The sequence below is a fragment of the Liolophura sinensis genome, chromosome 3 (assembly GCF_032854445.1).
Source record: "Liolophura sinensis isolate JHLJ2023 chromosome 3, CUHK_Ljap_v2, whole genome shotgun sequence".
NCBI lineage: Eukaryota > Metazoa > Mollusca > Polyplacophora > Chitonida > Chitonidae > Liolophura > Liolophura sinensis.
In genome coordinates this window covers 11,358,259-11,423,410 of record NC_088297.1, presented here as the reverse complement: position 1 = coordinate 11,423,410, position 65,152 = coordinate 11,358,259, and the positions used below count along the sequence as shown (strand labels likewise).

At 38.4% G+C, this 65,152-nt stretch overlaps 1 protein-coding gene across 1 annotated transcript; it reads right to left on the bottom strand.

Annotated features, from left to right (window-relative positions):
• Positions 1–7,449: 7,449 nt before the first annotated feature.
• LOC135463351 (protein PIF-like) lies at positions 7,450–52,617 on the bottom strand. Its single transcript, XM_064740611.1, is given in 13 exon segments — positions 7,450–7,476; positions 8,475–8,560; positions 9,264–9,369; positions 9,669–10,048; positions 11,138–11,290; positions 11,711–11,923; positions 12,387–12,578; positions 12,981–13,541; positions 19,038–19,123; positions 51,213–51,223; positions 52,173–52,211; positions 52,213–52,269; positions 52,369–52,617. Coding segments are annotated over 13 exon segments (2,160 nt in total).
• Between the last annotated feature and the right edge of the window lie 12,535 nt (positions 52,618–65,152).

Here is a 65,152-nt window from a genome sequence, read left to right as displayed (position 1 = left end):
ATGTAAAAAAAAAACCATCTAAAGTAGGGTAAATGTGATGACCTCTTTGTTATGTTTAATGTCACATCACTTTCTACTTAAGGATTTCATCCATTTGTTTACGGAACATTTGGATAAAAATGATGACTAACTGTTAAATTTGACAGAATCATTACAGTAAGGTTTAACCCATTGTTTTAACAGGTTTCCAAAAAATTTGAAAAGCTTTTATAAAATATGTTTTAACAGATAGACACCAGTGGAAATAATTACTTTTATAAATTTCTTACATGAATGCCGAGAAAAATAAAATAACTTAAAATATTTCTAGACACTTGCGGTTTTACGTAGCCTATCTATTGAGGCATTCGTTGTTTTTGACTTCATGTAAGATCTGGACTGTTATTGCCATGCATAATGGTGAAACGATATCATTAAAAGAACTCGAGTAAAGTGAGTCATGTAGTCTTCATCCAGGGATAAATTACTTAACCTGTAATGTGGAGAAAGCTGAACTGAAGTTTAAAGGGTGAATCGACAATGATTTAATTGAAAATATGGGAGAGAAAAGTATGTCCAACGATTTAAATACTGCACTTTCTATGACAACGTTGAGACCAGGGTTTTATTCCACAAAACATTTTTGTGCTACATTCCAAAACTCCAAAGAGTCTTTAAAAAATGTAAAGCGGTATGTTCGAAGGCATCAATTTGATATATATATTTGTTTGGATTTTATATTTAAAGTAAAGCCCGAAAATCACGTTTCGAAAGAGGCTTCTTTCTACTTTAGTGGATGAATGTCCTTTGGCTGAGCTTACCACAAGGTTCGATTTCATCTCTACGGTCTGCACACTGCCGCAGACCGTCACACAGCTGTGTTGGGATATAGGTACACGTACCGTTGCCACAGTCCAAAACACAGCCTGACAAAGTGAGAAGTTACAAAATATAATAGTGAGGTACACGTTACATTTACTTATGGAAAAGCACGCAGATGTTTTGGAATACTTGGTCTGTATGAATACAAACTCTTCTTGTCAGGCACAGACGGAAAGCCATAGCTGGGAGCTACCGTTCTATAACGCCCTTTCCTTTCCTTCGACACACAGAATGAGGGTTCAAAGCCGGCCTTGGGCAAGGAATCTTTAGATTCCCCTCTCTTAATGCTTGGTGTCAATAAGCGGTCGACGACGATCCTGTGCGTAGTATAACGTTCTCCCAAGACCTCGTGTTTTCCATCAGTCTGGTGTGTGGCATATCTGTAGTCCGTCAGTAACTAGACAATGACCAGGTCAATGATCTGCAACAGGCAATCAAATTTCATCCATTCATAAACCTAACCTCTTGCGTATGATCAGGGCTTTAAAATCAGTCAGATAATATGACATGTATATCTGAAAAAACTCGTAGCTTAAAGCACCGGCAAAAAGAGACACAGGTGGATTCGAAGACGCGACAGTCAAGTCTGTGCCAACAATGCTCTGTCTTGGATTGAACTAATACCTGGCTTGTCCTCCCTATTGGAAGAGAAGTATCATAAGCCAGCCCCTTGTGATCTAAGATAAGCAAGTTAATGTGTGATGTATTTTTTACCTTCTATCTTTTCCTGAATCCATGACTTAAAGTTATAGGCATTTGATAGAACCGCATCATATCCCGTCCGTGGGAACTGTTGACAGTACGGTGGTCCAAAGCTTATAACGTCTTGCAGGTCCCCCCCCCACACACACACACACACAACACCCCGACCCCCCAGCCAAAGCCCCAGCGCCGTTAAGACTTACCATGGGACCACCGCTGTCACCCTGGTAACAAGCATATAATTGTCTTACGCTACCAGTTACGGTTTTATTCTAATTATTATTAACATTACTGTGCATTTCGTACCTAACTCTAATTAAGCCGTGGTGCTACGGGGGGTATAATTTTCTACTTCTAAGCCTATACATAAACAGTCAGAATAAAACTTTGATTGAGGAAAACTGAGGATAGGATATATTTCACGGCGCACCGTCGTCACTTCTCTGGTTTTACTCACTATGCTCTAATCTTTCATATATGAAAGTTGTTCCATAAGCCACTGTGTCAGTGATTTAACTGCGCTCGATGGGCCTGGGCTCTCTAATAATATAAATAAATCAAATGAGTTGAGGTCAAATTATGAAAAGCTGGAGACAACTCACTCAAGGTTTTGCATGGGAGATGAAAACTTGAGGCAATCCGATTGGGCATCAACTGAGACATAATGGTGTACATACGACTGCCTTGTGTAATATATATATATAGACAAAATATGCAATGTCCGCATCAAAAGCCCTCTAAGGGCCCCAACCTTCCGGGGCCTAGACAATCACCGAACTCGCCTTGTAAGCCGGAATACAGTCGACCCTATCCTCCTCTTCACTCTTTTTTCAAAATTCCTGTCGTCGTCCATATATATGAGTTTGACAGCTTCATGCAGTGCAAAAGGGTCCATCTTGCTGAAGGGGAAATGTGAACATTCCACATCGATGTGTTCCAATCTCCTTAGTGCATGTAGTCATCTATGATAAACTACATTTGGAAAAGGGACAATCCTATCCTACACCCAGTTACCTGTGGTAACTGGAGAGAATATGTTCACATTTACCATCCGCCAAGATCAACCATCTTGCACTTATAGATAGTACCATTCTATGCGAGGCCTATATACTGTTTGACAGCGGATAACACCATTGAAGACACGTTAAGTATATTGGGGTAAAGAGAAAAAAAAGAGTCTGAATTAATTTATAGGGAAGTTTTACTGACACATGATTGTTAAATTAGAGTTTAGCGAAATCCTATTCATGTAAATCAGCCTGATAGCTACAGGGTGACACGACATCTCGTTTCCAAATGTATTCTTATGTACTGAAAGTTTAGACACGGCAAGTTTCCATATTCATTCGTGCGCATGTGTATCGACACCCCATTCAACTGAAAGAAGAACAATCAATACTATTGTGAAAAAAGGAGACAAGTTTGCATTGACTTTCATTTCTTCTTTCTTCTTTTGAAGATGGCCAGATTTTAACAGCTTTGTAGGCCAAGTAAATATGTGCGGCATGATTATATATTATATAATAACAAACACAACTCTATAGTCAAAGTGACTAAAACGTAAGTGCCGTGTCAGGTATGAAACACGATAATTTCCGACAGGTTAAACAGTATATTTAGAGTAAAACATGTTAGCTTGTTAAAAACAGTTCCCATTCCAGCGTGGTACACCAGAATAAATGCAAGAAGCTATCTTTGTCATTTTTACATAAAAAGGATCACTTATAGACAACTGGATCACGTCTACTTTTTAGGGATTTTCACCAGATGTATCTGACATAACTGGAATTCCACTTCCTCCTTCCAGCATCGTCTTCTACATAAAGAATTAAACATTGTTGTTTGTAAGACATGCATGCAACGAGTGCTTATCTCCAAAAGAATTGTCACCGTATTTCTTAACATATACCTAGGCCACACAATTTGTTTTACTATCCACTCATTTTCACTGTATTGCTCCCACAACGATGCCATTTTGACGACAATTACATTTCTGGATGTTGTAATGGTGTTTCTGTTGCAAAACTATATGTCGTTACTTACACACCTGTCCCTCTCTGACTTCACTCCATTGTAGTGAAGAGTATACATATACCACCCGGTAGCAAAAGCATGTCTGTACTCCCGGAGTTTCGTTTACTTTAAGTGACTGATGTGTCATCTGTTGCGAAACACTGCAGTAGGTGACCATAGAAGATCATACCACAGTTACTTTACAATGAAGCAAAACAGATAAATGATTTTGGCCATTCTAACGCAAACTGTTACTACATATAGAGAACGACCGTTTATATCAACGATATAAATAGAAGTTAACAGTATGCAAATCGTTTGCAAACACCCTTGAAAACTGTAGGTTATCTACCTTATATCATGCCTGGGCTCTTTCGTAAGGTGAAATAGGCTCATGCCTGGGCTCTTTCGTAAGGTGAAATAGGTTCATCTCTGGGCTATTGCGTAAGGTGAAATAGGCTTGGTAACTTAGTTGCATATCGTCTGAAGCCCAAATGTATCCATGTACTAAAGTACTGTCTAAACCCGATTGCTTACAAAACATACAGAGGATATATGTGTATCGCGTGCACACATTATAGATGAAGTAAATTCGCCAAGGCACATTAATGTGTACTTTATGAGATATGGTTATCGGTTTCCCCCAGGCTCTGTCCGGTATCCTCCCACTGCAATGCCGGCAGCAGTCGCACCGATCAAACACCAGGCAAAGAAATAAATAAATTCTTTTTATGAATGGTATTTGTTAAATACTTGATGAGTCTGGTGCAAGGTGTAAGCCCAGATTTCAACAAGGTGGATTCGAACTGTCGACATCATGGTTCCAAGGCATGTAATCTTTACGCAGACACTCAAACTAAAGGAGTAAGTCAGCAAAAGCCTAGACATGTATACTTGTATATCAAAACTAACACCATAAGGACTTGGCAATCGGTATTGTACATCGTCATGATTTATTTGTAACTGTAACATATATCGGTAAAATGGCACATTACATCTGGATTAAGAACAATAGCACAGGGTTGCGCAAGTAGACTGTTGCCATGGCACATGCAATGTAATTCAGAATGGATCCGTTACGAACATCAAAATGTTGTAGCTCTACGGTAAGAATATCACTTTCATTGATATTCATGATCACTTTTATTCATATTTATGATCATTTTTATTGATGTTCAGAATCTCTTTTATTGATATTCATGATCACTTTTATTGATGTTTAGGATCACTTTTATCGATGCTCAGGATCACTTTTATCGCGGCTCATGATAAATTGTAATGATACTGAAATACCTTGTATTTTTATTCAAGTAAACAAATTAACTTGCTGTTCCACAAGTCTTAAGATTTGTCTCCTCCTGACGTGCTAAGGTATCCACGTGCTACAACAGGGATGACCAGCCATCTGTAAAGGGAGGTAAATCCTGTAAATCTTGGATCAGAGTTGCCCTCGAACTACTAGAGTTACAAGAGGTTACTGCTCTTTGAAGACGGCTGGTTCAAGTTTGTAACAACTTGAAAAACCTTAACTACCAGCAACCAACGACGGGCCATATATTTGCAACACTCAAACATTATTTACCTAGCTAATGGGCTCACTTCAAATCGTTTGCTTGTGAGGTCAAGGTCACACGCAACAATACGATGGTGCTTTATGTATTTGCAAAAAAGAGCCATGGCCCGTTGGGTATAGCTAGTAGGCCCTATCGTCAGAAATCAACACTGCTACAACATATATTCATGCTTGAAATACGAAATGACCCTTTTTGCAAGGAGCACAGCAAGTGGGACCGAGCCATGAATATTACGATACTTATGCAAATTCGGCACATATTAGGTCTGTAAGTCATGTGATCATATTAAGGTAATGTTGCGTGTAACAACAGATGTCGCAGACATTTCCTAGAATGCAAGTGTTGGTGCTAAACGGCGATCTTTGTACGTTACATAAGAGCTCTAATAGGTCTGTTGCCTTGAATGGTCTCACACATGTGTGTGTCGAGAAGAAACAGCGCCACCTATAAATAACAACGGAGTTCCATTAGAAATTTCCTAAAATGGTTTCATACATATTTATGCAGGCGATAACCTGTGCCGTATACAATGCGTACTTGTAAAGGAGAAGAAAACATAAAAAGATGCTACAATCAGATGAAAGAGTGTCAAAACCTATTTGCAAAATATGGCCTTTAATATTTTTTTCGATATTTTTTTTGGGAGGAAAGGGTACAAAATATTTTGTATGGTGGGTAGTTGGGACCACTTTTTGGTACTTATTGTCGTTGCATAATAATGTTCTAAACAAGGATGTGATGTTTGTCTAATAAATGAATTTGAATGTAAATTTGCAGTTTATATCCAAACATATGCATTTTATCTAAATTATGATAATATTTATGGATATATTAAAAACATAAATATGATCAAAATCCACGTTTAACATATTTGTGAGCAGTAAAGACCAAATTTTAGTTCAAATATGTTCATTAATCATGTTTTACATCCTCATTTATAACATTATTACACAAAAACTATATATATATATGCCAAAAGATGGTCCTATATACCCACCATATTATCTAGTATCTTTTTCTCTTTAAAGAAAAATCGGAAAAAAATATTGAAGACCACATTTACAACTAACTATTCGCACTCTTTCATCTGAACTTTATGTAATTTTTATGTTTTCTTCACTTTTAAGAGACAGGATAATCTACAAAGTAAAATCTTGGCACGTTCAGAATTCTGTTTAACTTATGAATTTTATGTACACGGCTAATACAGTTTCCTAACTCCTATCACCTAAATATCACATATATATATATACATACATGTATACAACAGCGATTTATATAAACACACACAACAATATGGACTTCGTCGTCAAAACCAACAATAGAGTTGCCAGGAAAAGGTTTCTTGGAATTCACCGTGACTGGCATGACAGCATTGGGATAGTTAACTAATAATTGTGTTACAAAAATAGCTTTACGGTAAAAACAAAAAAAAAACACAACAAAAATCTAAGACGCTGTAAACTAACTGGTAATTAATGGCAATTCCCAACTTTTCATTGGTTGGACAAGTTTCACATAGAGCTTTCATTTAAGTGGCCAAATAAAGAGAACAAAACCCGTGCAGTGATAACGTGACCTCAGCATACATCTTTAAAGAATCTCAAATTCTTAACACCTTTGCAGAACCATTACATGCTGGCTTAATGGAATAAAATATAACTAGTGTTTGGCTTGCACTGACAAATGGATAACACTGGTATTAGTTAGAACTAGTTATTTCAGAATGACAAATAACACCGCCTGTGGGAGCGTCAGTGTTTTATCTACCGTCGGCTAATTACTTTTTATTTCAGAGAAATCATCACAGTCATGACTATCACCCGATAAATAGTTTAATATACTTCTATTATGTTAACTCACATCCTTAGTTACACATCAAAGAAGTACAAACACATTGGAGACTCACACCAAAATCTATATAGTAGCCTTAAAAGTACAACCCCAGTCATGTACCGGTATACTTAACAATGTGAGGTAAACTTAGACAAAGTGTTTGCCCTACATCACGTTAAGAGTTGCGTCCCTTAGGGAAAAGTTTCCATGCACAGATTTCCTTGGTGATATCCCGGTTATCACCACGTCTGCCACATGGCAGATCCGTTTGAGGGCGATCATGGCCGGTGATGACACTGCTATTTCCATCGGTGAAGAGATCATTGTCAGGGACATGTCTTTGAGATTAGCCAGTCAGCGAGCACAGATTACAAAGCGTAGGTCAACCCATTTTTTTAAAGAGAAGATAAATAGTCCAGCATCTGTTACCCGATCCAGAAGGTGTAAAATCGGGCTCATTGCTCTATGGTTGGCAGAACGACACCAGCACCTACAAGAGGAAATGTTGAACAACTTTTATTAATAAGAAAGAACCACGGTCTTGTGTAAAATAAAACAAGATAAACTTCTAAGACTGAAGTCATATATACTTAGTAATCTAGAATTCCTTTTGCTGTCTACTGTGCATATATAACCCTGAATATTTCTTTCTATTGTTCATTCGTGAAAATGACAACATAATTACGCCGAAATATAGATTACCAAATTTACTGAATACAACATTCGGAGTTCCTCTTGATTCAATTTTCAAACCTTTTCAAAATCTTTTTTATTTATTTATTTATTTATTTATTTATTTGATTGGTGTTTTACGGCGCACTCGAGAATATTTCACTTATACTAAGGCGGCCAGCATTATGATGGGAGGAAACCGGGCAGAGCCCGGGAAACACACGACCATCCGCAGGTTGCTGGAAGACTTTTAACATCTGAGAATTTGCATGAGCGTATGATGCATATTTTTCTAATTTTTGGGGGTCAGGTATTTGGTCCAAAAAAATAGCCGAGATGTAATTCTCTTATATACTTTATTTATATTTCTTAACTTAGATCCTTTGCTATACAGCGCCCACATAACATGTATAGATGATCATTTTACACTGTTGTTTCCAAAGCATGGCAGAATCATGTCAAAATCAAGAAATCTTTCACTGTATGTCAGCTGCAGGTTAAATATGCGGTTTATGTTTACGCTGTTTTAGTATATCGCAAAACTCTAAAGGGGATGCTTCCAGTGGAAATACAAAATCATAGTCAGCAATATAAGCATTAGACATATATTTTACATATACGTGATGCTTTACAACGATGTGCTCAAAGATATTCTACGTGCATAACCACGATCAGAGTTAATGCTAGAGAAAATTTGAGACGTTTCAGGAATGGAAAATTGTGTCTTCAATGAGAACGGTCGAGAGGTTGCGTACTGCAATAGTTATCCTTGGGAAATATTGTTTGTTCTGTATTTCAGGGTGTATAGCCACTTACGTCATCTATAAGTCCATAGAAGTTCGAGGAATCGGCCTGATCCGTATATCCTATCTGCAGTGCGCACTTTGTCGACTTAATATTGCCTGAAATGTTAAAAACACATATATGGGTGGACGAACAACGAATAACGGATACACCTTAGACGATTAAAAACAATGAACTAGTCACGGGCAGTGTTATTTGATATACAGCAAACAACGAAAACTAATGTTGTATAAAAATGATGTAAGTCCGGGGAAGTTATGCCCCCTTGTTCCCCATATGCATGCATGTAACACGTTTAGAAGACACAGGGCAAGACTATATTTATTTATTTATTTGGTGTTTTACGCCGTACTCAAGAATATTTCACTTATACTAAGGCGGCCAGCATTATGTTGGTTGGAAACCGGGCAGGGCCCGGGGGAAACCCACGACCATCCGCAGGTTGCTGCAGACCTTCTCACTTACGGCCGGAGAGGAAGCCAGCATGAGCTGGACTTGAACTCACAGCGACCGCATTGGTGAGAGGCTCCTGGGTCATTACGCTGTGCTAGCGCTCTCTTATTTCTCTTATTTGCAGATAGGAATGACAAACATGACATATTTACATTAATCTTTGCACCCTTAATGTTAACTGACAAATTATATTGTGTTTTAGAATAGTCACCTTCAGCTTAAATATATATATATATAAACATGGATTACGTTATCACTTCTACATACATGAATAGATTGTAAAAGGGCTGACAGACTGAGGTTGTGACTGTACAAATAACAACCAATGAACCAAACGTAGACTCGTACCTTGCATTGCCCCGCTGTTCGAGCTTTGTCCTCTTCCGTCGTCCATGTCGACACTGAGTTGTCCCCCGTGAAATCTGTACGTTATCTCCATCCAGTCTCCACCACCCTGGAATAAGCAGACGCGGATTGGGTTAAGATTTAGGGGCCAAGCTCCTCAGTTAGAATTTTTGGCATTACTAACATTACGTTACATTTTATCTACATTTGCGAGAAACGTTTTTGTCATATTCTGCTTATGCTGAAATAAACTATAGGCCAAAATGGACTATTTGCTGTCAGAAACACTAGACCAAAATAAACCATTGGCGAGAATGGGGTACAAAACTGGACTACATATCAAAGTAATCTATCTTGCAGTTTTTTGGGAGGGTGGGGGGGGGGGGGGGCGTCAAAAATTATACTTACGTTCCCGTTGGTGGTTACCATCATGGGGTCACCGGTTGTCTGTACCTCCCCCATGGCCATTCCCCTAGACTTGTCGTAGGCCACTGTCATCGTAGGTTTGATCGTACAATCGTTGTTGGCCACCAGCACTTCAGGTCGGGACGGGTTGGAGTTCCGGTCTGGCTGGAACCGTACCTTGATGCAGACGTCGTTTCCAAACCATGTGTTTGCGAATCGCCAAAACAGCAGCCGGCTGTCGCCGTGGAACTTACAGGCGTAGCCGTCTCGGGCACCAACCGCGGGCACGACTTCTACATTTTGGTTCATGAATGGAAGATTGTTTCCGGATTTGTCCTGTAGTTGTCCGTTGCAGTCTAGCAAGAGTTCAGGCTGACACGAGGCTGGAATGTAAAAGCAGATTTGTCCATATCCTGTTATTTTTGTAACTCTGGTGTAAATATTTCAAATTCTGCATACGTGACTCAATGATCCTTGTTCCTTTAGTGTTGTTTTTATATGATTGTTAAATTGAATGTGATAATTACGCGGCAGTTGGAATATTTTTAGACCAGTGACGTCATATAAATTGCAGCTTACATCATTACAATATCTTTTGTTTTACCTAATTCTGCTCTAGCCACATGGGTTGAGGGAATAGGGTTGGAAGTTTCAACTTACTATTTATTTACATGAACAAGTAAAGCAAAACAATGGCTGAAGTGAACTCAAAAAAGATTTCACCCGTTACGCTTGACCATTTGCCAACATTTATCGCCGCTGCTCTGGTTTTACTCACGATGATTTGTTTATTTATTTTGACGGTGTTTTACGCCGTTCTCAAGAATATTTCACTTATACGACGGCAGCCAGCATTATGGTGGGAGGAAACCGGGACTCACGATGATGTAGTCTTTATAACTGAACAGGTTTCTCAGCATAGATCATACTAAAATGTGTTCATAATGTTACCTTTCAGTCAGTTTAAACGTCAGAACAACACAGACAAATATGAACTATTTTATAAGGAAATTCAGTGGCCATACTTATGCTATGCATGAACTTCTGTAGGGATTTTCAACATAAAACGTGCCAGTTCTACATAATATGTGTTAGGCACCTGACAAGCTATACCATTTATCAGTCTGTGCCTGACGACAAACTGTGGAAGAAATGGATTGGTGTCCTGCAGAGACCTATCCTGGAAACTTGTGATATGTAGCGATGTACAGACTGTGGATATGCCTAACAACTTCGTAGCATACTACGAATGTGCATCGTTTTAATTTCACAATAAATTCTGATTTCATGGTTGGTGTAGTACAATCGTGGCGCCGTCGTATAAGTGAAATATTCTTTCGTACGGCGTAAAACACCAATCAAAGAATAAAGAATATAATCAGTACGATAAAACTAATATTTAGGATGATGAATTATAATGTTACACTGTTTTATATAAATCATTATGTATCTTTAAATGCGATCAGACTTACGACGATCGAATAAGATCTCCACGGGTGTGGTGCACCCACAGTCGTCCTGATTGAACCGTCTGTTTGGAGGACAACTCTGCTCCACGGAGAATCCATCTTCGTACACAACACGGAAACGGCTATCATCACCGGGGATCTGCTGGCGGGCACATCCTGGAAAACACAACGTATTTATTTACCTAGTTATTTATTCCTTTGATATAATTTTTTCATTTAAACAGAGGTGGTTAGTTGTATGTATGAATCTTCATTCTGAGGGTTTTACGTCATATTTAACAGCTTTTCAGTCATGGGCCCAAGAGCCCGATGTATACAATCGCCTTCACCAGGCACCTGATCAAGTACTTTGGCATGAAAACACCTTCAGTGGTAGTCATTTTCTTAATCATTTATTACTAATAGTATTATGTATTGTGAAAGGTAAAAATAACGACGGTAAAGACTGAGAGATGTAAAAAAAGTTAATTTTGGTTAACTGTATTATCGTTCATTCTGAATATATTCAGCACTGGGATAAGCCCTATATCCAGTGCAGTCCGAAATATTGACCACAGTGTTAAAGTGGAGACTTACTGACGAGTGGCGCCTCTGTCGTTGTCTTGTCGTACATGCAGGAATCCTGGCAGGGGACACCGGGGTCACAAACCTGGGTGACGGAGTTAAACCCCGACCCTGGGGGACAGCACATCATCCTGTCCCCACGCCGAAGCCCATCGTTGCAGGTCCAGTACATCCGGCAGTTTCCGGGTTGCGCAGCCGCACTGACGCCGGCACGGCGACATCCGTCTGAAAGTGGCAACGTTTAAAACAAATAATCCAAAATTGAGTCTCTTAAAGTGCATATGTTTAGAGGCAAAAAATGGGGGAAAATATTACTTTGAACATTTTTACCTTACAAGCACCTTTCTAAAATCAATGGAACTCTCAGAATTAACCAAAATGTGAAATCTGGATTATTTATCTAGTCCATGATTACTGTTGTTGTATTTACATAGGATTTCTAAAAATGCCATTGTCTGTCAGATAAGTAGTCGTCGGGGAAACATAAGCGGTACAGTACTTTTATGAAAAGCACACGTTTGATTACGGCTTTAGCTAGGGAACGTGAAAACGAAATCACCATTTTATCGATGCTTGACAAAGCACCAAGGCGTTAAAACAGAAAACCACGTGCTCTTACTGCTGTGTGGACCAGCATGTATTTGTGTTGCCACTGAAGAAAATCTCATTGCCCTATACTGGCCCTTACCTGCCAAACAGGAAACCTGCAGAGGGAAGTTACAGGTAAGTTGTGTCTGATCCCAGAAGAGTCCTGTGGGGCAGGTATGTCTGTATTCGTGGATGGTGTTACGGATCTGGACACACTGCACAAAGCTAGTACAATCCCCACCCACAAGGTTGTACCCTACACCGTTGATGATAGCACAGCCGTCACACGGACCTAGATGGAGAGAGGCCAAGTTTAACTTTGCTCAAATGTTGCCCAGGTGTAATTTGGCACAGAGACAAAATGTTGAGAGCTGAAGGGCAGATTTTTTTGGTTAAATGTAGGTACCTTTAGGCGAATCACAATGGGCCCAAATTTGTACCTTTTTTCAGACGAAAATGTTACAGTAAATGTGATCAAAAATAGTGTCCTAACATTTTTAACACATCACATGATACATTAAAACATTTTAGCTGAATTTTTTTTGTAAATAGCGATATCTAACAGTTTACAGGTGTTATGTGCGTCAAAGACCTTACTTTTACTGGTATAATAACTTTCTAATATTGGTAAAATAAATACTCACTAATTTAGGTACATACGATAAATTTGCAAATGGTGGTGCAAAAAACTTACTAATATTGGTACAAATTTCGTCGAACAGATGTAGAATCTGCTGACTCAGCACTTCAAAGCTCACAAACTTGAAGACCAATTCCGGTTTGGAGGCAATGGCTTGGAGCTCGTCTTCGTCGATCGTGTTCCCGATACCGACAGATGCCATCACGATGCCGGACTGTTGGGCGAGCTTGGCTTGAGCCGCTGTGGCTTCGGGGATGGACGACTGACCGTCCGTGATGACCACAGCTAGTTTCTGAGCCCCTGGACGAGACTGGTTTGTATAGACCTCTAACATCTTCTCCAGAGCGAGCTTGGTGAACGTCCCGCCTTCAGGGTACTGGAGGTTCCTGATGGCTTGTCTAAGTTGCTCCTTGTTCAGGAACGGTGAGAAAGGTATGACTTGTGAAATCATCGAGCTGAACACAAGCGCACCCACGACTGTGCCTTGCTGTGGTTCGATGCTGAAGATGTCAATCAGTCGGATCACGGCATTCTTCATCAGTTCAAAGTTTGAAGCGAAGACGCTGCCGGATCCGTCCAAAACGAAAAACACGTCGGTCCCTTGGGTACATGTCGCTGAAAGGAGAAGAAATAAAACTCTACGTAAAACCAGATGTACTTTCAGTGGACACAGAAAATACAAAGTGGCTGTGTTTAGCTTTACAGAATTATCAGTCATAATTCACATGATTGCATGAGTAAGTGAGTGCTTGGTGTTTAACGTCGTAATTAGGTATTTTTCAGTCATATGACGACGAAGGAATCCTTAGAGTGCATGTAATGTGCCTCATTGTTGCAGGACGGATTTCCACCGTTCTTTTATCTAGTGCTGCTTCACTGAGACGCCTTACCAAAGGTAAGTAAGCGGCCCCTCTCCAGCCATTATACTAATACAGGTCAACCAGTCGTTCCACTATCTCCTTCATGCTGAACGCCAAGCGAGGAAGTTACAACTTCCTCTTTAAAGGTCATAGGTTTCACATCATTGAGTCAGTTTTGAATTAAAATACGATGAACGGTTATACCACTAAGAATGATGCCTTACTGTCATTCGGTTGATTGATTCATCGGATGACTGATAGTTATTTAATTGGTTGATTGATTGATCGATTGACTGTATAACGTGTTACCCAAGAATAGTTCACTCAGCTTCATCAGAAACATCCAAAATTGTTAATGTTACAACATCTATTAAACTTCTTTATTGGTTAAACATATTTCAAAGCATAGAGAGGTTGTCCTCGATATCAAAATAATAAAGGTTCCCTTGTTCTAATATACCCTTAACAAAGAGCTCATTGGCTGAATCCACCTTCCAATAACATTTTTACAACTATATTATTAGATTTCTATTCTGAGTAAAATTTTAATCTAAATCAAGCTGAATCTGTACTGCACGGAAATTCCAAATAACGGGTCTGACAGAATACATGTAAAACCATATAATTATAAATATACCGGCAGATATTCGGATACGGCTAATGTTGACAATGGCTTACATGTAGCTGTTAGATTCATGTATTGGTTGGCTTCATAAGAGTACATAAGGCGAGTTTAGATGTTCGAGCCTAGATCTTTGATTCTCTTATGAATGTTATTGTCACATATGTTCATGCTAAGCGACAAGACGTCAGAGACAGTATTCCTACTGTAGTGTAACAGCCCCCCCCCCTCCCCTCCGCCCGCCTTCAAGGTCTCACAAACCTAGATCCAGTATATTGTATCGCACACTATTGTATCTAGTATCTAAACGTCTCTTCACGGGCATGCGATTGTGTTCGTGCGTAAAAGGTTACGCTAGGGAACCTTTGTTTATCTTTATCATTCCTGTTATCAATATTTAAACTCAGATAACGCGCATTCAACATCTAATGTAAACTATATTCTACACGGAGAGACATTTATATACGTCCTTCCTATTTGTCTATCCTTTTTCTTTCTTTGAATACAGCACTGTTTAAAAAGAGACAGGATTTATGGAGTGTATGTATATGATTCCGCATGCCTTGGTAATAAATGTCATAGATGGCGAATTTCAGCACAGCAATAAACCATCCGAGCGTGACATTTTCTTACCGTCATCATATTCACAAAGTAGACATAGGCAATGTTTATAGCCTATTTCTTAGAATGTATTCCAATGAAGTGTATAAACTATTAAGCCTGCAAAAGTTGTCAGATATGTCGTGTATGGGACAATTTTTGCGTGTTGTAGAAAGTGTTGTAAATAATGTCTACCAATGGATTGTCGTAGAAATTGGAGTGAAAATGAATGCTTTGTCGCAAAATAGATTTCAGTCTGGAAGTCTCTTCATATTAACTGGTGGCATACCACTGATATCAACAGCATCATTTGTGTTTACCATTGTGCCTGATGTCATACGAGTAGAAGAAAGATCAATTCAACACGTTAAAGGATACAGAAGAACATACATGTAGTTATGTTCTCAATGTTCGACGCCGTTCTCAAGAATATTTCACTTACACGTCGGCGGCCAACACTAAGGAGGGAGGAAACTCACGATCATCAGCAGGTTGCTGCGAGACCACCCCATCATGAGCTAGGCTTGAACTCGCAGCGACCGCATTAATTGTTGAAAGGCTTCTGGGTCATTGCGCTTCGATAACACACTCTATGCCGCGGAGGTCCCCGCTTGATGCTCTAGCATAATACCTTACTTTGTCTGTTAAAACAATTCTTTTCAGAAATCTTTTCAACGAACACTGAATCTTTTCCCACTAGAAACAATATTGCGTTCTTATTTTAAAAGGAAGAAAGCATGCCCTCTAGCATGTAGAACGATAATTAAAGTGCAGGGCAGGTTCAGTTTGAATTGGCGAGATCATAACACATTTTAAAAAAGAAAAATAAAAAATACCATATACAGAAAACAAGAAATAGACTTGTACAACACGATGTTATCTGTAAGATCTTTTGTTAGTCACGTGGACGATATTCCTGTTGTTGTTTTTCTGCTTTATTATTACAAAAAAAACACGTTCATGTCGTAAGATAGACGACATACAGCTCCTGGGTGACAATTCAGAGTTTATTCTGAGCTGTGAACATCACACCGTTCTGTACAAATGTGTACATTTGGCATGGAGAAAAACTTGTCTATATGTGTGTATATGAGTTACCTCACCAGCAAATTCTATATAGTTTTAGATGAACCAGAACAGCAAATAAAAGCTATCAAGTAGGTGACAGTAAACACTCTTCAGTAATAGGAGGAAGGAACACTACATATAAGCAGCCTATATGTATATAACGAACGTTTTAGGTAAAATTCGGACTTTTTTCTGAATCTGCAATTCCGCCAAATACCTATTACCGTTCAGTTTTCTGTTCTAGCGTGTTTAAATCAACTTTCAACAGATTAATGTGTCGTATCTTTTAACATCTTTAACCCATAAAACTGTTAAATACTCCATGGAATTTAGAAAGAAAAGAAGAAAAACGAAAATATACTATGGCACACATATACATGTAGCAAACATAACATTCAGATCTGAATCATCAAAATATAATTAAATCGGTTTGATTTGATATTTGATTTTTTTGTCCGTTTCTTAGTACACCAGAACTTAATGACTGCGTGTTACACAGACAGGTTACACCAGATCGCATTTTCAAGCATGTTGGTAATGCAGTTTCTGCGCTCAACGGAAGCTTGGTTGCCACGCATGTGCAGTACGTAGCTGCTCAACGGGGAAACATGCGATAGACTAGGCAGATTTGACCTTCAACAATATAGCCTGAAATCGATCCTGTCAACACGTACAATACATGTACATCATAGGCTGCATGAATCGATAGCCTTGTTTGTGTCTGCGTTACCAGAGAATTGCTGTTGTTTTCGGGGAATGTCGCTGTACAGCAGAAAGTTTGTTCACACTATATAAGATCGAACAGCATGATCACATTACCTTTGCATGCATCGGTGCAATAAATCTTGTAAGCAAAGTTCATGAAGTGGGGAAAACATGAACTGTTCCTATTTTCGGCAGGAGTTTCAAATTAGCCCTATCTACATGTATCATAATCGATAAGAGACGGTGCGAATTTCTGCTTATGAAATGCAGTGTATTTAGTACAAACTCTCCACGAATGTATCTATTTTTGTCGGAGTACAGCGTAATGCTGTCTGCCTCAGCGAGAAATTCACACATGCTTTCAGTTATAACATGCGTGCACTTTGATTTTTCTCAAGTGATAGCTTTCGAGGTTTTTTCTTCGAGTTCAGTTGCATTAATACCGTCAGGAAAAAGGGGAACATTGTGTAGCTATTAATACATATGCTTTACTGACATACATAAAGCCTCAAGACTCTACGTCTATCATAACACACGTGAGGTGTTTTTCTCCCGAAACGATATGTATTGATGATGTCGAATTATCATAAATCACGTTTCAATGCCCTGCTGTCTAGCTGCATAATTATGCATAAATGAAAACATTAACCCTATGAATATGCATACCTCTCGATAGCAATATATAGGTCATCGTCTGTGACCTTAGCGTGTCCAACATGCACTCGTAAGACACTAAGAAAAGGCCTTTTGATTTGAAATCGAGGTCATTAGGTTAAAACAGTGCGTGGACGAGGAAAGTCCGAGCTTAGCCATAAGTAATTATAGTATGACTTCTGATGGAGTATAATTCATGATAGGTTAAACCACGAGAGATTGATAATATTTTAGCACCGAGATGGTTTCTCTGCGGTACGGATTGTTTGCCATTCTACAACATATTACACGTCAAAACGAACGTTAGACACACGTTTTAAATCGACACGTTTTTAACGTTTAAACACGTTTTTAAAACCGAAAGAAATTTTGCTGACGTATAAAAGTATTTCACGTGGAGTAAATAAATGAGAGAAATATGGGCATTGCTTTATTTATTTATTTATTTATTTATTTTTTATTTATTTATTTATTTATTTATTTATTTATTTATTTATTTATTTATTTATTTATTTATTTGATTTGTGTTTTACGCCGTACTCAAGAATATTTTCACTTATACGAGGCAGCCAGCATTAAGGTGGGGGGAAAGCGGGGGAAACCCACGATCATCCGCCGGTTGCTGTAAGACCTTCCCGGTAAGCTTAATAGACAAAGGTGCATGTACATAAAAATTAACATTCGCCACTGCTTTGATGTATTTATATATTTATTCATTTATTGATTGATTGATTTATTTATTTATTTATTTAATAAATATATTTATTTATTCGTGTGGTGTTTAACGTCGGGCTCAATAACGACGGCGGCAGTTTAAATGAAATGTTATAGTCTTCGAAATTTACAGTGTTCCAGTTCATCAGATTGAGTTTCATTAAATAGAAGGCGATTTATACAGGGGATCTATGTGCTACGTGCAGTTATGAATAAAACGAACAATACATGCTGTATCAGAAAAAGAAAACGACGTTATCTCAAAACTATGCGTTAGATTAATTTGGAAGAAATGATGCCTTCAACCCGGTATAATATTTATCATTGTGGACAACGTTATCGTTGTCTCATTTAATTACTTCCAGGTTAGTATCAATCTACTCAAAAGTACTCCTAATGAACGGATATTACAATATGATTATAAAATTTATTAATTAGAAATATATCCTATCGGTGTTAAGCCACGAGCAGAGAATGTTTGCAAATGCAGGGATGAAAAACAGACAACATTTATTTATTTATTTATTTGTTGATTGATTGATTGATTGATTGATTGATTGATTGATTGATTGATTGATTGATTGATTGATTGATTGAAGCTTTCATAGAAGAGAAAGTTTTCTTATAACAACATAGAATTTGGAGTAAATATTGATTTTAATCGCAGCTGTTTTTGCTCTACTTGTTTATGTCATGGTGCTTGGGGGCACGTAAATAGGTACTAGTTAAAGATTTACACAAGAATGAAACCCAAATTGAAGTAAATTGGTAAGTCACCGCATTTCACCTGATATGTATTACCATCGCCAACTATCACGCCAACTAGTTTACTTCCTAAAAACGTAAGTCTTTCATATATATCAAAATGTCACCCTAGTGCGTACTTACCCAGTCGTGCCTGTTGAGCGGCCTGGGACTGAGCCAGGGTCCAACAAACTACCAACACACACAGCAGTGCACAACACTTCCGCATTCTGTAAAAAAATGAAGGGAAAATGTCAAGATTTTGAAAACACTAATCAGTGATCAAGAAGTGATAAAACTGATGTTGTAAATTTCATTGTTGTTCAATGTTCAGCATTATGAATAAATTTGAAGACAAGAGTTGCAAAGTAAGACATCTTCTGTACTGGACAGGTTCCAGTTGTTTAAAAATGCATTAATTTTAGAATATACCAAAATATAAATAATATGGGGTTGCTATTAAAATTCAGGCTTGACATGACTTTACCTACACAGTAGGAGCACTATAACTTCAGCACGCTGTCCACAATGCATCTGAGCCTTGTGGCTAAACCATTTCCAGGAAAAAAGATAAGTGATTTCTTTGGTATATCTTTTGAAATCTGTCGATAAATCATTCCAAGCAAAAGAATGATTTCTGTGTGGTATATGTTTTGAAACAAGTGGATAAACCATTCCCAGAAAAAAAACTGACTTCTGTGTGGTATATCTTTTAAAATCTGTGGATAAACCATTCCCAGAAAAAAAACTGATTTCTGTGTGGTGTATCTTTTGAAATCTGTGGATAAACCATTCCCAGAAAAAAAACTGATTTTTGCGTGGTGTATCTTTTGAAATCTGTGGATAAACCATTCCCAGAAAAAAAACTGATTTTTGCGTGGTGTATCTTTTGAAATCTGTGGATAAACCATTCCCAGAAAAAAAACTGATTTCTGTGTGGTGTATCTTTTGAAATCTGTGGATAAACCATTTCCAGGAATAAATGATTATGGCTTAGGAAGTAATAGGGAGAACTAATACGACTTAATGCTCATCTAAAAGGGAGGAAAGCAGAGTTGTTTGCTGGCTTACAATGACCCTCCACGAGGTGGAAAATGGCTTTAACTAAAGCGATCCCGTGTTCAAATCAAGCTGTGGCTCTAACTCATAACGGGGTTAGGAACCTGGCGAGCTAAGTAAACTTGCCCGGGACTATGTTTAGAGTCTCGAACTCGTGAACTTGACCTTCGTCAGAAAAGCAAATATTTTTGAAATAGACTGACAAATAAATGAAGGAAGGACGAGACGAGTGCAAGCTATGTATCTATAAGAAGAGTCCAGGTTTATTCACAGTTTCATGTGTTTTTCTTTTACTGCCTTGTAGTATTCTTTTCCAAATTTATGTAACGAAGGTCGTGTTTACTTGCTTATTACATTCTTTGTATCTCAATGTACAGAAATAAATTTCAAACATATGTTTCATCCTGCCAGGGTGTCTCCCTCAAATGAGTGAGTGAGTGAGTGAGGGTTTGGGGTTTAACGTCGTACTAGACAATTTTTCAGTCATACGACGACGAAGGAATCCTTAGAGTGCATGTAATGTGCCTCAATTTAAGATCATAGGTGTGACGCAACCCAGGAATGAGCCGGTCTCCCTCAAATGAGCCTTCTTTTTATAACAATGCTGTCGAATACAAGTGTTCGAGCATGCAACGCTGTGGTCAAAAGTGGCCCGATTTCCCATCTCAGCCATCCAGAATGCTTTTTTCCACTCCAGTGGATGTCATGGTAGCATCATATACGGCGTACATTCCTTTTACAACGATTTAATATCATTCTATGTCTGACAGCAACCTGCCGATGATCGTGGGTTTCCACCGGGCTATGCCCTGTTTCCTTCAACCATAGTGCTGGCCGCCGTCGTATAAGTGAAATATTCTTGAGTACGGCGTAAAACACCAATCAAAGGAATAAATAAATATTATTCTATATTAAATGCGATGACAACACAGTAACTCTACATCAGTGATGTTTAATGGATTGCAATTATAAGTTAAGTTTAATCTAATTCTGCTAAGCCATTGTGCTAGTGATGTGTACGTTATTACTTTATACGCATTTACATGAAGAGTCAGAATAAAACTAAATGAGGTGTTTGACAAGAGGTTATTTCACCGGGTACATGTGACCATTTACCAGCTGTCACACCATGGGCACTACTCTTGTTTTACTTTATATTCTGTACGTCTTCAGTTATATACAATCATACTTGAAAGCAATGACCAGCTGAAATGCATGCACGTGCATGAGGACCCAAGCTCACAATAAAACAAAACATGTCAGACATTGCCATTCCAGATCTAGTTTTCAAAACTATTCAGAAAAAAGCCTATTAGCTCTCTTATTTCACATCACATATATTGTTATATCCACGTATCGTCCTTTTGTTATGGAAAAAATACGAAAATTTTTTTTCTGGTGAAAGTTGGCATGTCTCCAACTTGTCTGGTTATGGGTTGGCCTGTGAGCGGTAAGAAGACCTCTGTGTATACAACTATGGCGGTGGGGTGTAGTTCACCAGAAAAACATTATTTATTCATTTATTTATTTAATTGGTGTTTTACACCGTACTCAAGAATATTTCACTTATAGGACGGTGGCCAGCATTATGGTGGGTGGAAACCGGGCAGAGCCCGGGATAAACCCAGGACCATCCGCAGGTTCCAGAAAAATAAGATGGACGGCAACAGGGAAGGAAACATGCGTATAGGCTGGGGTAGAGGGAAGTCTAAAAATGAGTATCCTCAAGTTTCCGTCAAAGGTTAACATATATAACCCTCGTTAGTTTCACCAATATTAATCAATAGCCAAAGCTGTGAAAACGAATATGAAAGACTACATCAACTACAGGCCAGTGACAACAGATCACACGCATTGCCTGTTAAATTTGTCTGATTTGGGGATTTGTTCCAACAGTTCATGGGCATGCCCAAAAAGAAACACCATGGACGTCAACTAAGTAACTCCTAGGGAGCATTATTCCGAAGAGCCATTTATTGTTAGATAACAGCCTGAATGCCTAAACTCATAAAATACTACTTAAACGCATCAAATACTACTTAAACGCATCAAGCACTACCTAAACTCCTCAAACACTAAACACACCTACCTATAAACATTACACAATATCATATGTGTATTACACCACATGACTTTATTTCCAGTATCTTAACTGCACATTGTCTAGTACGAAAAAAAGTTGTTCTCTTAGAAAACGGAGGTACGTGGGAATGTCTGTCAACAACCTGCGGATGGTCGTGGGTTTCCACCGGGCTCTGCTTAGTTCCCTCTCACCATAATGTTGGCCGCCGTCGCATAAGTGAAATATTCTTGAGTACAGCGTAAAACACCATTCAAATAAATAAATAAATAGAATACAGAGGTATATTTGAAATATGTGATCAGTCCCTATTCTGTATGGAAATAATTTACCATTTGTTGTCATAATGTAACAGTTCGTCAGTTAACATCACTGCGACAAATATGGAACTTTTGATCGTGTTCAACAGGCGTGCTAATTATGTGGTCGTTTGCATCAGCAATAATGCGTATAAGCGTCACACAGACCAATAATCAATATTTTGTACTCTTCCCTTGAAATCGTGCTGCTTACTTTGCGGCAAAAATGTTGCACAAGTATCAGTCATGAACAGAATAAACCGTTTAGATGGAGTATTTTCATCTCACTTTCCTTACTCTGGGGTTTTGCAAGGCTCTGGTAATCTGTCCAAATGTTGCTAGTAGCGTCAGTGTGTGTGTTGTTATGTACTTGGTGATCATTTCACGCACTCCTCGAGACTTTCTTCATTAATTATACCCGGACAGTCAGATGTAGGCTATTGAGCGGATGCATCTAGAACAAACCACCGTCCATCGCTCAGTGTCTGACAAATCCCCAAGATAAAAGCCACAGTTGGACCAACGAGGGATGGATTCGAACACTCAATCTCTTTTATCATTGGCCTGCCAGTCGAGGTAAAGCAGTGTTTTAACCGTCTGAATAAGCCTGAGCCCCTCTCAGTGTTTAAAGCTACCGTAAGAGCTGCACAGATGTAGTCGGGTAATATATGCATCTGTAGGCAACAGAAGATGTACTTTTCTGACTGATATAGCCATTCATGCATGGATTCACTTTGACGTTGTATCAGTTGATGGCCTTTTTGTGATTTCCGGTGACTTTTCACAATGTGGGAATGGGCCCAGTAGGCGTTAATGTAACACCATATGCTCTGAAGCAGTTACTTGTATAATGACCCTGCTGATGTCATTTCAAGCAGGTCACGTGAGGATTAAAGGAACTATTCACTCCACGGTATAACTGTACAACTTTCTTTTTGGATTATAGCTAGGTCCGAAAATGAAGAAAGATATAACAAAACACAAATCAAGTTTGAGACAAATTTTATACAGATATTAGCCCTCAGAATTATTCGGAAATGATGTCATCGATGAGTATACTGGGAATGGGGGATCAGCCAATTTGGGCTCTTCCCCAAAACAAAGTTGATCCACCACAGCCGGCTGCTTAAATTTCAAACTGACTGTTGCCACCTTAAGAAAGCTGTGGCTTAAAATCATGTTTACACCCTCAAGAAGTTTTTTTTCTACTTGTACATATTAAGGCAAATAATATACTTCATATTCAGGAATTAAAACCATGCGTTTCATGTATCATTTCATCATTATGTCAGCAGCGATTAGATCAGTTTCGGATCTGCTTTGTACATTTGAAAACCGGGTGCTCAAAGTAGACGCCTCCAGGTAAATAAATCCCTTTTAGAAAACATACTAGTTTTACACTTAAGTATGACTAAATGATTCCTTCTAAAAATGTATAAAATTAAATATTTTACAATATGTTAAAAGTAACGTCAAACATATTCCTTGTTTCAAACCGGACCCAAGGCCGACATATATGTATGTAAGATGCTGCCTCACTGGAAGGCCATGTCTAAGACACCAGATATGCCGAGTTCCAGGGGACTCGAGATGCTGAGCAATGCTTAACGTATTCCTCATTTTGATCGTCAACAGGAACGTACATATAACAAGATGACCACTTTAAAGATTCAGGCATGACTTGCCACGGTCTTTAACCCAGAGATCGAGCTAACAGCCGCTCTGTAACTGATGGTCCAGCTTTCCCCGATAGCAGTATAGTACTAAACTAGGAAGCTCTTCCTTACAGCGGATATCGTTTGGGAAACCAAGAAAGCGTTTGTTTGTGAATTTCATGACTATGTACCTTGCCAAACCTAAATTCACTTAGAAATGTAGAAACAGAAAAAAAAAGAAAAAAAAAACAACAAAAAACATAGCGTATAAGGATTTTTGAAAGCTAATACGCGTTTGCCAAAGAATTTAGACGAAACCTTTACGGTTGTCCACTGTAGCAGCATAGCACTAAAGTGGGGCAAGGAAAAACTCTTTCCGCCTGCAAATGTTATGCGTTCTTGTCCATCCTAAACTCACACCCATATGACGTCAAAAACGTGGAGAAAACTAACGGTGTAGACCAAACTGCGCATATAAACTCGGTGACATCACATGGTACAAGCCTGTGCCACACAGTAGGCCTAAGGTACCAGAGCACAAACAAAACTACTTGTACAACAAAAATATCCAGGGAGTGTGAAATAGCATGGGAGTGTCTTGGGGATCAGGTGCAAAATTACGGGGATCAAGTGCAAAGTTACGTCATACAAATACGTAACTCAAAACCTTGAGGCAACATATGCCCTATGACCTGCTAAGGCTTCCTTCAACTGGTTGCTTGAGAAAAACAACAATTTTGAAAAAGGGTTTTACATCTAGAATTGATCATGAACGATGAGTAATCAATGTTTTTTTTAAGATAAGCCTCTAACGATCTAAGGTTAAGATTTTCAAGAAAAATAATAAGTAAAAGCAGTTTAGTGGACTAAACGTGCACAGCACCTGAGGTAAAATTTCCAACTCAGGTTGAGAAATCCTATCTAAACGGTGCAGTGAACAGCTTGACATATTAAATAAATAAAAGAACTCTGAAGAAATTCAGTTTGACAATCTCAATATTTCGATTTTAATGGTGACTTAATTAAAGTCGAAATATTGAGATCGTCAAAATAAATTTCTTTGCAGTTATCTTATCCTGAGTTTGTTTATTTAGTAATCCTAATCCTTCAGTTTGAAACTTCAATAAATAAATAAATAATAAATAAAGTAAATAAATAAGAACAGACGGTGTAGAGTCTGCCTGTCACCAAGCCTGGCAGACTTAATCAGTATCTATGCCCAAGGCTGTACATTATGAAAACTGTTAGATTGCTCAGAGCGTTGCTATATTATTTATGTTATATACATTGTACATTAGGCCAAGCACTTCATCATTTTTAATGATGCAGTTTCTGCTCAGACCTGAATGACAAACAGGACAGTCAGGCGCACATCCTACATACCTGCTAGCGTGTTAAAACACTGATCAATATTGATGAGGCATTACAAAATGCTAGGGCAGAGAAAGAGAGAGAGAGATAGCCTCATTTACATTGGTGATAATCTTGTCTGTATATCGTCTGGTACACAAGCAGCCACGGAGATAATACACGTGCAGTATGCCTTTAACAGACGTCGTGTTATCATGCGTTTCATGCGCAGAACGCTGATATTTGTAGGGGGTATACAACCCTTGTACTGATAAAGATCGACATTAAAGTTATTTCCCAGTTGCCAGTGTTACATCTTCATATGTATCGCTTGCTTATAATCGGATGACCGGCCAACAGTTTAGAACGTCGCTTACTTTCTTACTTTCTTGGGGTGGGAAAATTTGTCAGTAACTTGCCAAAGGTGGGTGGTTTACTCCTGGTGCCCACGGAGGTATGGCGTCATGTAACATTTAAATGAATACATTTCGGGTATATTGATTGTCTCTATCCTGGTGATCGACAGATCGGTTGATTAAATATTATTTGGACAGCAGTTGTTCATAGGTGATGAGTTTATTGTTTTGTGTCATTAGATGGTCAAGAGATGCAGATGACACTCAAAAGAACAACGAAAAAGCACATAACTGGCAAACTGTGAGGAAGTCAGATGCCGAGATGAACGTCCACTTGTGACCTGGGGTCATCACTGTCTGAGCTTCTGTCGCTTGTTGCGATTATAATGACACTATGTTTATTTATTTATTTATTTTTGATTGGTATTTTACGCCGTACTCAAGAGTATTTCACTTATTCGACTGCGGCCGGCATTATGATGGGAGGAAACCGAGCAGAACCCAGGTTAAACCCATGAGCTGAACTTGAACTCATAGCGACCTCATTTGTGAGAGGTTCCTGGGTCATTGCGCCGCGTTGGCGTGCTAACGCCCTCCACCACGGAGGTCCCCCATATTGAATCTATGGCTTTCGCATTGTGTAACGTGGCTACTCATGACAGCGTTCTAAATTAATTATTCCTCTTTGAACTAAAGCAGATTCATTACGTGAAAAATTCACCTATCCGTTTCTCTATTGGCACCATACATAATCGTTTCCAAATATAGGTTTCTTTATATTAAAGCGAAGCAAATTAAAGGAGATTCGAAGACAGCCATCATGAAAGCCACATGGGTAAGTTCGTCTTCTCGTGATTTAATTCGTGAACCTAACGTTAACAGGAGCCTTTGTTATGTAGAACATTGCACGAAGTCAAGGTTCATTTATAAGGGAAAAAACACTTGCTTTTTTTTTCAACGGAACCTTCTGGAAACCGGATTTTCCCATCCTTGGTTTTTTTCTGATTAACTACGACTTTTCGTGACATTATTACATGCTAAATATGTTATTTCCCTAGGTGAACATGACTGTTTTTTGTAATCGATACAGTGTTTCATGCGTAAACTGTGACGTACCATATAATTATATCAAAATAACGCAACATGGTACACAAGAACAGAGGCCCACGTTTCTGTAAGTTTGTCAAGGGCTTGTTAAACGAAACATTTAGTGTGAGATTTTTGTAAGGCGAAACCAAACTTTACAATGAAACCTAACGCTAGGCTTACATTTTATTGGAAAGACTCTTGTTCAAGTGGCGCGCTAGCACAGCGTAATGACCCAGGAGCCTCTCACCAATGCGGTCGCTGTGAGTTCAAGTCCAGCTCATGCTGGCTTCCTCTCCGGCCGTAAGTGGGAAGGTCTGCCAGCAATCTGCGGATGGTCGTGGGTTTCCCCGGGCTCTGCCCTGTTTCCTCCCACCATAATGTTGGCCGCCGTCGTGTAAGTGAAATATTCTTGAGTACGGCGTAAAACACCAATCAAATAAATAAATCAAATCTTGTTCAAGTGGCAGTCCTATCGCCTTGAAGAAAATTCACACTGTCAAAGCGGTATATCGCAATACATGAACTGTATCTCAAACATTCCATTTTAAACGCTACATGGATACACGCTAGCTGCTTATGAGGATTTTTATACCCGTACAGGGTATGGACTTCTAGCCCTCACCAGAGTGTTAACCAGGATATGTGCATCACGCTGTCTCTGGAGCTAGAACGAACAATTCTAGACTATTCTATAACGCTTCTATGCTGGGTAATTCGAACTGAAATCATGAAAAATCAAGTTATATAATGTCTAATGATTTGGTATGTTAAAGATCTCTGCGCCAGGAACTCAATTTAAACAATACGAATATAAGCGTCATGTCCGACATTCCTTTACCATTCGTAGTTCGTAAAAGGCATTCCAAGCTGATAATTACAAGATGTATTTCCAGAACAACGTTTAACATTATCTCCTAAAGACAAAGGCAAGCAAAAAATTATACAAATAGAAAATAAAGCCGGTAACACACAAGAGAGAAGCGGAGACTCTTTTTCAGTCTGAGTGACCCCATAAACTTGGAAGGGCTTGTTGGTACATTGAAGATGAAGTGACTGAAGCAACGCATAGATGAAGTCAATCCAGTTCTCCTACTTTGTTTACAGGGGTCTTCTCACATGGGTGTCAAGACATGTCTGTGCTTAATTCATCAATGTACAAGCCTAAACACGCATAAATAAAATTGTATAAAATCGGCTTTTAAGACCGTCGAAAAACTTACAATGTATAGAGACAGACGGTGAATTGAAAAACAAAAAAATACCTACAATTTCAGGTGAATTGCCGTCATCTTTGGTAGTCCATACAAAACGAAAAACGAAACTCCAAATAGTGTAATGTACGTCCTGTATCTTGATTGAGCACTTCACTAATGAAGACGACTGGCTAATGAAGTGTCTGCATTATTTAACGGGGGTGACGCTATTGTTATTTATAGCACAGAGATGTTAAAATGCACGGGACTAAAACTTGTTCCTCTACAGCGTAACTGTATTTTTTTTTCTTCTTTTTTTTTGAAACTGGATCCAGAAATTAGTCGACAGGTGGCCGACAGGTTAGGTCATATGCGATATACTTTCTGGGCTTTTTAACAATAGAGCTGGGCTGATTTTTAACAAATGTAAGGAGCATAAATACTGAGTTGACAGGGTTAGAGTTACGTCAAAGGCGTCATGTACGTTGATGCATTATTTTTCCTTATCAGGGAGATGACGCAATAGGTATGTATACATATTACAGATCAATGCAGGGTTTGGAGTTGTGACGTCATGACATCGCGGTGACGTTTTATGAGGTGACGTCACCGCTTTACCTGGGGGTCAATCACTGCATTTTAACATGGCGGCGAAATATCATGCGGTAGAGATTGACACACCACTCAGTCACGTTATACTAACACCGGGCAAACAAATCCCGTTTCCTTGCTCTAACCTCTCAGTGCTGAGCAGCAAGCGAAGCATCAACAATTACCATTTTTTAAGGTCTTTGGTATGACCTGACCCCGATTCGATCCCTGGTCTCCCGACTTCGAGGCGGACGCTGTAATCATTAGACCATCGGAGCGATTCCAATGTGTATAAACATTGATTGATACATACAATGCTTGTTATTATCCATAATCGATAAGTTCGAAAGGTTTATTATAAAGGTATGTCTGGTAGCTAAGTCATGTTTTGTGGGTAATTTCCAGTACATCAGTGGCTCTGTGCAACGTCATACATTTATATAATTTGTCTTCATTCCACCTGTATTTGTGATAACATTCGGCAAGTATATTTTGGTACTGAAGAATAACTGTTATTTATCACTTTATTACATAAGTCACAAACTTCAAGTTTATATAGGTCTGCCAGCAGCCTGTTTTTTTCCGGCGCTCTGCCTGGTTTCTTACCACCACAATGCTGGCTGCCGTCGTATATGTGAAGTATAGCTTTCTATTATATACATTTCCCTAAAGTAGTTTAACAAGCGGAAATCGCACTGAAGGTGTATTGTGTAAAATCTGACTGCCTTATGAAATATTGCTCATTTGAGTATGAAGTTAGTATTAGTAATAATATTCCTTTGACATTTCATCTTTAATAGAATAAGCATATGAAATTCCCTAATAAATTGGGTGGTCTGTACCGTTTGGCCTATTTATACATGTTAAACTCATACCATTCATTCATTTAAGTAAGATGCTGAGAATGCAGGGTCACAAACGTTGACTGATTATTCTTGATATGTATCTATATGCGGAACGCTGATATCTTGTTAGTGTAGAACGCGTACACGTTACTTCTATCTTGAACAGGGGAGAAAATTTAATATATATTCGATAAGACGACAGTTGTCTGTCTGCGCCACCCCAGGTATATTTGGGAAACTAAATAGTCACAGGTTTGACGTATTGCAAACAAACACTTGCTCAAGTTAATATATTTGAGAGAGACTTCACGTCATAAGATCATAAAACTGTCTTATACCAAAATCAGACTTTGTCTTAACTTTCAATGTGGCGCTGAGCCATAATCGGTGATGCATTCATTCTTAACTTGTAGTGGTATTCTTGAACGTAGAATTAAACTTAACAAATGGTTTTCAAGTTTGCCATGAAATTACGATACATCTGTGAGTATTTTGCAATATAAATTCTTAAGGTGAATAAAAGTTGAACACTGTAAACGGTCTGTAAATTAAGATCTCAGAGCCCTATCATAAACACACTAAAACATTGACTGTAACAGCGGAGGATGCTTGCTACCTTGTAAAATCAGTTAAAGAATGTGCAAACTGCAATTTGCGTGTTTTTTTGTTTTTTTTTTGTTTTTTTTTTTTGCAATAATTTTTATTGGATAAGATCTCTGTCTCTAATTCAAAATACATTTGACTGAATGACGCACACGTGTAGCACGATTTTATGAGCAGCTCTGATCCCACAAAGGAGCATTGTCCAAGCTAATGACATGACTGGGTGCTTGTGAACTGGCATGTTGCACGAGAACTTAACTCTCATGACTAAAAATGCATACCTGAAGAAGTTGTTGCATGAAATCCGCTTTGTGCGTTACTTGTCTACCTGACATTTGGCCTTTTGAATAAAAGGCGGCTGCTTTTTGTTTTTAATATATTTTTTAACACACAGACACAGCTAATCTTCTTGTCTGTGGTTTTGTAAAGCATTCCTAATTTACATCCGCTTTACTGGCGATGTGCCCAGAGCCTCTTCCATGAATGCTTGAGGCCATACTTTGGCCCCCACCAGGGCCATAATAAATTCTTTCCAAGTCATAGTTTGGGTTACCGGAATAATGTGTATATTAAAATTTACAATGCATATACGAATTTGAAAATTATTTAGCAACAAACAACCCATTTAGCTACTGACACCCTTTGTCGGAGTGACATTCTGGAAATCCTGCTTAAACCTCAATCATTCGCTCACCCAATCATTGTTTATCGGAGAGATGGTGTTGGGGGGAGTCTTTCAGAAGTCGTTCGGATTTTAAGATAATCGGTTCTCTTAACACAATATTGAGTAACGATGCAAAAGTGTCTATTACGAAGATATCGGAAGTTTTTCAACTGCAGCTGTAGCCTGGAGAACTACCGCAAAAGGAAGGACAATCATTGGACAGTACTTATTTTACCATGCTGCACTTGCATTCACCACCTGTCATTCAAGGTCATTGAACTGGATGCCAGATTAAGCTGACACAATGGATAGAGTGTAGTTTTGATTTAAATTAGGCCTGGTTTTCTGCATGTTTTTCTACGTGTTAAACATTAAATGAGGTAACATCCACAGCTGGGCTCTTCACTCATCTGCCAACCAGCTTCTGTTGTTGTGAAGTGATGTTTCATTTCAGCGCTCTGTGTTTCGACCGTCAGTGTATGAGTTAATTAGTGTCGTGAATGATCGATACACGTCAATTATAATCACAGAGCATGAAACAAACATGCATCCAGTTATGCATATATGCTCTCGGAAACTAGCAAACTGCTAATTAACTTCCTCTTCGTTAAGGTAATGTAACCACAGTGCTCAGTTTTATGCATATATGGACGTTTGAATCGTATCTCATCTTGACTGAATAAATTTTAAGTGCTTGTTTCCGCTCTAGATAAAACAGAATGAAATTAGTGTAGAATGTTTTCAGATGACGTGAGGGGCCCTACGTGGGAAGGTCTGTCAGCAACCTGCGGATGGTCGCGGGTTTCCCCCGGGATGTGCCCGGTTTCCACCCACCATAATGCTGGCCGCCGTCGTATAAGTGAAATATTCTTGAGTAAATAAACAAATAAATCAAATGACGTGATGCTTTCAATATCAACCTTTTCCATGTCTCATTTATTTGGTTTGTTAACTCATACACATTCTAGTAGTGTAATGTCGAAAATATTAGACTGTTGTGCACTCAGTATGTGAGGATTTTATTATGCCATCATGTTCAACACACAGTGGTTTCATAGAAGAACTACATCTGTTTCACGTGAAGGTTATATCGAGTGAATCGTCTTGAGTTTCCACTACTGTTTTTATGTTAACTAATGCTTATATAATACACAGGTATTCTAAAGTCACTCCTCTACACCGGTTCTCCAGAGACCTTGATCTGCTAAAAAATATAGTGAAAAGGTTTGATACAAATACAAATAGTTCACATAAACTCCCACAATTCTCATGCATGCTTTGATACTTCCTAGATATGCCAATCTGCAAGGAATGAATGAATGAATGAATGAATGATTATGGCTTAACGCCTGCAAGGGATGATTTGCCTCGATTGTTAGGAACTAAAATTCTAAGCAATTAAGGCCAAATATTTTTCAGAGAGTATTATATATATGCAAATCTTCTAAGAATAAAACAGTTCGTTTGAAAGTTTTGATGAATGACCTGCCTCCTTACTGCAACATTTTTCCTTTTATCACTTTTCACAGTGTCCATTCGTGTAATGAACGCAGTGGACAGTGGTCAGTTTCTCCCCGAAGATGACGATTTTTTTTTGGCCCTCTGGACATATTCTTTTTCTTTTATCATTCTCAGGATGTACATCTGGACATATTCACTGGTCAAAGGAACTGACCAGTCTGCTTTTACCTTAAGGCGACATTTCTTCTGCCAAGTTGGATAAATGTGCTTGAAATAACCTGGGAAATGCACGCGTCTCGCTCGCCAACAAATGCTGCAATTATTCTCAAATAGTCGTTTTGAAATGTCCTTCGCCGTTCATCAATGACCACTGTTTTCATCCAGTTGAAGGTCAGCTTTGTGATCTATTTCGGCATCGTGCCAGAGTTGGGTGGTCTTAAGCTTCATATAGTTATAACGTCTAATCAATACTATCCTAGTTTCGTACAATATGAGCAAATTTGACCAATTTCGATAAGCTAATTAATTCATATGCATTGCGTTTTTTTTCAGAACTACCATGAATTTGTTTTTAACCCTATATACTTTGAACCTATGTAAACATTCAATGTGATTACGATAAAATATTACAGAAATGGAAATGACTTTCTTTTTGAATAAATCGCAAATTCATTCCATTAGCCTATGCAATACGAGAGGTCATTCTGGCCTAAAATAAAATCTAGTCGTGACATTATATACGAAAGCTGACTTTTGCGTTTCTTTTGCTTTTTTATGACTTAATAATTGAATCCTGTTATAAATCGTTCGGCACCTTCTGTACTTTGTGTCTACCTTTAAATCGGGCGTAGTCTTGATACACTTCATAGTTTGTCACGATTTAACGTCAAAATTACGCATGTTTATAAAAAGCCAGGAGCCACGGAAACCCGTTTTGTTTTAAGACAGGTACTACTGAATGGATATTAAAGCACATCTCTGGATGTGTTAGTATCAAAATTTTACTGTTTAGTATACTTCATGTATTATTTTTTTCTACGCCAGACAATCTAATATACAATAGTTTTTCATTCGATGCCTTTCTCTGGGAAACGTGTAAGTTAACTCTTGATATTACACAGGTATGTAAGCCTTGATCGTCACCATTGACTAATGAATATGCAAATTCAAATCTAACTGGCCGGCCCAGTAGATAGAGCGTCCGCTTCGGGGGCGGTAGATCCAGGGTCAATCCTAGGACCGGTCACACCTAAGACCTTAATAAAGAGGAAGTTGTAACGTCTGGAGTTAAGCATTAAGGGGATAGTTCTACGACCGGTTGCCCCGTATCAGTATAACGACTCGGGTGGGGCAGCTTTTTTGCCTTAGATTAGTCATCTCAAAAAAGAGCGGTGGAAATCCGTCCTGTAACAAGAAGGCACACACATGTGCGTGTACCCTAAGGACTCCTTCGTCGTGATATGGCTGAAAAATTGTTAAGTACGACGTTAAACCCTAAGCACTCACTCACTAACTCGAATTTAATTGTGTAAAATAATGCAAAGCGTATTAAAAGAAAAATATAAAATTCGAAATGTATGCAACATCCAGAACAAGTCGATGTCAGTTTGCACGGAAGACTCTTTATTAATCCTATATCTCTTGTTAAAGGTAAGATGTCAGTGCAATGATGACTATGACGACGGATCGATCAGTAAAATAGACAGTCCATGCAGTTCAGTCATTTATCACAATTACATCAAGATCAATCAGTCAAAAATACGTGAATAATACTAGTATTACATCTAATGACGTCAGTTCCGGTTAAATAGGGATGAACCAATCTTGACGTTATTTAAATTCTCAGTATGCTGTGATTTGTTTTAAATAAAAACTTGACAACGTTTTGCTTTGTGCTTACAGCCATAAATCCACAATAACTGCAACACCCCCATGCCTAAAAGCTGATGTCGTCTTACACCCAGATTCAAGGTTAACTGAATGACGTATGATAAAAAGATAGGATGTCAGCCAATATCATTTCAACGACCAACCAACCGAAGAGCCGATCGACTGACCGACACACGGACACAGAGAGCAACTTACATAGCTTTTGTCGCAGCCAAAATTCTTTGCAAAAAACAAACCCAACAAACAGATTGGATTATTTTGCCCATGCAGAGTAGCCATGCGGTTACTGTCTGGATTTGAGACACTTTTGATGCAAAATGGCCACGATGGGTACTGAAATATTGTTCTTTTATATTATTCTTCAATCATTTAGCACAATATACACCGGGGGCTGGTTGAAGCCATCGCTGTTGTTGTTGCACAGCCTGTCAACGCGTGCAGACAAAGCCAGATACGTCTCTCACTAATGCACCTTGTACGACCCGTTAGACTTGTTTGATGGGCTTGTGCAGATCGTGATACGGGAGTGCTAGCCGAGTATAGACACGGGCCGGTGATGTACGTCCTTAACATGCTTCGGGTTACTGACATACCTACATATGCCTACATACACAGGCTGAACGGACATAAATAACAGCCTTAAAGTTAAAGCCAAGCGTAGATTTTACATATGCATTATTAAACGGGGCAACTGTTGATCCAATTCGAGTCAATGAGAGTCAGAAAACCTTTGGTGGAAAAGTTTTATGTTTTTTATGAAGTGCGTTTGTGGTACACAGATTATTAAGTCATATTCCAATCCAAGCGATGTTAAAATATTTAACAAAATTTACCTTTGTATGCTTTTTGCGTTTCGGTAACTATTGTAGGACCTGATTGTGACGTCATCATTGCGTAATTTGCACACAGAATACGCCATTTTATATAAATACTCGAGACTGCACATTCTTGGATTTTTAGCAATGCAGCTGACAACTGTCGAGTTTATCGGAAGAACAGTTGTGGGGAACATCGAGAGAAAAACATGCTGAGATAACTGTTTCCATAATTAGATAAAGGAATGTACACAGCATGTTTGTTTATGTTTGGTAATTATTGACAATAATTACTAACAAAGATTGTCATCAGCGTTGACGCGTGCGAGTGTGCAAGGCTTTTCACGGGCTGGTGCTTCCTTTGTAAACATTTGTCCAGCGCAAATAGAAAGGCTCTACTGTGTAGCACTGTGTGAACGCAATGTTAAAAAAATGTCAAAGTGTTAATTATAGCTATTTAGAACCTGTTAAAATTTTTCCTAAACTTCGCCGAGACAAATTTCAGTGTAGTTAAATTCACATTATGCATTTAATTGCTACATTGAACATCAAATACATATTTTCAATCATCGTGGTATTTGAAATATGCATCCGCATGTGTTACAAAAAACAGATCTGTAAGTGCCCTGACTTGCCTTTGTGAATTTAAAAGGTATGATAGAGAGACACATATAATATTAATTTCTATTTGATGCGATGATAAAAGAGCTCATAATAACAGCAACAAGGACGAACAAGGTCATATAATTGGTTATCACAGGCTCTTTAAAAGAAACTCTTCCTCAAGAAACTGTTCGTCAAGTGCAAAGGTGAAAAAATCTACGGATCGTTGTTTCTACGCGTTATTGACACGGCGTGGTAATGAATTCATGTGAACATTGATACACTAGTACTTGCTGTAAAACTAAAAACGTTTTTAAAAAAGGCAACAAAACTTCAGGAAATCTGAGTATAAGAAATAAAATTGATTCTTTCCATTCTGGACTAAGATGTTTTATTTATTAACTATACGTTCCACCTGGAACTGCTAAAGCACTAGGTACCATGTGTCCGCGTGACGTATTGTTTGTTAAGGCTTGCACGGGTCATACATGACAGCCGTACATTTGATTGGTATTTTATGCCGTACTAAGATTATTTAACCTATAACAACCGGTTAATAAATCAGCCTGTATTATATGTATACCTAGAAAGAACGTCATGCATGAAAGCGCATGAAAGTCCCAAAGCTAAAACGTTCACGCAGGTTCCGTTACCAGATTATACCAGATTGGTTTTAATTAGCTATATCTTTAACAACACATGAGTCATTTATATTAATTATATTTATGTTATTAAATATCTAATAATAAAGCTGCCAAAAGGTTTACACTTGGCCATTTCAGGATCTTATTATAATCCGTTATCTAGTTTTGAATCTTGATGTCTGTGTAAATACTGCCCATGTTGAAAACTACGATTCACAATGCCAAACACCAGATTTGGTGTTATTTATTTTCTGTTTGAGGCTCGATTTCAGAGCTTTCTTTATCTACAAAAGGGAGAAAAGTGTTCTGCACTTTTCTACCTTTATTTCATGTCTTTGTCGCAGAAACACCTGTAAACGAAAAGCCTTTTTCTTGTTATTAATTTTGCCTCTTGTTATGAGATCCCACGGCTACGTATGGAAGCCGTACAGACCATCGTAGGGTCGTTCCATCGCCAGAACCACGGCGAAGCGATGATGAGGTTAACCGGCTTCCGTAGCTGTCTGATACATCCTTCGATATACCTGGAAATTCCAGGCATCGTTTATAACTTCAATCAAGTTACCAAGGAAAATTCAAATGAACGACTACAAATGAACGTCTTTAGAAAAATAAACTCGTCGAGGGTTGGGAAAGCTTTGAATAGCAAGAGTTTGTTAAATTTCCATTAGTTCATGTTTTTGTGATTAAAAATGTTTAGCGTGTTCGGTAAAATTCCTTCGTTTTTTATCTTTGTGGTGCCAAATCTTTAAAATGTTTGCTAAAATACCTGTTTTTTATGATCTCTATTATGACAAAAAAAACATGTTATAAATCTACACATTTGCCAGTCCATTACATAGAGAGAGTTCACGGGGAAAAGCCCGGACAGTCTACATGCATATATATGTGTTTCAAATGTACTCAGTTGCACCCTCTTTTCTGTTTCAAGAGACTTGAGGGAACAAAAATTGCACAAATGATTTGACTTTATTCACTACTGAAAGTCTGCATGTGTTATATATAGATAGGATCTTTGTGGTTAAAGTATCCCCAATAGCATCTGTCTTCGTATTTCTTAAGACTTGCGGGAACAAAAATTGCACAAATCCTGCAACAGCTGAAAGGGAGTCTTCCATAAAGAGAGGTAACACCAGACTAAAAATAAATATCGTGTTAACAAAATACATGTTTAAAAAGCAGATTAATCAACCTTAAAAATGTGGTTGCCATGGCAACCCGAGTGATAAATAGATATATAAACAGATGGCTGTGAAATGTTGACAGACCAGTTGTGTCGATGTTATACGGGGAGAACAACAAATATAGAAAACGTCAAAAAACATTGACAGCGAAAAGGCCTTAATTTCCAAGGTATATGAAGTGGCGCGTGACAAGGGTTAATGTAACGACATTTCTTTTCTCACGAATTTTTTTTTTTACTGTTGTTTGATTCTCTTTTTTAGGAATGACTCATGCACCCAGATTGTTTGTCTCTGTTACCTAAGAAATAATTCTCCATTTAATTGGCATATGTTTCGCACTTTCTGTGCTTATTTTTCGCCCTACCCAGAAATGAGATCAATTTTTTTTATAACCTTGTAATCACACTCAAAATCTCGTAATCGTTTCGACGTTCTTAAAGAAAACGCACAAAGAAGTGTGACTCTTCGCTGCCAGGTTATATACAGCTCATTGCCTTGTACCAAAATAATATAATATAAATCAGCCTAACATTTATGTTTGCAGGTGTCTCTCGCCAATGCGGTGGCCGTGAGTTCAAGGCCAGCTCATGCTGGCTTCCTCTCCAACGGAGGTGGAAAGGCCTGCCAAAAATCTGCGGATGGTCATGGGTTTCCCCGGGCTCTGCCCGGTTTCCTCTCACCATAATGCTGGCCGCCATCGTATAAGTGAAATATTCTTGAGTACGGCGTAAAACGCCAATCAAATAAATAAATAAATATACATCAATAATATAATATGAATCCACCTAACATTTATGTTTGCTTCTAGACGCCATTTTCTATTGTTTGTGTTGTATGGATATTATTGAGAACGCAGTAAAACACCAATCAAATAATAAAATAGAAATAGATAAAGTACGCACAGAAGGTAAACAGGAAGTAAACAGAAGGTAAACAGAAACGAAGAAACATCGATATATATTAATTATTTGTAATTCAACTTCTGATTTCGGTTAAAAATCTGAAATGTTTTTTTTTTATCCTACTGTAACGGAGGATCTAAATATGACATGGTAATATATACATAGCTAATTCGAAATCCATAACAGAACAAAAACGTTCAGAATTTTGTCGGAAATAAACGAAACCGCCCACGAGTCGAACTTGTTCTCTAACTGGATGTGGTGAGGTCATATACCCAATTTCCATTCAATGTGAATCTGCTATGAAAAAGAGTCCGGACAGACAGGCGATGGGCAAAAATATAGTCCCTTTGGAATACACAGAGGTCTAGAAAATACAAGGCATGTGATGCCATGTTTAGCACACATCGTCACGTGGGCGAAATACATACTGGTGATTGGCCAAACACGACGTGATAACAAAAGCTGACTCACATTTTTGTTGTTGTTTGCTTTGTTGCACCTTTGAGCAGTTCAGACAAGTTTTGAAATCAATTCTGATCTGAAAGTTATATTATGCAATAACTGGGCCATTATAATGCTAAAAATCCGCAGGATCAACCACATACTGGTGTTTGATCTCACGCGAAGACAACAGAATTCCTGGCCGCCATCTACTCAGTCCTGTGAACTTTCCACCTTTTTTTGTTATTTTAGTTTATTTTTTTTTTGTTCTGTTTTTCTTTTTTTCTTGTTTCTTTTTTTGCTACCCTTCAGCAGTTAAGCCGGAATGACAGGTCAAGCTAATTATTGTTCCAGTAAACCACAATGTGACGAGTAGAACCGATGAGTGGCTCGCGGCTTGACCAGAACCCAAGCTAATTAACGCTTAATGTATCTGTATAGTTAATGGTATACTCGCGGGGGATTTCGACATTTGAACAAGCCTCAGTACATATAGCCAGCAAATTGCCCCAGAGCCAGTCGGCAGTCAAATTTATCAAGGGATACAATCACGTGAAATATTATATTAAAAGGGACATGCGTTTAGAGCTTGATTAGTAAAATGGAATTAGTTCGAATGGACCTTATTTGTGTAAATAACCGTACCCCTGGTGAGATAGGAAAGAAATCCAGACACTCCTTAAACACTATTCCCCACCCCCACCCCGCACCCCCAACCACCCACACACACTCAAGAATATTTCACTTATATGACGACCAGCATTATCGTGGGAGGAAAGCGGGAAGAGCCCGGGGGAAACCCACGACCACCCGCTTGGTTTGTAATCTTACGACATACATTTTAACATCGTTGTCACTTGCTTGCCAACAATATTAGATTTTACAAGTTCATCGAGACGTTTCAAACCAGTAAATCAGAACTTGTTATCCATATAAACTAAAAACTCCGTGTTGTTAATGTCAGCCTCTAAATGCTTTTTTAAGGAATTTAATGATTAAGAACGTGTTATCCACCAGTAATTATCCATATACCAATTCTGTGATCTTCTTAAATATTCTTGACATATTTTATATAATGATATAATTATCTATAAGCAATTGCCTAGTTCAGATCTTGATTTTGCATGACTAATGTTATTGCAATGCGTTACTAATTCTAATCATCTCGACAATTTGGAAAACATCCTGGTACCAACGGATAAACTTCAGGGTTGATGTGTTCCCTTCTCTTTTTGTAGGTTGTATTTCTCACGCTATTGCCTTATGATAACGGGGCCCTCGTGGTTCAGTTGGTTAGCGCGCTAGCGCAGCGTAATGACACAGGAGCCTCTCACCAATGCAGTCGCTGTGAGTTCAAGTCTAGCTAATGCTGGCTTCCTCTCTGGCCGTACGTGGGAAGGTTTTCCAACAACCTGCGGATGGTCACGGGTTCCCCCCCCCCCCGAACTCTTCCCGGTTTCCTCCCAAAATAAAGCTGGACGCCGTCGTATAAGTGAAATATTCTTGAGTACGGCGTAAAACACCAATGAAATAAATAAATAAATTTATGATAAATATTATACACGATGCAAAAAGTAGTAGTGAACCACATTTCCAAGTACATGCTCGATTTTTTTCTTCACGTTCTTCATGATGTATTTTCCTTACAGATTCTTTTATGGTTGAGTTTTCTTTGATGTCAGATAGTGCTAACATGTCTTGGTGACACATTCGAAATCTCGTAAATCCGTACAGAAATGAATTTTCTCTAGAATATCACGTGCACGTTATTAGCACGAGATTCTTAGATATCTTCAACGATATCAACATGTTTTAGAACAATGGGAAAAATACGAAATGTTTTAGCCAGTTAACAGTAAAGACAGACCGACTGGTCTTACTGTCTAACTGACTGACTAAATTTCTGAGTGATCGACTGACCGTCTGAATTAGGCCTACTGGTTGACCTCAGACTTTCTCACCCAATAACTCACACACTCACTCACTCAGTGACTGCCTGAGATGAGGTTTGTCTGATTGCTACCTGATTGGTTTGTTGACTTCAAAACGGACAGACTGACTGACCGACTGACCGATCCACCTTACAGAAAGACAGACTGACCGTTTTGTTGGCTGAATATGTGGTTTCTACAAGAAAAAAAAATCACTTATCCGCTAATACACTGTCTTAAACTTTGACTGTTTGATGACGTATAGTGAAAAATAACAACATTTAAATAACAGTACCGTGGTCTTCTTTTTAAAAATCAGAGATAATTGTTTAAAATGTGTTTCTAATGCCGGGTTTTTTCGGCTGACACGGATTTAGACCTATTTTCTTCATATATTTGTTTATTTATTTCATTGGTGTTTTACGCAGTACTCAAGAATATTTCACCTATACGACGGCGGCCAGCATTATGTTGGGAGCGAACCGGACAGAGCCCAGGGGAAACCCACGAACACCTGCAGGTTGCTGGAATACCTTCCCACGTACCGAGAGGAAGTCAGTATGAGGTGTTCTTGAACTCACAACGACCTCATTGGTGGGAGGCTCCTAGATGGGTGCCTTTAGCCAGGGAGACCCCTCTTTATTTGAGTGGAAAGCTAATTTATTCAAATGAAAATTAATTTATAACCGCAACCTGCTCTGTGTAGCTGGTTTAAAGATTGTACGGTTGGCAGCATTCTGAATATTTATACCTATATAGTGATGTCTGCAAAAACCACTAGACATTTCTTACGGAAAATAGACAAATATTCAGTTCAATCTATACAAACAGTAATATAGTTTTTTTTTTAACCTACTCTTCCGTAGACCTGCTCAGCAAACATCGCTGGGGGTGTAAGATAACGTCACTACTAATTACAGGTGCAGTTAAGCGGAGATATGACCTGTCAGGGTACACAACTCTGTATCCACGATATCCGTCCATCAAGCGCACATTAATTATCATACAATTAGAACCGTTTATAGGGCATTATTTGGCCCTGAAGGTGCTTGATTTGTTTACAAATATTATCATTTGCCTAAGCAGCATATCACGGAAAGTCACAGAGTACGGCGTAAAACACATACAAAAGACATACATCAATACTGTATATGAAAAACTGTGAACTGTCCATTCTTTTGACACGTTTTACTATTGATAGACTTTGTCGCGTTTTTGTCTTTTATACCCAAATGTGTTGTTATTTTATTCAATGCCCTCACGATGGTCAAGTTTTTGGTTGCAAGAACCGATGTACCTTGGGCAGTGTATTTTCTTAATTATAATGTAAGCTGGATATTAACATTAACTATGAGGATGAAAGGATGAAAAATGAAAGAGATAGTTATACATAGGTGTATAATTATCGGCTTATATAGACCCAGATAGCGGCGATAGTATGGTATGCCTTGGTATTCCGCGCATGGCTGAATAAATTGTATTTGTAGGGATTGCCAATAAAGTGGGGAGTTGCTTACACATTGCCGGCATATGGAAGCCCATTTGAGGTAAGTTGACAAGAGGCCATATTTCACCGGTTACGTATGATCATATGCCAGCTATCACACTGTCGTCACTGCTCTGATTTTACTATCTATGGTGTACATCTTGAATTATATCGTATGCGTATAGAGAAGCGATTTTGACAAGTGGAATAAACGTTCAAACGTTAGATGAATTACTAATTGATTTTTCACGGCATCTGTAATTGCCTTTTTTCTCACAAATAAAGTGGTAATTTCTGTCCCTGATATTTTTAATCATGCGAAAATAACGATGTCATAGGTGATGAAAGACTTTTAGTCATGCACAAATACAAAATATGGCATATTTCGTAGCAAACGGTAAATAATTATGCACAATGCAACTTACGGCATGGTAATTCAGGTAATAACGGTAATTAAACCTAAAACGCAATCAGGTCTAGGTAATGAAGAGATCGACGGCGTTTTTCAATCAGCTGCCATTAGCTAACAAACTTTGCCTATAGCGCAGTTACCTCGTCAATCAGTCTCCTGTCTTAAGTGAAATCATACAAAGTTAAGCTTTCTTGTTTAACTGGCTGCTAAAGGTCAGCTATAGCCCCTACAAGTGAGTACAAGGTAGTCGCTATCAGGCATGCATAAATGACAAGGATGTTATTTCAAAAGACGTATCATTATTAGGGTGCAGAGGTCAAATCCGGCTACGGGATTTACTCTGATCTTTACTTAGTGTGTCTGGAGCAACTGTGCACATCGTCATGGATGACATCTCCCGACGTTTTCACTACACGTGTATAATACCGAGCACAATAAATGTGAATGTTTTTCTTCGAAAACATCCCTCGCTCACCTCCTGGTATACAGTGGTTCCAGAAATATAAGAGAATAGTTTTGTGTCATTGTATTAAACTATTAGACTGTATTCGTATGGTTGTTAGACCATTGTTCGTTTTACGGAGATGAACGGCTATGCGGACTTGGCTATACTACAAAAACATCTTAGTCAAATGGAAGTTAATGAATCGTGCGTTTTTAACTGGAATTAAATGTGTCTCTTTTCTACACAGCACAAACATTATATTAATATATACCTGGATATACTGTGTTTGTTTTCACATTCAACTGATTCATCCCCACTCTTCTGAGCGAACGACGCCTGTGGATATTATTTGCACTCGAATTCCACAAGGCCGGTTAATATTTATTTCTTCTTAATTTTTACCGAAGAAAGAAAAAACAATGTTTGCTATTGGAACAATATGTAACTACAATATGAGTTTAAAAAAGGAAATTCAATAATTCCACGGCAAAGTAAATATTTTGTATGGACATGATAAGGAGACGTATTTCAATCCTCAAAAAGGGTACCAGAAACATATACACATTTTATGGCATCTTTTCAATGAATATTAACGGCTGGCCCAGTTAACCACAGCCAAATGCAACACAGAAACCGCTAAGAGATATACCTTCCTTACAATACGTGCGCAGGTAAGTGTTTTGTAATTAAAACTTACCTGGATTAGTTGATTGGGATAATCACACTTGGGGATACAGTTGGCAGATCTGTCAATACCGCTGGGTAAAGGTAAAGTGTCCACACTATCCCGGGAGATCCAATATATCCCCTTTTCACAAGGAGATATAAATCTGTGCCGATCGGTATCTGGTTCGTGGACGATCTGCTCGCGATCGGTGCTCGCGCCTCTCGATATAGATATAGAGGTGTCGCGGTCGCTAAAAAAAGACCTGTCCGAAACAATGGCCGTGTGTCTGGACCAATCAAATATCGCCTGAGGACGTTGACACTGTGGTATATTTGGTTCATACACCTTTACGACGTTACTGCCAGACTGAATTCATCTGAACTGGCTAAATCTGGACTCCGAATTGAGGCGCGGACCTGACTGACAGCCAGATCGGGCTGAAGCACACCTGAAACAAAATGTGCATTAAGTGACAAACGAACGGGACCGTAAAATACATATATGGCGTGCATGGCTTATTGATTATACAAAAGGGCAATCGACATCGTGAGGTTGACTGGATGCCCTGAGGCGGGTTATCTCCGGGCTTGTATCGTTATTCTCTCTTCTCCAATATCTAAAGCACGATGTGGTATAAGAGCTGTAATTCCACATGTCATTAATGATTTTTTTTCCCATGTGCTTTGTTTATCTGCATTCTTAACGTACGTTTCAAAAGAAAATCGAGATACTTCTTTCAGAGCTAGATTTGATTTAATCTCAAATATATCGGAAGAAATGTGTAAATATTAAGGATTCTCTTCAACAATGGCTGAAGAAAAGTTTTGATCTATGAAAAGGTTTTGAAGGTTTTGCAGTCACTTTTTGAGCTCATAAAACGGTGTCTTAGGTTAATCACAGACTTTAGCTGGTTAACAGAGATTTTTATCTAGTTGTCAGGGCTGTTAAAGTGGTTATCAGAGATGTTTAGATGTTCATCAGAGATTTTTAACTGATTACATAGACTTTTAGCTATTAATCACAGATTTTAGCTGCTTATCACCGATTTTTAGCTGGTTATCAGGGATCTTTGTGTCGATTATCAGAGATCTTCAGCTGCATGGTTATCAGAGATCTTTAGTTGATTTTTCAGAGATTTTCAGCTGCATGTCATTTGCTGTTGGCCAGTGAGGTTGTGGGATCGAATTCACTCTCCACTTGTTGCGGGTTTACTGCTTTCAATCCACAGTGAAATATTTTCAATATTATAATTCGGAAAACATTAATCAAATAAATTAACTACACAAATTTCAGCACCTTCCTGTAAAATACATCCAAGTCTATATATGCCATAAAATAATATTTAATTAATAATAATATTAACAGTATTCTATTATATTTCTGATTAGATACGTAGTATCAGTTACATATTTAGTTACATAGCATGTAACCATTATGTAATAACTGGAGTGGGATGCGAAATGTTGAATTACGTGATGTGAAATATATCTATTATACATGTGAAAAATCCTGAAATGTCACTTGTATACTTGTAAAGTAGAAAGGCATAAGTAGCGTATGGGGGTGTCACCAGATGCTGAGATGAAGGTCAACTTGTGACCCGGTGCCATGAATGGATAATACGATGCTTACTTTTTTGACGAATACTGACTTTCTGACTTTCTCATTGGACAATTTGTCTTAAAATGACAGCTTATTATTATTCTTCTTATTATTATTGTTGTTGTTGTTATCATCATCGTCGTCGTCATCGTCGTCGTCGTCGTCGTCGTCGTCGTCGTCGTCATCATCATCATCATCATTATTATCATCCAACTTTGAACTAAAGTATAAATTTATCATGTTAAAATTTACCTGTGAGTTTCTTTTTGGGCACATTAGTTTGACCTTCAGTTCAGGTGGACATATATACATATGTTCAAATAATGAGTTAATATAATTTATCATGAGGAACGACAAAGCTGGGCCCTGAATCTCATAATCATGATGAAATTATTTACATTAAGAAAAAGTTCATTTGCGATACGGATGTTCATATCCCTGGTACAAGTTTTGTTATTTATCCGAAATGTTATTTGTTAGAAAAGACATTTTTAATGTTTTTGTGGCGCTTCACATCCGTGATGTCTCGCACATTGCCTATTTGGTAGTTCAGCCTGTTAGTCAGTTGTGTGACACCGTATGTTTGAGCATGATGGCTCATTCACTGAAGAGAGACATGAGCTCAAGATATCGACGGTTTTTTTTTTTTAGTTTTTTGCCGGATTTCGCTGCTATTGCAAATTTGTGCTTCTTATATGCTTTTGAGGTTCACATAACTGCCAGAAACTATTTGGGGGGGGGGGGGGAGGGCGGGGGGGGGGGGAGATGGAGGTGGTTTGTTTGTTTGTATATAGACGATTCTATACATGTGATAATAATCTGTATATCCCACTGGTCATCAGATAAAGATAAAAATATGCATACATAGTTTAGGCTAACGAAGCTATATACTACAGTCCTATATGTGTATATACATACCACTGAGCCCCTTTGAACTTGGCGTATGTAGTCACACAATACTTCTTTGTCTCCCAATTGTCAAAACCGCAATATTTGTAAGTGAATTATATCTACGTTTTTTTCTCTCTGAAGACAAATCAAGTAACCTATTAATGTTATGGTGGGGGTTATTCCCCTCTGACAGCGAATATCACCTAACACACAAAAACGACGTTGTATACTGAGAGAATGTGGATTCTGGAATGCAGGATTCCGTGCTATTCTAATTGGTTGTATGGTTGATAGATTGGAACACCGTGCTGAAAAAGTCTGAGTAGGTACGGGATTGGTTTTTACCGCATTTTCACGAGAGATCTGTATTGATCTAACATACACTGTAAACAAGAATTTCCCAGTTACTTGGTCCGTTGGGCCGAAAAACGCCAATGGAGCACCCCAATGAGATTTTTTCCCTTATATAAGGTCAGTCAGGGATTATGGGTGGAGGAAGCCGGGGGTACCCGGAGTAATCCAGAGCGCCCGGGGTATACAACCACTCTTCGCCAGATACCTAACAAGCCTCTAGACTTGAACCCGCTGCCGAGATAGCGAGATTTGGGTTCGAACTAAACTTCTTTTGTCAAAGGCCCACAAATCGTCAATTCGCAATATCGCGACATCCTGGCGAGGAGGGAAGTGGGCATCGTTGTTAGAGGCGCTTGCATGTCAATCGCTAGAACACACAAGATACGAGTTCAAATTTTGCCATGTTGGAGAAGGATTTCATAGTGTCTACATCTTTCACTGCTGATGGAGCCTCGGTGAAAATAAGCGGTCGACGAAGTTCATGTGGCCGATTGTTCAATCTAACATTGGTTACAGAAAATTATAGTCTATTTCTTTTAGAGAGTCGCCCATATTCAGCTGTCTGTAAAATCGGTCATACTAGTACTCGCTACCAAACTTGCCGTAAAATGCATATGGACAGTATACTAATATGTAGGTCTGCCTTTTATTTAATTAGTGTCAAAATATTAGACATACTAGACATATTTTGAAGTTGTATATATATTGATGTGAACATGAGGTTGTATTTAATATTTGCCAAAGGATTGGGGAAAATGGGAAAAGAAAAGAAACTTTAAAAAAAAAGAAATTAAAAAAGTAATGAAAAAGGCATGAAGTATAACATATGTTATAAAACATTATAATAATGGCATTGGTATTCCTTCTTCAAACTTTTAACATAATACAGTATAAAAGACAAAAATAAACCCATTGAACAAAACTGGAATGAATATACAAAACAAGATCTAGACGTCAAAAACGTATTAATACACGTGACCTAACTATTTTTAAGAAATATCTGACATCTGCCTAAACACTGTTACAAAATGTCAAGATGTATTTAAGGAGTCACAGTCAAATTAGACCAAACATACGCGTCATGCATCTGCAGAGTATATAGGTCAATTCTGACGTCCATTGTTCCATATACATGAATTATTAACACTTTTAGGCTAATTGCCACCGATACATTTTGTGTTAATTTATTCACCTCAGTGTCACCTGCTTGTACAAGTAAATCTTCAAATGGCATTGGTCATGCTGGCTTCCCTCTCCGGTCGCACGTTGGAAGGTCTGCCAGCAACCTGCGGATGGTCGTGGGTTTCCCCCGGGCTCTGCCCGGTTTGCTCCCCCCCATTGGCTTCCGTCGAATAGGTTAAATATTTTTGAGTACGGCGTAAAACGCCAATCAAATGAATAAATAAATCAAATGGCATTACATTTTACAGATAATCAGTGTCAAAAAGTGTTCTGTTAGTTTTTTGACAGGATTTGAAGTCGAAGCTGCTCAAGTGTATACTGGCTCTCTTATAAAAGATCATATCTGAATCTTCCGAAATATCTCCCATATATTAAGAAAAGAATTCAGTTGTAGAAGTTGTTTACTTATTTAGTTGTTTACTTAATATGTCCACTATATGCATATTGCTGGAAAACAAGCTTTTTTCAACCAGTGTTAGATTGTGCACACAACCATTCGAGCGTTATCGACCGTTTACCGTCTCACAAGGTCTCAGAAGTAGTGAAAGCGGTGGAATCTACCCTGCACAAATTCCCTGTCCAAGGTCGGATTTGAACTGGCACCTCGTTGTGTGTCAGTATTATGATATACACGTAGCTCTGAGATCGGTTTGCTATGTTCCCAGCTTAGCCTTCACATTAACTGCTCTGAATTGTTACATTCATTAACCTGGAACTCGGTACTGCCGCCTACGATGTCCTAAAAATCCAAATGTTGTACGCCTTCAAAAGAGTTGTCCCGTGGTCTTAAAGTAATTCTGAATTCATATCACCTCATTATGTGGGATTAATAAAGACCAAACATCACAAATAACACAAAACTAACCGACGCACTAACTCGGACAGCATCAGGACTCCGCCAATCACATGACTCCGTTGTTATGATGGACTCGGCTGTTTTTCCCAAAAATTATCTCTTTTTTCACAACTGTTGGATGATTTTAGTTCCCTTCTGTACATTAGTAACACCCAAATTAAAGTTAAGTCTCCCAAACAAATTGTCAATCGCCCTTTAGATGGTGTATGTCTCTTTGGTTTCAATCAAATCATTCCACTTCCGGACGATGCCGAGCGCGGCCAACTCAAATTGAAAATGGCGGTTGGTTTGCTGACGATGTAACAGGTGCATTTGTGTTTATTGTGACGGTATGATCTTTATCATTCACCAATAACTAAGTGATATGGCTATGAAGTAAGAATTACTGAAAGATTATAGAAAACATGTTTTGTAGAATACTGCTTCGACGTGTTCAGGACCACACACGCAAGGGATGAGTCCAGGTAAGTAAATGGAAGGGTACAGACCTGTATTTCTTCTGTAGTTAAGCTGGGAAGAATAAAACTGACCCCATATATATATATATATATATATATATATATATATATATATATATATATATATATATATATATATATATATATATATATATATATATATATAATTTTTGGTGCATCAATCTTGAAAATCAAGCGAGAGCTGGGTTCGAGCTCTTGATCTCACCTACCATGAGAATAACGCTTAATACAAGCCAGCGCTGCAATACGTCAATCTACTACTCCCCTATCTTTGCAATAGGAGAGCGTGGAATTTATAATTTTATTACTACATATTATTATTTCGCAATGGGTTTAACGCAAGAAAGGATTTAACGCAATATAGGTTACATACTTTGTGTCCCTTGGATATCACTGAAAACTGTTGAATTCTGTACATCCATGCAGCTGACAAACTTTTCATTCAGAAGAAATAATGCCGTACGTTGGAAGGTCTGGTAGCAGCCTGCGGATGGCCGTGGGTTTGTGCCGGGCTCTGCCCGGTTTCCACCCACCATAATACTGGTCGCCGTCGCATAAGTGAAATATTCCTGAGGACGGCGTAAAACAACAATCAAATAAATAAATAAATAAATTCAGATGAAATATGTATGAGTTAGGGCCTGCGCTGTTTATTGTAATTATAAAGCTCGAACATGGAGTTTTCAGATTAAAATATAAATATAAACTATTTTAGATCAATGGTACCCTTTTATTATTTAAAAGCAAATTAAACATCATATATAAGACACATTAGTCACCAGACAAATATAGTTACACTCATAACGAGCATTTATCCCCTTACATGTACCACACTTTGCGGCAAATGTTTTTCTTGTAAAAGTAGTTTAATGTATTCAGAGTATTTTAATATTAACATCGTTTGTGCAGAGTTTACAAATTTAACTTCACACTCTCGCTGGTCTATTCATTAAACATAAATATGCTAAATGTGAACGGTACCAGGTTGTTATAACGCAGAGAATTAAACACGTGTACATGTACACGTAAAGCACTTCAACACTGCATATGTTAACTTAATCTCACATTTTTTGGTTACCGACCTTATAAAGCAAATCACTTTCACACACATTGCCAGTTTATAAAAAAATCAGTACACACACACACACACACACACATATATATGTATATATATATATATCTCTCTCTCTCTCTCTCTCTCTCTCTCTATATATATATATATATATATATATATATATATATATATACATCGATTGCTTTTAAAAGGCCAAATTATACGAAGGTATACCTCAAAAATAGAGATATGATTCAGATTGACCACATGTTTGGTGCCTGAAAGAGAGTGAGTGAGTGCCTGGGGTTTAACGGTGTATTTAACAATTTTTCAGTCATATGACGACGAAGGAATCCTTAGAATGCATTGAATGTGCTTTCTTTGTCGCTGGATGGATTTTCACCCCTCTTGTGCTGCTGAAAGAGGGAAAACCCGAGCAAACCCGATGCATTTGGGTGGCAATGAAGTGGGGTGAATATTTTTAGAGGTCCTCTGAGACAGGGCGTCAAAGTATAAGAGCACGTAGACTCACAATTTCATGTTTTTACATTTTATACAATCACGCATGCGTGTACACGAACTTTTCAATTGCAGGGTCAGTCATTACCGGATTACCCAGGAAGACCACTTATACATCAATCAGAGCACGCATCGTAAATGTTATGTTGTATAGAGAAGTGTAATTTGATGGCATGGAATTGTACCATGCTAACGTTAAGGGATATATATATTTCTGGAATTGAAGATAACAAATGTACTAATGTAATAGCAGGGAAAACCATTGCGTTCATGTAACCATTGGAAACAGGCTGGTCGAAAGATGGAAGACAAGGGGGATAACTCTAACGGGATAGTCGGCTATTGCCGAAAGTTATATCGATGTTCAAAAAATCGCACCCATGAAGTTCCTGCATAATATTTGCTATATTCCGTGCATAGGCCCCAAAGCCAGTAAAATATACTAAGGCTTTGTTATCTCATGAATATGCAGTACTTAGCGTACAAAAGGCAAAAGTTCAGGGTTTTATTATTAATTCCTTCATCAGAATAGCCGGATTTTAAAAACCCATATTATAACAAAGTTTTTTTTCTGCATTCTCGTCTATCTTTGTTTTGAATACCGTGACCTTACGGGAGTGGTGTGTAGTGTCGGAGAGGGCGGGGGAGGGGGGGTATCACTGTGTTATATTATTGTATTATCATTTATTAGTATTCTGATTGGATTCGTGTTACCTTTTATTTTCCTGTATTAGAAATCACAGAATGTTTTAAGAAGAGCTATGAGCTACACAAGTGTTTATTATAGTAAACATGTGAAATCTTTATCTAGTAATGTGATGGACATTTTCAGTAAACACAAATACGTGCACATGTCCGAGTAATCCAGTAAGACTTTGGGTTTATACTCAGTGTAAATAGTCGATACACATGTGCAAATGTTTACTGTTGTAAAAGAGTGAATGGTTACTATGAAAGCCCAGACCGTGACAAAGCATAGCATACTATGTCATGTTCATGGACTGACAGAGCGTGACGAGAAGAAAGAATGAATACATGAATGAATGTTTTACATCGAGCTTAACAACGACGAGGGTCATTAGGTGTGTGTATATATACTGTGTCTTCTTGTGGCTGGGCGAGTCCATGCTGCTAAAGTGCTTTCACCTCTCAAGTATCATGTCGAAGACACCGGACATGAATCCCCACTCGGTCACATTACACTGACACTGGGATAACTATTCCACTTTCTTTACTCTAAGCTCTCAGTGCTGAGAACCAAGCGAGGCAGGATCAAGTACCATTTTTAAAATCTTTGGTATGACCCAACCTGGGTTTGATCCCGGGTCTCCCGACCATGAGGCGGACGCTCTAAACATTAGGCGGTCTCGAGAAACACGATATGGGTTAAACTTCCTTTCGCAAGTCATAACCGTGTGTACAATTAGGCTGCGTGGGAAAAAGAATAATTTGGACCCTCAAGGAAACAGGAGTGCTAGTAGTAAACCACAAGACTTCTCACGATGTCAGGAATATGGGTGAATGGTTAGTGGTCTCAGATGAAACTAGATCTGATAATATGGTCCCTCTTGAATTATATGTCTGGGGTTTTTTTTGTTTGTTTTTTGTTTTTTTTTTTTTTGTTTTTTATATATGTTTTTTTCGTTTTGTTTTGTTTTGTGTTTTTTTTTTTGCCACAACTTCAACTTTTGTGTACACAACAAAATCACAGAAAAGGGGCACCTGTTACTAAAAGTTGACCTTGGATTTGCGTGTAATACTCGTGTTCGTGCTATAGGTTTAGACCATCTTCTGAGTTGTAAAGACAAGATGTGGAATTCTCAGCAGCAGTGTTAAGGTATGAATTTCTGTATGAATGCAGACAGTTTACTTCCAACTTGTCACACACTTTAGCATCTGGGGAGGCACCTAAAAATGGGAATGTGGAAATGATGATAAATCCACAATAATGATCACTGTGTCCAGTCCTTTCTACGTAAATCTCCCTGGATTTCCTCTCCGTTTGTTTTCCATAACTTGTGGCTTCAGAGGGAAAGGATTTTGGATTGATTATGGAGCCCACAAATTTATCTGTGACAATTGCCTTCCAGTTTGTTATTTTATGGAATACTGATGCCATGAGCTATCCCCTTCTCTCCTGATACCAGAGAGCACACTCTGATTGAAGTCTTGTATTTTCCTCTATTTTTTTATAGAGGAAATTGGATCAATCTTGTCCCTGTACTCCTCCTTCAGAACAAGGCTGTTTCTTTTCGGGAACTGGAAATTCCCACAAGCACGGGGACAATATCTTTTACATCATAAATTTCCGCCTGCAAAGAGAAGGTAAAATTGATTGATTGATTGATTGATTGATTGATTGATTGATTGATTGATTGACTGATTGACTGATTGATTGATTGATTGATTGATTGATTGATTGATTGATTGATTGACGTTGCATTGTACCTGTATCCGTGGACTTATGTTTTGAAAACCGGTTGTGCGTCCTTAGACATGAGCTGTCATCACCTGGAGAAGAGTGATGTTATTCTTCCCCTTATGCTAACAAATGAGGGTAGATCAAAAAGTGTTTGCTGCACAAACATGCACAACTCATTACATGTCAATTCACTACATGCCAATTCAGTTTCAGACACAAACAAGTACTGTGACTAGCAGTAGTCTGTGTCTGAAGTAATACTGAAAACAATTCCTCTTCTGACGAATTCTTCTGATAGGTAATAACTCAATCCATGGGTGTGAATGAAGCTTGGTTGAGTTGAATATATGTGAAGAAACGCAGAGCACAGAACGTTCCGAACTACCCACAATTTGTGTGAAAAAACACGTTTGAAATGATTCTATTTGCTTTTCTTATGTTTGCAGGGATTGATCCCGTTGATGTCCTGAGACTCACAGCTGAGAATCAAATCTTTCAGGAACATCTTGGTCGTCAAATTTTACATCATGAGAACTTTCGCCTTAAAAGAAATAACGTAAAATTCTGTGTAACAAATTTAAATAATAATCTTTTGTTATTTTATACAGGTTTCAACAGTGAGGAGTTTAATGCCATTTACAAATTCCTTGTTCTTGACGACCATATGCAACCTTTCCAGCCCTTAAGAAATCTAAAACACAATATATCTTTGAATGATCAGTTGTTCTCAACTTTATGTAAACTCAGGCAAAATTTTGAATTTAATGACTTAGGATGTAGCTTTGGTATTTCACAACAAGAACTGTAGCATTGTATTTGGAAATTGGATCAATAACATGTTCTTGAGGTTCGGAGAAGTCTGTATATGGCGGCCAAAAATCATTATATTAGAAAAAATGCCAGAAGATTTTAGTAAACAGTTTCCAACAAACTTAGCCATTATTGATGGGACTGAAATCAGCATTCAAAACCATCATCTCCAACGGCACAATCACAGACTTATTCTGATTACAAATCTGCAAATACTTTAAAAGCCTTAGATGCATGTGACCCAAGAGGCTCCCTATTTCAGGTTCTATTTCTGACAAAGAAATCTTCAACAAAAGTGGTTTCAAGTCGATGCTAAATGACCTAATAAGAACAGGTCTCATACAAATCGGTGATGGTCTGATGGCAGATAAAGGCTTCAACATTTCAGATGAAGTTGAGGAATGTGGCTTGAAGTTAAATATACCTCCATTTGCACAGACAGGAGCTCGAATGAGTGAATCTGATTCTCTTTTGACAATGAAAATTGTAGCACACATGTTGCTACAATTTCATGTTCATGTTTATGTTGAACGCATTATAGCTGCAATACAAAAAATTTTTAAAATTGTTGACAGGCGTATTTCTTGGGACCGTTTGGAAACATAAACCAAATCTGGTATGTTTGTACTTTTCTTACTACCTTCCAAAAACCACTTATTCAGAGAAAGTAACAATACAGACTTGCATATTTCCATCAGCAGGTTAAAACTTCGAAAAAAACTGAGCATTTTGTGACCTTTCTGTATAGTTTATGATATAGTCTGGTAAATTTGTGACCTTTCTGTATATGGTATAGTCTGGTAAATTTGTGACCTTTCTGTATATGATATAGTCTGGTAAATTTGTGACCTTTCTGTATAGTTTACGATATAGTCTGGTAAATTTGTGACCTTTCTGTATAGTTTACGATATAGTCTGGTAAATTTGTGACCTTTCTGTATAGTTTACGATATAGTCTGGTAAACTTTCTGCAGGAGAGACCTTTGGGTAAAGTAACTACTGATATTGTTACTTTAGTACACAAGTGTGGTATATACTCCTATAACATTGTAAGTTTGCTGTTTTCATGTGAACATAGAACACATTATAAACAGTGATTACCTGCTAACATTACACCACTTGATTACCTGCTAACATTACACTACTTGATTACCTGCTAACATTACTTACTTGAGTGAGTAAATCGGAAATAGAAAAGAATTTTCGGTAGTGTCGTGTGAACAGTTTATTTGATTGAAATCAAATCTGTTACATTTACTTGGATTATGTTGCAGAAATTTGTGATTACCTAGAATAAATTAGAATTTTGTTTATTTATTTATTTGATTGGTGTTTTACACCGTACTAAAGAATATTCCACTTATATGACAGCGGCCAGCATTATGGTGGGAGAAAACCGGGCAGAGCCCGAGGAAAACCCACAACCATCTGCAAGCTGCTGGCAGACCTTCTCACGGAATTAGCAGTTGGAGCACGGCCTAATATTATTACTGTGGTTAACTTGCATCATGACCAGTACATGGTTTGGGTGCATAATTTAAACGTCTGTAGCTCTATAGCTGTTGAGCCTTCTAAAACTAGAAGCATCAAGCAGAAACACGTAATGTGGATCGCAATACCATACAGTTTCAGCTACCAAGTTATATAATGCGTACTTGTATTCACTGAAAATACTTCTTGTCAGTAAAATGGTGTTTTGAAGAGAATTGATTTATCTTAAGACATGGTCACAACTGACGATAAATTATAGAACTATGAAATGTATTATAATTTGATTTAACATTCACAGTTGTCTTTTTAATGTTGGAATGCTCAGTTGACAGCCTGTATGCTCTACAAATTGGTAGATTATTTGTAACAGATTTTGTGCCTAGACTTGTGGATTTTTTGTTGGAAATGTGTTAAACTGACTTCTATAAATTTATTTCATTCAAATAATAAGTCATAAATCGTGAAAACTTATGTGAACATTATTAAATGTATACTGCAAACTCCTAAAAACTGATTTATTTATATGCCAATATTATATTTAATATATTACTGATTATATAATATTTAAAATGCTCAATGTGTTCCTGGATATGCGTATATCTATTCCCTGACTGGGCAGAAATGCCATAAATTAAAAATAAGTAAACAAATAAATTGATGAAGACTTTGTTTTGCCTCTTGCCTAAATACTTAAACCACTGCCAACAGGAACAGTGCCAAAAGGTGTGTCGATAGTTTGGGCTGCAGAACGGGCCAGGTAACGAATAGGGTACACCGATTAGGACTGCAAGTGAGGAATGTCCCTTTCAGTCACACAAATATTCCTGTGACAGAAATATAATATCAAATGCACATGTTTTTTGTTCTATTTTGCATTATGTTTATACATGTATAACATTTCCATGTTAATCAATTCTCGAGGTAGTATATGGTTAAGGTCTTTTGTAATTTTAAAGATACATTTAGTTGTAACCTCAATCTGTTGTTCCAGCTGTATTTTTATTCCTTACAGATATGCAGACGTGGAAGTGATCAAAAATCTTCTTGATCATCCACTTCAAACTAGCAGTCCATTTTTCACATCATACATGTATAAATCAATGGATTCAAGGGAAATCTAACGTCAGTTAACGGTTACATAGCGCCAGTTGACACGTTTTCTTTCTTTATCTATTTATTTGATTGGCGTTTTACGCCGTACTCAAGAATATTTCACTTATACGACGGCGGCCAGCATTAAGGTGGGTGGAAACCGGGCAGAGCCCGTGGAAAACCCACGATGATCCGCAGGTTGCTTACAGACCTTCCCACGTATGGCCGGAGAGGAAGCCAGCATGAGCTGTACTTGAACTCACAGCGCATTGGTGAGAGACTCCTGGGTCATTACGCTGCGCTAACGTTTTCTTTAACTCAGCAGGAAAACTGTAATGTATAGATTATTGATATATTGTTTTGTAGTAGGGCCTACCTACCGACTGTCCTTTAATACATTATTTAGGCTTTGGTTTGTGGATAATGATATGACGTGCAGGCACTGGGACAATCTTCTACCCTCTTCCACACTCCCCATCTTTCAGGCAAGCTTGTACTAGAGAGGTCGGTGGGGCTGTCGCTCAGATCCACAGTGCTTGTATTAGCACAGTGCTTGTATTAGACCCACACTGTGGGAACAGCATCCACTTAGTCTGAAACAAATTATGTAGCACTGACAAACGTTACAAGAATCAGTAGATATATGATGTTCACACATTTCCAAGGTTGATTTGTGTTAAAAAGCCAAAAAAATACAACATATTTTTTCTAATGTCATTCGATTACCCCCCCCCCCCCGCCCCCCGCCCCCCGCCCCCAACACCTAAAAAAAACAAACAAACAACAAATGAAGGACTCCACAATAAAAATACCGATGTGATACCTTAATGATTGAACTAGTCATGATTACCAATAATATGATACAGGGTGGAATCGGACACTTCTGGAAACATTGCAGTTGTGCGGCTCTCATACTGATACTATTAACGACCATGCGTGCTTGTACGAAGTTAGTAGATCCTCCATACCAGGCCTTATAGAAAGGAAAGCTTTGAACAAAACCAGTGACGTCGCTTTTACAGCGTACTCGTTAATATTCATGATCTGCTTAAGCCACGCCTACCTGAAGAAAGGGCCTCAGACCCCCATTAATTTTCCATAAGCGACAATCTTAACGTTTAGCGCTGTAGCTCAGCCCCAAAAATTCCGTGGCCAATAAGCTTTGGTGCATACCTGACCCAGCCTGTGAGAAAAAAGCCATTAAAATCTTGACATAGGTTGACCAACAAAATCTCGACCTTTCTACGCCGGCAGCTGGGAGAGGTGCCTAGCAACGCCAGGGGGACGTCACTTGTAGCCTCATCACCACCTAAGCTAATTGTTATTCACACAGGTGACGGTGCGAAACTTTCGCCCAGAATGCGCGTACGCGTATGTAGAAATATAGAAAAATATGTAAATGTTCAGTCATGCCCAGCATTTCTCTCCCCAAGCACCACAATGCAGATATACACGAGTATAATATTCAATTAAAATTTGAAATGCATCTCTTAAATTAGTGGTCTGCCTTGAGGCACTCAGAGGCTGACAGGCCCGCTTCAGCGTGTAGCACTGGGTCGGGTCATACCAAGGGTACTTGTCGCTGCTTCGCTTGGCGCTCAGCATTGAGAGGTTAGAGCAAGGAAACAGGACTGTTCGGTCCGGTGTCAGTATAATGTGACTGGGTTGGGTGTCACGTCTGGTGTCTTCGGCATGATGCTCCAGTGGCGGCAAACTTTGGCGGCATGGACTCGCCCTAATACAAGAAGACACACTATATATGCACACACCAGAAGGACTCCTCGTCGTCACATAACTGAAAAATTGTTAAGTACGACGTTAAACCCCCAACACGCACTCACTAACTCCGCGTGTTGTAATATTTATTTATTTTGTTATTTGTGTGATTGGCGTTTTACGCCGTATTCAAGAATATTTCACTTATACGACAGCATTATGGTGGGAGGAAACCGGGTAAAGCCCGGGGGGGGAAACGCGACCATCCACAGGTTGCTGACAGACCTTCCCACGTACGTCCGTAGAGGAAACCAGTATGAGCTGGACATGAACTCACAGCGACCGCATTAGTGGGAGGCTTCTGGGTCATAACGTTGCGCTACGTGAAGTAAGAAGGTTTTTCTTACTGTGGAGCTCTTCGCGTAGCTCATGTGAAGCTATTTTGTCATCTTCTGCTCTATAGGGCACCTGTGTAACAAACAAAAAACTATCGAAAAATCCCTGCAAAATGCAACTTTGCTCTTTGTCATCTCTTATATTGTGCATAATTTTTCCTCAGTAGAAATTAGTTGGAAATGCTTTGCATGTGAGCCCTTGCATTGTGGAAGTCTCAATTACAGTCAACTTATGTAAGGAGGAAATTTCCGTAATAAAATTATGAAATATATGAGAAAACTGAATTAGAGTTCCATACAGTAATATGCAGGAAAGTAAATGAACCACTGAATGTATACATCCCTTCACTACTGCAGATCTACTGATCTTTCTCGTCTGTCTTGGTTAGACTGTCCTGGAAAGGTAGAAAACTTTAAATGACGAAAGGTGGAATGCAATGTTTTCTTTGGCATTGGCGATATTGATGGATTGGGAGAATATTTTCATAAATTATATTCATGCATGAGTTTATAATGCAAGTACAGTTACCAGACAAGTATTGCAGACGAAATCGATAGGGTTGTTGTCTTCACTGTCGTCTATACAGTCTGGGTGAAACCATTCTGCACAGGCTTTATATTGTCAATATGTCCTGAACAGCAAACATCAATAAGCAGCTCCATAACTGTGAATATCCTCTCACTTCAACAACGATATCTGTTTTACTTAAAGAATTGATAACTGAGTAGTCAGTGTCATAAAATTCATTTAGAATGGAATGTTGTCGAACAACAATGGCTCGCTGTAAAAAAGTTGGGAATATTTATAAGAATATCCCACAATTTACACCACATACCTTCCATTGTATGCTTTGTTGCAGATACAAAATAGTTGTCCATTTTCCCCAAATCGAGGATGCTTTGCTGGGAATTGATGTTTGTATAAACAGAGATATAGATATGGTCATTAAAATATAATACATAATGAACGATGTCCTACACTTTGCTTTTTAATATCCAATTTATTTCACTTTTACCATATATATAAATGCACAAAACAATCATGAAAAAAGGCGTTGACAAACTAATTTGTAGGCAGGAAATCATGCCCATTATGGGCTTCTTTTAAAAGATGGTGTATCTTATGCCAGACCTAACTGTCCGAACCTCAGAGTATGTAGAGATAAGTCAAAAACAGTTTTAAGCAGTTTTTGCAATGGCATGTTGCCTAGTGGAATTTACCGCGCAACTTGGGCAAACAAATATATCCGGTTCGTTGGTTTCAGGAACACCAATGCATGTTGGATGAAACCATCCATGGCATTCACTGCACTGCCAGTACAATCTAAAACACAAACCATATAATCAAGATGACGTACTTCTGAGTCAAGAAACACTACACGTAATATACATATGAGGAAAGCATTTAAATGCAAGATTATTAAAAATATATACCCCTAATCCCGATACATGTTATTCAGTATTATACACCAGCAGTATACGGTTTTTTAAATACCGATTGTGTTCCACACACACTCATCACTAAAACTAATCCACTGGCGACTATAGCTCAGATTACCTTTTCCGGGCTTGACGTGGTATCAATTTCAAGATCCGATTGTGTCCCGACCTCTTGGGTCTGTAGTGATGTTTGCTGAGGACTTTTACTTGGGGTTTGTTGTAAGAAAGGTTTCAAAACGCAAACAGAACCAAGCGGCACTGTATTTTCCTTTACAAAATCTCCCAGGTATTCTTGGGTTACAAGTTCCGATGAAGGTTTAGTGGAGTGCATTGTAATTACATCTTCCCCACTTGTCTTCATAGAAAGCCAATGCTTCGCGCACCCAAGACGAATGATAAGTCGGAAGTAGTTTTCTTGTTCCCTGATTTGCCGAAAAACTTCCAGCGCAGATAGCATTGAAATGGAATGGTGGTTTATATGTTTCAAGTGGAAAACTTTTGTGATGGCCATGGCTTGGAAGGCTTCAAAACTGCAATACCCCCCCCCCCCCCCCACCCCTTCCCCTCCCCGATCCCGGAATGGTTAAAGCAAAAGTGTCAGACCAAAAGAAGAATTTTTCACCATATCAAGCCACAGCTTGTCAACCGCACCATCCATGTCTTCTATGGTGGGAAAGTTACCATTTGATGGACCCAGTACGTTATTCAAGCAGCAAAGACCACAGAAGTTTGAAGTCCTTTGTACTTGCAAAAGGCCAAATTCGTTGTTAACAGCAGACACCTACAGCATGCGTCCTTCTGGTGCACGAACGAAGAGAACGGTGTTAGCATAGCTAACATTGCGGTGCAAGTGGTTTAAGTCATCCGCGAGTAAATGAGTTTGCAGAAGCGTCTGTATATTTTCATACAAGTGCTTTAACTCTGATAGATTTGAGCCCAAACGTATGTTCTCTTGGACTTCAGTATCCGTTAAACCACAGACTGATGGTTCCCCACGTCCAGTTTCAGAAGTATTGGCGATCTCTTCATTCGTCTCGCCATGTTCATACTCCCAGTCGACAACAATTTCAGATAGAACGGGCGTCTGGATGGCGTCATCCGTCGGTGTGGGTTGGACAACTTCGGTTAGATATTTCTGACAGACCTGTCCAAACTGATTGTGGGACCAATCCCTATGCAAATCTTGTCGTATGTTTACGAATGAGTTCTCGGTTTCGTCTGACGTTTCTGAGCTGTATAATGAGTCGATAAAGAAAAATATGTTTGACCGGGGACATGTTATTTAAATAATAGATGTCCCGTTTCAGAGAACTGAAGAGTTGCTCCACCGCTTGGGTGTCAATGATTCCACTAAGCTCAGGTAGCAGGGAATACCGTCGGAGTATCTCTTGTCTGCTCGTACCGTTTTCTTGGTGGAACCAGTCTGTGTACGTCAGATCATGTGCCTGCGACGGGGTTTATGTTCGATTTGACACAGTCGGAGGAAAGAATGGGATTTGTCAGAAATTCGGCCTCGCAATCCAGCTCTCCTTTTACAGCTCTTGCAAGGTTTAAATCTGTGTCAGGTGCCAGTTGTCCTTCGTTTGGGGAATAAAAATGTGGAATTATTTTGTTAACCTGTCCTGTCTCCTGATCATATCAACTATACTATCATATGTAGTATAAAATATCCCCAGGCAAGTACATGCACTTTGAAGGCCAGCCCTGGTAAAATACACTTAACTCTTAGACGTTTTCTTTTCACTTGAGTGCGTACAATAAATTGTTATTTCGCCCTACACTTGAAATACCTTTTTATCCTTTAACATGTTAATGATGGTTTCTTCTGGCATCGGTTCGGACACGGGGCCTTCATTTTCCTTGTTTATACTTTGAAAACATTTCTTGATTTCCGTGTCGTAAATCAAGTCACCATTGCGAGAGTTTTCGCCAATCCAAAGACTCCAAAACTCGTAGGACGGAGTTATGGTATTTTTTCCTAAAGCAGGGAGAACAACCTGTTAGTGGTTAACCTCATTTGCTAATCACCTGGCCCCTGTTCCACAAAGCAGTCGTAGACTAGGTTGATTGTAACTACCTTGACAACCCATGTTAAAGAGATGGGCAGTCATGGTAGTTACAATCAGCTTAGCCTACGTTTGCTTTGGGCCCTGTTCCACAAAGCAGCCTTATTCTAAGCTGATTATAACTACCATGACAACCCATGTTAAAGAGATGGGCAGTCATGGTAGTTACAATAACCTACGCCTACGATTAGTTTATGGGTCAGGCCCGAGATCAATCATTGCTTTCAGTTGAAAATACATACTGTAGTACATTTTCGGACTTGAAGATTGTACCGTGAAAAGTCTTTAAATTTAGACGTAGAGCTTCACTAGTTGTGCAGTAAATTTTGTAGTCAATTGCCAAAGCAATAATTAAGATTTGACTACCTTTAGTAGAGTGCCATGGTTTCTTACGCTGTTCTCAACTGCAGACCAGAAAGCCTTAGCATCAAAGGTGTCAGAAACTGCGTCAGGCGGAATGGACAATTCAGACACTGAAAGATAACAAAGTGACATCGTTATTGATCGTAACATTTTTAAGTGACCACAAAACTTTTCCCCATAACAGGTGTATATCATTGAACAACTTGTAGTTCATTTGCGTGTGGCTACATGTATACATCTACCTGCACCTTCATGGCATGTAAAGTATCTGCCCTTGCCTACGGCAAGCCATTTCGGCCTAATTCAGATATCTCGAATTCATTTCAAGATGTCTTGAATTAATTTTCAGATATCTACAATTCATTTCTAGATTTCTTAAATAGCAGCCTTGTGTTAATATGGAGAACATGTATTTCACATATCTGAAAATCCTTTCCAGATATCAAAAATTCTTTTTAAGATACTCGGAAGAAAAATACGATGCACATAACCTTAAAAGAGCCACAGAAATTTCGCCAAAATGTACAAATTGCAGTAACTGCTCTCTGAGCGGAAATAGAATTAGTATAGATCTGCTCCTGCGCACTGCGAGCCATCATGGATGATCGTGGTCACATAATTAGGGAGCATACATCTTGTTCACATAAATAACCAGACAAATGCAGAGCACATATCACAAAGAGACTTCCAGATATGTCAAATTGACGTCTATTTAAGAGATCTTGAATTCATTTGGATATATCAGGAAATGCTTTTTGTGATATATGCAGCACGAAATTTATTTTAGATATCTTAAAATGAATTTCAGATATCTGAAAATGATTTCCAAATATGTCCCAATGAATTCAAGATAACTGACATATCTGAAATGAATTCAAGATATCTGAAATGAATTCAAGATATCTGAAATGTTTTCAAGATATCTGAAATGAATTCAAAATGTCTTAAATAAATGCTCTAAGGCCGAAACGGCTTACCATAGTAAGTAACAGTAAGACATGTCGACAAATTTGACTTTAAACTTTTATGATAAATAATTATTTAACACCATCAGAGTTTTAGAATTTATCAGCAATCCAGATAAGTCCGATGGCTTATGAAACCACTTTCAATTTTATACATTTGGCATGAAAGTGGACATGTATGGGCAGGTATTCGAATATGTATTTATGGTTTTTGCTATGGGGTGTTAATGTTAATGTTGCTGGATATCTACAGTGATTTTCAACAACGTTTATACGTCATAATATAACATTAAATTTCATCTTCTAATTCAGAATATTAAGAAATGTATACCATCCAATTAAATGTCTTGTCATATACGTTGCATGCCCACCTACCTGAATGGCAGAACGCTACTTTGCGACAGATGTCGAAGATAAGTATCGAAGGGTGATATCCACAAAGGACACAATGGAAACTGCAATCGTGGTCAGTACATGCCTCGAAATGTAGGTATGCTTGATGTAAAGAGTAGGTATCAACATTCTCTCCGATAATTTCTTGAAGCAATGCAACAGACCGCCGTATTGCAACGTGTTTCTGAAAAAATAACCAGAAAAGAGCAAAACAACTAAACGTCAAAATTTTATCTTCAATATTGATAACTGAAGTTTTAGTAACTATATCCTGACTTGAGATAATATTAAGCTGAAAGATTTGTTGATGTTAAATTTTCTGTTAAAATCTACATGCTGCATGCTCAATAGAGTAAATATTTCTTGGTAAATCTGAAATTTTATCATTAATAAACATAAAACACCTCAGAGTACCTGTAGTCCAGCTCTGATGAAATGACATAAATCGAGCCCAAGGAAAATGACATCATTGAAGTAATGAATGCTCTCGTTCCATCCTTTATATTATACAACAGTTGGCATCGTTTGCATACCTTGTTCAATACGGTTATATCTGAAATGTATTATTAATTATATAACGGCGAACCATTAGGATATCCAGATATGGCGTTATTCAAATAAAAGTACCCATGTAGATAATCAAAGAACTATAGAACTGCGACGCTAAACCATTCTGCCATTTGCCCAAAATGGACAGTAATATAACGATTTCAATCTTTGACAATATTTTACTGCATGCTAAATGCTGGATCTTATAGTGAATCTTTAATACACTGCATAATATTTACGTATATCACTCTCTCCAAAAGCTTTTGTGTTTTTCTGTGAGAACATTTCTTGTTTTAGGTACCATTTGCAGATGAGTTTATGGAGTGTGCGAATGCTTTTTGTGCACCTGCATATTGTGGTGTTTCTTTGTTTATCGTACGTTACTATCGTCTGTTGTAGTTTGAACCAGAACCTTCTTTCCCCGTGTACACAGACAGATGAATATGTCTAGGATAATAGGTGGAATGACAACTACAAATGGGCGTCCTGAGCATTCAGCTATTTCTTGGCACTGCTTTAGTTCATTGTATCTGCTTTCAATGATGAAGTTTTCACTCCGCATGCATTCAAGCGTGTCTTGTCTAAGAATCGTTTCTCCTTCAGGAATGGCATAAGGAACGGAACGAACGTGATCACACTCAAAGGAACTGTTCCCACCTCTACTTTCAACTCAATACATGAGTTGTTTTCACAAATTTTGATCGGAGCATTTGTGAGCGTATTTTTCTGCAGGTGTATAGGGATTTGAGGACTACTTCTTGATTTGGACAAACAATAGCCTCCTTTGGCTGGATCGATTACAACAGTATGGTGATGATTGTAGACATTAACATCATGCTGTAGAGACTGGTGAAATTTCGAGTGCCATATCATCCATTTTACTGTTATAATTTTACCACATAGTGTACAACTTGCTCGAACTTGCAGTGGTCTTCGTCAATTGTCACCGCGT